We start from the raw sequence: 72,089 nt of genomic DNA on the forward strand, positions 1-72,089 counted from the left end.
AGATTGTTACGCTTTATGTGCAAACAAGTTGGCAGATAATTGTTGAGCCAGGATACTTTATCCACTTTACATTTATGCTTTGGTCGCATATTAAAAGGTCTTAAAAACTTACAACTGCTATTGTTTCATAACCCAGTATATCGTAGCCTTTTCCATCACAATAGCTGCAAGATCTGACATTTTCCGAATGAGGAACGTAGACAGTTTTCCGATGGTCTAGAAACTCTTTGTCAGCTCGTACAGGTACTTCCCATGGCGATGGTACGGTACCATTACCGCCATCGTCAAGTGGACCACCTGCAAACAATAGTTTACACGCTATTTCATTTTCTTCTCTGAGACTCACATAATTTTCTTGAGGAGGAAGCATGAAAACAACAAGGAAAACAAAAAAGTTAAGTGCACGTTATAAAGCCCCCCCCCCAAAAAAAAGGAAACAAAAAGTTAAGTGCACGTTATAAAGCCCCCCCCCCCAAAAAAAAAAAAAAAAATTATATTTTCCCTTTCCGCGGTTTTTATGTCCTTGTATAACTGTTACGGTAGGTGCAACTCTCTTTCTGTGTGTTCTCCAATCTATCTCCTTTCCCTCTGACTGTCTCCGCCTGGCTCTATCTCTATCTCTATCTCTATCTCTATCTCTATCTCTGTCTCTGTCTCTGTCGTTCTCTGTCTATGGTTCTTTGTATCTTTCTCTGTGACAAGTCTGTCTGTCTGTCTATCTGTCTGTCTGTCTGTCTGTCTGTCTGTCTGTCTGTCTGTCTGTCTGTCTCTCTGTCTCTCTCTGTCTCTCTCTCTCTCTCTCTCTCTCTCTCTCTCTCTCTCTCTCTTATATAAGGAGCGGACGTTTTTTACCTCTGTATGGTGATTTCGCCCATCTTACAATTCTTACTTCGCAAAAGAGGTACAGCTGATACTGATAAAGAAGGAAAAAAAGGAATTTATGTCGAATATAAATTTAAGACATGCCATTAACAGAGAGGAGAGAAGAGAAGAGAAGAGAAGAGAAGAGAAGAGAAGAGAAGAGAAGAGAAGAGAAGAGAAGAGAAGAGAAGAGGAGAGGAGAGGAGAGGAGAGGAGAGGAGAGGAGAGGAGAGAAGAGAAGAGAAGAGAAGAGAAGAGAAGAGAAGAGAAGAGAAGAGAAGAGAAGAGAGGAGAAGAGAGGAGAGGAGAGGAGAGGAGAGGAGAGAAGAGGAGAGGCGAGGCGAGGCGAGGCGAGGAGAGAGGAGAGGCGAGGCGAGGCGAGGCGAGGAGAGGAGAGGAGAGGAGAGGAGAGAAGAGAAGAGAAGAGAAGAGAAGAGAAGAGAAGAGAAGAGGTGAGAAGAGAAGAGGTGAGAAGTGTGAGCGGAAAACGAGGTTTGGTTTGATACTTGAGAAGAAACAAACCATGCACATGATATAAAGAAGCCGGAAAGAGTTGTTAAAAATTAGGAAGAGTAAATCCTTACGTATAATTTTGCGTATGATGTAGAAATGTCGCCAATTTTTAAATTTTCGACGACACTTTCAGGATATCGATCTTCAAAGGCTAAAAGTAGGAGCACATTTTTGGCTTCATCTTTCGAGAGATCAAAACTGAAAAAAGAAAGAAAGAGAAATCATGCTTGAAAGACGATGACGTTCATTAGACATTAAGAATGACACTATTGGGACCACATTAGGGACGAGATCAATAGTTCAATGTAGGATAAAAAACTAAATATTTTAGTTAGGCCTCAGACTTCCCATCCCCACCCTTTCTATCTAAATTGGCCAAAATTGAAAATGTTTCAGACAGCACAATCAACTTCAAATCAGTATGTAGTAGTATGTAGTGCTATGAATACAAAGTCGGTATGCAGTGAAGGAAAAAAACCGTTCTTTTGTTGAGACTTTACTTTGTTTTAGTGCCATGCATTTACTATAGCGAATATTCTTAATCTTGTATTTCTCCATTTGACGACATATTAGAAAAATCTGCATTTAGGGTTCAAATAGATCCATTAAAAGTTAAATCGATTTTGTATGATGAAAACTAAAAAAGCTCAACCAACCCCTTCCACCCCAAAGTAAAATAATTTAGCTTTTTATCCTGTATTGAACTATTCATCTCGCCCCTTACGTTGTTTGCCACAGCAGTTTTTCGTGACACAACAGTCACAAAACACATATTCACAAAATTTATTTTAGATCTGAATCAAAGATAAAAGTAAATAACCCACATGTATATTTTTGATTGATCATAAATGTCAAGTGATCTTAGATTGAGTAATTACACTTAGTACTGACAGTGATATACTGTACAAGTCGTAAACTTCCCCCCCCCCCACCCCACCCTCCACTCCGTTGTCTACTTTCATGATGAACGGTTTTCATATCGCGGATTCTGTCATTTGCAAAGTACGATTTTTTTACGGAAAGAAGTGAACTTGATTGATTAATTAACATCCTGTTTTACCTGTAACATAACAAAACGGTGTAATATTATAAAATTAACTTCCCTGTGACAATAATGACATTGCCAAAAATAGGAAAAACACACAGTCACATAGATTGGTTTTAATGAAGGTATGTATTTTTTCAAGCACCATTTTACAAAGTATTGAACTTACTTTAAAACATGGGTGTACTCAATACCTTGTGGAGGGGGTGAAGGTCTTGGGGTGATAGGGGGTTTCATTGTCGCAAAGTCGTCACCTGTTGGTTGTAAAAGAAAAAAGAAAAAAAGGGGAAGCAATACATTTTAATATTTGCATAAGTTTGCTCATTTATTAAAGTGTTTTGAAACAACGGATGGCAGTTTTATTGAACAGAATAATATATTGAGCGAATAGAGACGAAAACATGAAGACACTCGTTCCTAAAATCTTGTACCAGGGAATGACAGGAGAGAGCATTATTTGTTTCAAGGTTCAAATCTGACTTTTGTTTGACACCTCCGTCGAATTAATCTTCATCCTAATTCATACCACAAAATGGATGTTATTCCATACAACGAGGCAACTACTCTACAAATGTACGATAAGCTATAACTTGGTACAAGACTTTTAAAAATAAGTCTACAATTTCATAAAAATGACATTCTACTTTAGGTTAGTTTTGATAAATCCGACAAAGTTGTTATCGAATTGGGTCAAATTCCCACTCTCAGCATATCACCTACACGCACTACACAAACACTTTATATCGCCTATTTCTGGCGATGACCTCGAAGCAATACGTTTAAATACTACTCCAATACGTGTATCCTTATGGTTGTATTTTACGGTATACTGTGTGCGTTTCAGCCATTACTGCGCTCGTCATATCCGTGTTTTTGTCTGTTACAGTATCTTATCAGAATTTTATCACATCTAATAACTTCAGAAGTGCCCAGTAGCTATAAAAACATTTCCTGAAATTAATCTTTAAATTGATATGTTTGAATCAACACTCTTGAGGGGTAGAGGGTTTGTCTCTTTTGGAATCAATTTTATTTACTAGTGCAGAAATTGAGATAATTTTACTCAATTTTTACTGAATATCATATCGGGGGAGTGACATCAAATGAGTAAACAGCACATACATGAGATATCCCCTGGCGATAACACCATAACATGGACAATATCAAACTTCTTGTTATACTTACGTAATAATTCGTTGTACCCAGTCGGTGGTTCTGGTGTGATACTAGACTGGTAACCCATACTGCCCGAGCCTTCAATCATCTGGGAACAATAAATCACAAAAAACATTGATACGAACAACTCCAATGGTAACAAGTCTCGGGGAAAAAATATCTCCCGGAAATGTTACAAGTGAAACTCAGGTACACATACACGTTAAGCTGATAGGGGACCTGCGTAAATAGAGCCATTAGAGCCCACCTGTCATCAATTACACAGAAATATAGCTTTATCGTGTAAAAATATCACCATATTCTACATTTCACTATAATATACATTTAACAATATTAAACATTATGTATGGTTTTGAATATGTCTGATCTTGGGAATATATTTGGTTGATAATATCGCGAAAATTCACAACATTTTCAGTTAAATATATGACCTACCCATTGCGTTTAGTGTTGTTGCACAGTAGTTGGACTTTGCACCGACTGGTTATGGTAAACCCCCGAATTGCACGTCTTTTATTTGAATATGTTTATTTCAAGTGTGGATGTCGCCATACGTGATTGTAAATTCATAATTAATACCATATTCCGACCCGGGATTCCGACTCACATAAAAAATTCGAATATTTCATTAAAAAAAAATACTAATGCAAAATGTCACATTTTCTGGAGCTATTAGAATTAAGCTTAGTAAACGTACGTCTTTTTGAATAATGAGTAATGATTGATAGCTGTAGGCAGTTATGTCTTCACGCTTGATATCCAATAATCGACCTCCGCTCCACGGAATATTTGTCGTTATGACCGCAAAAATGGTTTTAAGAAACCATTTTTACGGAGTCGTTTTGTAAATGTTGATAGCGATTGAAATAATTTAAACAAGGTACACTGGATTGGTTGACTTTTAACCCTCGTTTTATCATTTACTAACCTAAATACCAGGCAGCCACTACCTCTATGTTCAAAAACTGAATTACACCCGAAATCAAAAACGGAAGTTTCAAATGATGAGTTGTGGTGTCAAGTGCATAGGGAAAATATTTGGCATCCTTAAATGTATGCTTCCCGATGGAAGTGCATGCAAATGACTGTATAGTTCATGAAATATTCCATAATCTTTCAACACGCTGATCGGTAAGCACATGGTGATTATGTCTAATTAAGTTTGACGCAATTCAATTAGTACTGAGGGGCCCATGTAACATTCAGAATTGATTTAGAGATTGTCAGTGTAAGACTTACCTTTACATCCATTGAGAATATTGAATCTGACGAACGCTGTAATATAATGCGATACAACCTCAAGCAAGGTGTTTACGGCGTCCCCCTCTCCTATATAAACGTCACTACTGAACAAATAGACAAATGGGTTTGTTCTGATAAATGGATCTAGCCCACATGGCATAGTTGTGTCTCTGTGATACGATGACTTACTTACTGACTGTCTGTTCTCTGTACTGTGTACGTGCTGTCCGGTATTATAGGTAATTAGTAGTACGCCACTGACTGGAGTTACAGATTAAACTATCTATGGGAATGATGTAGGGAATAATTCATTTACAATGTAGGTGTATTTTATATGCATGGTGTGTAAGCTCACATATATAGAGTGGTCGGAGATGGAAATATGAAATATGAGATCGAGAAAGTCAGTTGCAAACAGACGTTCACAAACACAGACGCACACACACACACACACACACACACACACACATACCTACATACATACATACATACATACATACATACATACATACATACATACATACATACATACATACATACATACACACATACATACATACACAGACAGAACCCCTCCCCCCCACACACACATACATACACACATACATACATACATACATACATACATACACACACACACATACATACATACATACATACATACATACATACATACATACAGACAGACAGACAGACAGACAGACAGAACCCCCCCCCGCACACGCACACACACACATACATACATACATACATACATACATACATACATACATACATACATACATACATACATACACACACACACACACACACACACACATACATACATACATACATACATACATACATACATACATACATACATACATACATACATACATACATACATACATACATACCCAGATCAAGAACAAGGACAAAAACACACAGGTTAACAAAAGTTCGGACTCGTCGGTCCGAATAGCTAGCTTCTCAGTGGTGGTTTTGATGAAAAGTATTGAACCATTATTGAACCACATAGGGTAAACAGATTTGGATAGCATAGCACAGTAGTATATGGTGCAATATCACCAATAAAATTGATATTCGGGTCCACACCCAAAAACAGCGTTCCCAATGAATTATGATTTCAACTTATTATACTATTTACAGATAAAATAGACTGCTCATTGACATATACAATGTATATTGGTATTTTGAATTTTTTAGTGAATATATGGTGGTTGTCTGACTGAAAAATGCTACCCTAGTTATTAGCTAGTACAGGTTAAAGTAGTCAGAGTGATGTAATTTTTAGAGAGTCTACATGTTATCTGCATGTCCCTAGAAACATCGATCTCTATCAAATATCAGACCATCTGCTCAGCAGATTTTGTAGAATTCTTTGAGTAGATTTTTGACCAAATGTCACATTTTAGAGGAAGGATACCTTGTGAATTTACGGTGTTCAATATATGAGAACATGAAAGTTAAACAAAACGCGTTGGTTTCGTACACTTTCACTAGTACGGAGTAAACGGCGATCATGACATAGCGGAAGTGACGCACAAGGATAGCGTCAACTTCCGCTGTCTGCTACTTTGTTATTGTTATTGTTATTGTATAGCCAATTTTAGGATTAATTTGCATATCAACAACTTGAACGATGGCATTACAGTTCTTCATCAAGACACCCTATAAAATGATCGCTAACAAATACCAGATTTATTCAGACATTACTGTTTTATCTAATTTATTTGTTGACTCAAATCCAACATCTACGGTGTCATCACTTTTTTTTAAAATGATATCATAACTAGACCTTTATCATGTATTTTATTTTTCTTTGAATCAATTTAATATTTGTGTTTTTGTAACCTTTAATATGTCCGCCGGTGAGTTTGCAATAAAATAAATGCCCGAAAGCCCTTATTAACAGGTTATGATGTTAGTACATTCGAATACGTCAGATGAATTAAATTTCTTTCTTCAAAACATATGTCGACAGACGTGATTTACCTAATGCTATTGAAGTATGGTTGAAATCAAAGTATTAATACTAAAAATATATGTGCAATATTTGTGCTTTGGATACACTCTATGTAACACACATTCATACTTAAAATGAAGGCATGACAAAACCAAAATGTAAAAGATGATGTACTCTTAGTTTCCACATCTATGATTACTAGCGGCTAGACCTGATCAGGATGGACATGTGTGACATAATCATACAGAATGCAGTGAATGAAGAGTGGTGTCACAGCTAGATACTATTATTTGGCGACCACTCATTAAAAAAATGCAAATCTGGTGTCTAACCCCATTCTTATCTCTAACATGAATATATAATGTGATTCTGCGGTACTGTACAGTTGGTGCAAAGTTTGACATCCCTCGTTTATACTAAAAATAGAAAATACAAGCCATCACCCGTACTGGTACACATATGTATCACGGTTTTGACCCCCCCCCCCTTCCTTTTCAGATTCGTGTAGACTTTTGATTTTTCACACATTATGTAGAAGTTTGACCCTCTTTGAACGCCCTTTGATCCCACATTTTGGGCGTAGTTTCCAGGTTGCCGATTTCCAAATTATCATGAAATTTTTCTAAAACATAATTCCAGGTCGTTGAATTTAACTCCTACTTTCAGGCAGAATGTTGATATTTGACCCTTATTATATTTATTTTCTGGCTGAAATTTAGATTTTTGAACCCCTCCCCCAACACACACACACACACTTTTTGATTTTATGGTAGTGCTTACAGCAGCGATGTGGGGTTAAACCTGCAGATTCCAAGCTGGCCACTCTACCCAATCGACCACAAAAAAACATATCCCAATAATAGTTGTACTTTGTGTCTGTTTGCCGATAGCTGATTTGCCATGGTTGTATCTCATGCAGTACTTCTGGAAATAATACCAATACACATCTAGTAATGCAAGTTCAGAATTATATTTCTGATTGTTATTTTATTCAAGCCTATTTTACAAAGGCAGTATAACTGCAAGGTGTAAAAAATATTGCCAAACTTTTTTCTCTGTACACAAATAAATGACACAAATTAACCGTATATACACACAATGCCTCACTGTCATTACCATGGACGGAACATATGACATCATAGCAGTACACTATGGTAAAGTACATGACAGCATATCTTGGTCTGTGAGATACGATGTGCTGTGCTACCCTATCAGATAACACTTGATGTCTGTACTGAAAAGGGTAATTCCCAGCATTCTGCAACCAGTTCTGGTTGCAGCCAATCAAATGTATTTATGTGGTAAAAGGTGTTAAAATGACCACAACCAATCTAAGTTGATTCCACCATAGACCCTACACATGTAGGGTCTATGATTCCACTGGCCATCCACCCTTACACTGCATCAATAGTAAATACAAGTTTCCGGCACCAATGTCTGGTATCTTATTAAATACAAATGAACTGACAAATATCATCATGACAACAAACGTTCTACAACCTATAACACCAAAGTAAAGCGTTTTCTGTATGTACCACAATCATTTATAGCATCCATATCAAGTGTAAAAGTATACTCTTTCATTTGCTAATTGACCACATTAGAAAGTCCACATGCTACACTTGTAAATAAACCAGTTTAAACAGTATACATTTACACTTGATATGCATGCTATAAACGAGTGTAGCATATAGAGAAAGTGTTTTACTTCAGTGTTACTCGTAGTAATTACCAGAGTTACCCAACATTCTATGTCTTTGATTTCTAATCTATATAATGACCTTTGTTTGAACTTTTAATCACTAGTTCAAGGTGGAGCCTAAATATTTTCATCTCAGTGACACGGATGAGTAAATTAGTACAGTCATATAGAGATATGACTGAAGACTGATTAGGGTGGAACAACACAACAGATCTTATAGTCTAAGAATATCTATGAATAAAACATCTCACTCTTTGAACGTACTAGTATGGTTAACCCTGGACAGAACATTTCACTCCACAACAGTACACAATGTCATGGTTAAAACATCACAGCACACATTGTCATATCATATTAATCTGCACAAAATTTCAAACAAATAAAAACGAATTTACACACTGGCAATCTGGTAAGCAATTTCCATATTCATACAATATATAAGGTAATCATATTTGTATTGACCAATTATCATTATAAAATTTTATGTAATATTATACAAAGTCAGTGTTTTTGCTAAGGTTGGGGAACCCTGGTAACAGAAATGTGGAAAAATCTTAAAAATGACAGTGTTTCCCCACAGAGTCTATGTTAAATTTGTCTGGGAACCCCGGTAAAATGACATGGGAACTGCAGTAGATTTTACCTACTTACTGCCCTTAGAAAAAACACTGAAAGTCCACATGACATGGTAGCTTGAAAGATCCAATCATTGTTTCTGCCTATGTGATATGCTTACCAGTTGTTGCAACAAGTGGATACATAAGTGGCCCAATGACCGGACCTTTCACACTAATGGCACGGATTATACAACTAAACCTTGCCAAAGTAGCAACGAATATTCTATCAATGTTGTTACCATCATTGATGTTTCATATGTGATTCATACTTTTATTCTAGCGATGTGTACTTATAGTTGTTTTACCTCTGGCATTCCTACTTCAGGTAGGAGGGCTTTGTGTTTACACATATGATGACAAGTGTTACATGTCACATGCACCAAAACCTGGGAGACTTAGCTATCTGAGCCTAGCCTTGCGCTATAAAAACCATGCTGTGCATAATAGTTGAAGAACCATTTATAATAAGATGTAATGATGATATCCATCTCATATTGAAAGTCATTTTGTAATTGGTTATTATTTTCAATGGATGTTCATTACAGCATGATTCCATCAAAAGTTCAGCTTTGCTCAACACATGTCTAATATGTGAATTATGTTTACCATTAGCTCCACCCTCACTCCAAATATATGTCAAAATGGAGAAGTAATTAGATCATAGCTTTACAGACAGATTTAGTACAGCTTTTGTGGGTAATTTCAGATTCACAACAGATTTCTGTGCTAACACGACCTGAAACCTTGGCTGTTCTGGCTCAGACCCTACACATTCTGGTGATCGTTACTGTTATCCCAGATAGCCAAATCTCTGGGTTACAAGCACTAACTGACAGAACACATTCACGACATGTATAGGATAATTGCAGGAGACCTTCTTTAGCTGTCCTAAGTCAGGATGGTTTAAAGAGACTTCATGTTGATATCAAAGTCAGGAGGATTTCAGGAAGGCTTGGGACATGTCCACATTTACATGGACATGAAACTGTCCTGACTCCTATGTGAGGTACCCACAATAGGTATTATGAGACTTTTCATGCTATGTAAACATGGCCAAAGTTTTTTGTAGCACTGATGATACAAAGATGGCTGCATACCTATAAAGTCAAGACACACAAGACCCCACATTTGCTTTAAAAAGATGAGGAATTCTGACAATATTTTGTCGCCGCGCGATGTGGTGAAACTGAATGATAGTTATACCTAGATACTGATAACAGATTTGAATCTCCAAACAAGTGGGCTTTGGTTTTTGGTGTACATCAGCTTCGATGTAAGTTTTGATGTTATGGATATTATGATATGTACTCAGTTTATAAGTACTAACTACGGAAATGATGTACCAACCGAGGTAAATAACACATGCAGAACAAAGCGTATCACAGACGAACATTTGACACAAGTGAAACATTGGCAATACAATATCTCCTGCTATGATGACTCTTGTCTGTGATTTAACACCATTTTTCTAAACCTCTGAGCTGAGCTTGGTCTTTCTGGTTTTACCTTAGCAGATGATGGAGGTGATGGATACAGAGGAGGTGAAGATGAGTCTTGGAACCTCCCTGAGTTGGCTGCTCCAGGTGACACAATGTGAGGATTTGGTCTGATAAGGGTTCTCTCCTGCGAAATATGAAAGAACATTTGAAATATTAAAGAAATACACAAGTTACATTAGGTCAATCTGTTAGTGGTGAAGTCTTACCGGTATCTATGGTGATAATAGTAAATTGAAATTAGTCATATTTTCAGATCGTCATCTTTCATGTAATTTTCTGTTCCCCAGAATAGTAATTTTTCGTCTTTTGGTGGGATCATTCCATCGTCAAATACAGGGTATCACTTTATGTTTAATTTAGCTAAAGTCGATGTCCATCTATTCCAAAAAACAGGACGTTAAATTGACCAAGATGAATTATCTTACCGTTGTTTTCATTGATATACTTCTTGCATTAGTAAGTTTTGTAGCATTCTTGTCAGGAAAGGCGATATTTGTTGTTGTCATTTTAGGATTTGATGACGCCACAATGCCATGGTTAGCTTTCATGGGTGATGACTTTGACTTTGGTCCTCTAGGTTGTGATGGCAATGGCTGTGGTTTCATCTTGGCACTGCTAGGTTTCTGTGGTGCCACTAGTTTCCTGTATAATCAAGAGTCAGGTTTTAAAATCAACATAATGTGCTTCTCTGAAATATATCTTTTAGCTATTCTGAAATAAGGCTCACACAGCCATGTAAAGGAGTGGGTAAATTAGTACTGTTATGACATTGTTTCTTGTAAAGTGGTTATTGTTTTTCACAGATCTAGTTTTTAGAAATTCAATATATGCCAAAACCATTAGTCATATGGCTGCCCTTTAACAGTTGTAAACTATTGTTAGTACTTTGTTCTAAAAAACTCCAGTGATATAGAATTTTAGAATCCACAATGCCCCCTCCCTATCCCCCTCCCCAATACTTTACATTTTAGGGAAATCAGCCCCAGAATTATGAAATCATCATCTTTAAGTTTCAAAATGTTGCGACCTTTAATATTATAGATGACAGTAGTATCTCATGAACATGTAAGTGCACAAAAATTAAAAAGCTTCAAAACATTAAAATTATTTATATAAGGTCAAATGATTTCTTTCTGACTTGCCTACAAGTAATTTTCAAAATGTTGGCTTACCTTGTTGGTGGCAGTACTGTTCTTTTACCTGGTGGAGTGACTGGTAGTGGACTATGACATTCTCTTTCTAATCTGGACCTCTCTTCTTTTAAATCTGTTAACAAAATAGTGTTTAATTATGATAATGAAAATCATCAATGTTATTTCAATTGTGTTAAATCTACAACTTTAAAGGTGCATAATTCAGTCCTCTGTTCTTTCATTAGATTTACCTTATCAGTGGAGCCATGATAATTACACATGATCATTCTTTAGACTGTAAGATATGATATGTTGTTCAGTCCTATCAGGCTCCATAACCACGACTGTCCTAAACTGCCCAATATCCTGCACAGTGCAACCAGATTTGGTTGCAGCCAATCAAATATAGTTATGTTGTAAATGGTGTCAAAATGACCAGTCAGCCTTTCAAGACCAGTCACCTTATTTTGTGTCATATGTTTCCAGGCCACATCTAGTACTTTATCAAGTAATGACAAACAATTGACAAGTATCACCATAACAACCATTTTTATCACCAGAGGCAGAAACTATTCTGCCTGTTTGATTTTAATGTACACAATAATCTCTGTTTAAACTTCTAATTACAAGTTCAAGGTGGGGTGGGTACAGACCCAAACATGAGTGGATGCTGATAGCATGACATAAATGCCGTTTCTTACAGACTAGTTCATTCTTTTGTTCTGGACCAACTGTTTCTCTCCCCCAAATTAAAATCATTTATTAGTATTTGACACCAGCAGAAACTAAACACACACATGTAGCCTGTACATCAAGTTGCAATGAGCAGACAGAATTGACTTACCTTGTATTGTAGGTTCTATTTGATTTAGTGATAGGACAGACTCAGCTCTGAAGTTAGATTCATCTTCAAGACAGTCTTGTAGGAATGTAATATCTTGTAAAAGCATTTCTATCTCATCTGCTAAATTTTGCCTGTAAAATTAAATTTTCAATTGTTCTTGTGATTTCTTTAAAATGCAACATTAAATTAGGGAAGCCTTGAGTCAATGATCTGTGTGTACATTTGGTCTTGGGTCTTTAACACATGGATGTATACTACCATATACACATACACTTTTCCTTGTTCTTAAAAGGTATAGGTTGTCAATATCTAGTATATCCATGACAGATGTGGTATACATATACATATGCATGTATACATACACATATACACACATACACACACATACACATACACATACACATACACACATACACATACTAATATACATACACATACATACACACACATATCTTTACACATACATATATACTTACACATACATACACAATGTGAAAATTAAAGACATTAAGGTAAACAGTCACACACACACACATACACACACACACATACACACACACACACACACACACACACACACACACACACACACACACACACACACACACACACAAACTGACCTCAGCTGCTGTACAACTTCATCTATCTTAAGGATATTGAGATGTCCTTTCACTGAGTCTACTTGGTCACTGAGTGTAGATGTTGCTGACAGCCTGTAACAAAATAAGATAGTACAACGATATATTACTTTAATGAAGTCAATAAAATTATTTAGGAAAATTTTTACAAAAAGTACCTCGGCATCATGTCTGCAGTCTTGGTGAAAAGTAAATGGCATTATCAGACAACATCTGTTAAATAAAATACAGGTACACGACATAAATCAATGAAAAAGAAACTTACATATCAACGTCACTAGAGGGCGTCATTCGAAATGGTGTTTCTCTACCATCTCTGGAACTTGATGCTGTGGAGGGTCTCTTGGCTGCATTGTTTTGACTCTCAGAACCTGATGATGAAACAAAGTATTTGATTAGAAATTCAAGTTTTGAATTACTTCTTTGCGACTTTATAAAACTTTGATTGTCTCATTTGCTATACATACCTTTCCGTAGTTTTTCTCTCATTACATAATCTAAAACATCGTTATTTCTTTTTGAGAACACAGCATCAGGATCCCTAGGGGGAGAATCAGAAATGAAATAGATTAAGCTGATAGCTATATTATAGTTCTTTTTAAGAGATTACCAAAAAGGAAACTTTTACCTAAATGTTGATAAATTGGTTTCCAAGTTGTTTCCAAGTTTACTTCAACACTGAGACTGGTAAAGTTACACTAAATTTTTTAAGAGATTACCAAAAAGGATTACCAGGACAGAGCTATTATATCTACCTAAGTTTAATAGCCATGCCATATTTTTTGGAGCTGATGTTGTCCATCATGAATATTTAATTGAAGTAAAATATTGAATTCAAATGCCTAAGTGAGTGTTGTGAGGGTATGGCCAAAATCAAGCAGGTGAAAGGTCTTGGCTAAGAAATACTACTTTTATATATTGTAACATTGAATGATATGGCTGCTATAATCCATCATAAAATCTTCATCTAGATTTCTATACATTTCAACAGAAGAAGTAAACTTGGAAACCAATACTAGTAATCTATCAACATCTATGTAAACATTTTTCTTTGATAATCTTGAAGAAGCATTGCAACACTGACTTTTAGGACTAAAAACCAAGGAATGCAGTAAGCTGAAAATGAAATGACTTCAGAGTTGGTATCTCAAATTTTGACAAATATTTAATATCGGGATATCATAAAACAGTTCTTTGAAATAAATTTAAGTTAAAATTTTCTTCTATACTAATCTGTAAGATACAACATTTGTGCCACCATAGACCCTTCTCTGAGTACTTGTGTTAAGTCTATGGTGGCATGCTATCAGCAAGAAGCCTTATTGGGCTGAACAACATGACATTATCTTACAATCTACTTCTACACATATTCAAATAGGATTAAAGCATCTCAAGGTTTTTCATCTAATTTGGTAATAATGCTGTATCTGGTAAAAGTGTGAGTAGAAAGATTTGACAACAAATACATGTAGCAGAGAGAAGTTAACATATTAATATTATAATTGTCTTCTGTACATCCACTGCATGATTTTCGAAGAAAGAAGAATGATCAAATGTGTTTGAAACTCTGGTAGATTTATCTACGACAGAATTATAAACTAACCTTCACAAAACACGGTGATAAACTTTAGAGTACAAATCTACTCCACGCTTTGTTTGTTCATCTAAAAACTAATATACCTTAATAATAGTTGTTCTGTGCATGTCTCTTAGTCTTGTACTATTTGTAGTAAGACCTTGGACCTGCACTGGAATTTCAGGCAAGCTTGCCGAAAGCCAAGTAATTTACAGTACCTCTTTTTGTGCACACCTTCAACAGCACCTTTGGCACTATGGCTGCTTTTACAGTTAGCAGAAGTGGCCGAAGGTCTAGCAGCCAGCCTACATGTCCCTAACATGAAATAATTATTTTACTATCTACTTAAGTTTTGACACAAAGCGGACATTCATGACTAAATCTGATGGAGTGTCATATTTGTGCCAAATGCAAGTCAATGATATAGGTTGCCTAAAACGTACAGGACATATTATTTTACTTACATTCCCTCTTCTTTGGCTTTTTCTTTTAAACTACCAACTAATAGTTTGATATGACCAACTAAGTTTTCTCTGACTTTTGGAGGTTCTGGTAATCGTTTTCTTCGTGGCATCAGACCATTGGTCTCATCTCTGTAATCTCTCCATATTTCAAGTAAAGTTTCAACCTAGAAATACAAGAAAATAACACAACTATTACATGTAAAATGCATTTTCTTTGAAATTTTACTGTAAAGACAGAATAGTGTAGTTACTACGTATGAAAACATGGATTGACTCTTACATCTTCAGATTCAAAGATGAAAAAAAAAATAATTATGTGTTTCCGATAATATGGCCTCAGAGAATAGGGTAGGCCAGTTGGGATTTTATGTTACTTTACTTTGCCTTTTTAATTGTTGAAATTTTTTTGACCCAAAACCAAACAAAATGTTGATCAAAATAACCCTTCTGTGATAGTTTGACGAAATATGTACAGGCTGGGGAAAGAAAACAGACGTGCATGGAGGTCATGAAGACAAAGAATTATTTATCTTTTTGTTCCAAATGTTTAAAAAATATTTTGGGTTGGTGGCTTAAACTATCCTTCTATGTCAACTCATTCAGAAAAAAGACTAAACTAAACATTATTACAGTATCCCAACTCACCTCCGTATGGAGTTCTAAGCTTTGTTCCACCAAAGATTCTCCAAGAATTTCCCGGATTTCTTCTCTTTCCTCCCTGACGACATTTTCTTCGACTAATTTCCATAGCGATGGAGGAGGTTCATAGGCCTCAAGATTATAGGGAGGTGGTTCTGTCATTACCATTTGACAAGTCTTAAATAATAATAATCCTATATTTTCACAATGGGGGCATTCTTGTTTTGCCGATTCACATTCTAAAATTATTTCCTCTTAATCTATAGGTAGGTCATGACGTCATCTACTAGATATCTTTATGGGCACATTATTATGAAAATCTCATCACATAGTGGAATTAGCCGCATGCAAGGTTCTTCTTGACTTGATCAATTTAATCAGCGATGGTCCTGAGCTGCTGTGTGAAGACAAGACTAAGATTAGATAAACAAAACTGGGGTGTGTCAGGGATCATTCTGCTGACAGATGACAGTTTGTTGATCTATGTTTCCTGGTATGTTTCGATTTTGCATGAAGTGCTAGCCACTCTCAGTGTCGCTTTCCATGGAAACTTCAAAAGATGCACACCCGAATCCGTATTTAATATGACTGAGTCACTACTTTAACGTACGGCAACGTTAGTCGTTACACGTAATGATATGTACAGTTGTACTGAATTTAATCATATTCCATTATTTCCCAACAAGTTCCAATGGGTCTAAATGTTTCCATCGGAAACTTACCGCTTGTTCATTACCCCCGAGCACGGATGACCATTCATATTACCATGTCAACATAAACAAGCTGTCTGGCGTACAACACTTGTCACTACCGTACGTACGTTGACATTTTCTGTTTCTTTTAAAGGGCTGTTATTCTAGCACAGTACTATACCTTGTAAATCGAGGTCTTGAAACGTCAAAGCCTTTCACTGACAGAAAACCATTACATTCCAGAGAACTAAAGAGCGAAAGAAACTTCGGAGGTGTGAATGTATTGCCTGAGTGATAGACTGATTGGGAATCTCAAAATGGCAGCCTATATGTGCCTTACGTCATCAACATTGAGGTCTCTTATCGATGACGTGTGGTGGCGCCTTAAACCTCAAATGCGAAAAAAACAAATAAAATTCTTTTCAAGGTGACTTTCTGATATAAAATATCGATCCCTGTATTGTTAAGGTTTTACTAGAGTTTTTCATTTCTATTTTAAAAAAAGCGTTCAAAATGGAGATCAAAAAGATGCAAAGTTGGTAAATGTCGCCCTCGTACCATATGACGACAATTCTTTTGTTTTTCCAAAGCTGCGGTTTTGGCACCCCTTTATTATTAAAGTATTATGTAGAGGTTGGACTCCCTCTTTGAACACATATACGACCTGTGACCCAATATTTTGGCCAACATAGTTTCAAAGTTGCCAATTGGAATCTAGTCCTGTTTGCGTACGGAGTAAATCGTCCCTTCCTTGTTGAGCGAAACGCGTGCACCGTCTGCCAGTGCACTGAAGCAGGACTAATTGGAGTCAGATCGTGCAGTTGATGGGTGAATGGTTAGAGTGCAATGGCCGGCTTGGAATCTGCACGTTGCAGGTTTGAGCCCCGTCACTGCCGTTTGTTTCTGAATGGCTGAAGTCTTTGGGCAAGATTTTAACAATGATTAATTGTGCCTCAGTCAACCCAGCTGTATAATTGGGGACCTGGTAGGATAGAAGTTGCAATGTGAATGCTTTGATCATATGCGCTGTAATATTAAAAAGCTGCAATGGATTGTATGCTGACCCATGTAGTTGAGGAAATATAAAGGGTCCTTGTACTGTCATTGATCCGTGCCAGTAGTATATCATTATGAGCGCCTTGAGCTCAGACTCTGGGGGAAGCTAAGGCACATTATACATTCGTATTAAATATTGATTAAAAAAAATTCGAGTATTTTTTGAAAACATGGTTTCCAGGTTGCCGATTTTCATATTTTTTCCGAAGCTTTTGATCCTATTCCTGACAGAATGTAGACATTTGAACCTTAGTTTCACGCTGAAATGCAGACTTGTGCTACATCGTTTGTGATGTTCGTGTTTGTAATTTTAATCCACCAGGGTCAGACTTGCCAGTCTCGGGGTCAACATATGTAAAAACACAACCATTACTGGAATGACAGCCGCCACTCTATAAAATAAGTGGAATGACAGCATTTTCAATGCTTTAGAACTGGAATGACAACATTTCTAGGTGGTAAACAGTGGAATGACACCCTTTTCTACAATCAATTAGTTTAATGACACACTCTACACTGCTATAAAGTGGCAGCTGTCATTCCACTGGTTTTACAGTGCAGAGTGTGTCATTCAACTAACTGAATGTAGAAAAGGGTGTCATTCCACTGTTTACCACCTAGAAATGCTGTCATTCCAGTTCCAAAGCATTAAAAATGCTGTCATTCCACTTATTTTATAGAGTGGCGGCTGTCATTCCACTGGTTTTACAGTGCAGAGTGTGTCATTCAACTAACTGATTTTAGAAAAGGTGTCATTCCACTGTTTACCACCTAGAAATGCTGTCATTCCAGTTCTAAAGCATTGAAAATGCTGTCATTCCACTTATTTTATAGAGTGGCGGCTGTCATTCCACTGGTTCTACAGTGCAGAGTGTGTCATTCAACTAACTGATTGTAGAAAAGGGTGTCATTCCACTGTTTACCACCTAGAAATGCTGTCATTCCAGTTCCAAAGCATTAAAAATGCTGTCATTCCACTTATTTTATAGAGTGGCGGCTGTCATTCCACTGGTTTTACAGTGCAGAGGGTGTCATTCAACTAACTGAATGTAGAAAAGGGTGTCATTCCACTGTTTACCACCTAGAAATGCTGTCATTCGTTTTCCGTCATTCAGGTTGTCATTCGTTTTAGGGTCACCCCTCGTTTACACACTATTCTTGTACCACATAAATGACTTACCTGAGTGTGTCAAATCAAATGTTAGACTCTTTGCCGACGACTGCCTATTGTATAGACAGATCAAGACCTATCAGGATCACTTCACTCTGCAAAGAGACTTAGAACAACTGGAAATATGGGCCACCACTTGGGGATGTGTTTTAATGCCAAAAAGTGCTACATCATGTCTCTTCGAAATAAATCTTCTCATTTCTATACACTGAGTAACTACATATTGCAGCAGGTCACACAAAATCCTTACCTTGGTCTCACTTTGTCAGAGGACATGAAATAGACTCCACATATTGCAAATATCACAAAGAAAGCAAACTCGACATTGGGGTTTCTGAGAAGAAACCTTCGTCATTGTACACAGTCATGTAAGAAAACAGCTTACATCTCACTAGTAAGATCCATGCTAGAATATGGTTCAGTGGTTTGGGACCCTTACTTACATAAAAGCATTGACCGACTCGAACAGGTACAGCACAGAGCAGCACGTTTCATCACAAGGAACTACAGGAGTAGGGACGAGGGGTGTGTCACCAAAATGGTAGAAAGCCTCGAACTTACATCACTCCAGAATAGACGCACAGCAAACAGGCTAATTTTTCTATACAGGGTGGTTGAGGGCCTAGTACCAGCAATTCAACCAGCGGACTATCTTAAACTCGTAAGACCCAAAAAATCTATAAAAGCTAGGAAATTTGCGGACTGTATCTCATCTAACATTGTTGAACAAAGAGTTACTAACCACTCAAAGTGCTTTGAAATTGACAATTGTAAAACTGCTCAATACAAACAGTCATTCTTTGTAAAAACACTAGTAGACTGGAACCATCTGGACAATAGTACCGTGTGCCCTAAATCTTGTGACGCCTTTAAAATGGCAGTCAATGTCAAAAACCATTCTGACTAAATACTCTCCCCGGTGTGTTATTCCTTACCCAGGACCTACACCGTAACTAATACAGACAGATCTAACTTTATTTTATTTTATTACTTAACAACATGCTGTAGAAAGCATGGTATAGTAAACACAATACAATACAAAACAAAAAATGCAAAAAAAAAATACACTGCATTGTTATGGAGATAGCATCTCGAAGGAACACACGAATTAGCACGCCATTTGACATGATTCAACTCTGACATTTGACATGATTCAACTCTGACCGTATGCAAATAAGATCGAATGTCCAGACTGTAGTGATGATAAGACGAGTGTGCAGCCACCATCATATTCATAGAAATGCATATGAAACTTTGTAAGTCAGTCCGTATAAATAGATGTAAAATCCGACATTTCGAATAAAAATTCTTTATGAAGGTATTATCGGCGAGCTTCAGACATGTTAGGTAAACACCTGAACACATCTGAATCACATCCATATTCACTTTCAAAATTTGACCTTTACGTTCAATCTGAATATGAAAACTTTTATGAGTCTCGAGGTCAAGGCACTACCATTAACCAACATGAACGACGTTAGTTGGAAACACTACTCAAAGAACAGGCAATTACAGCAGAATGTTGGATCGAAAACTCTGCTTCTTTTGGAAGAACACTGGAAGGACGGAGACACCATTTTAGACATTGGATGCGGAACAGGCGAGTTTACCTATATGGTAGCAGCCCGAGAGAATGTACAAAGTGTGGTTGGTAAGATTCCTTTGTTTCTTTTGTGATCTGTATGTTGGACTTTATAAGTTACACAGCACCAAAATGGCATCTCAATATGTAGGTTCCAATCCAACCTTCCCACTTTTTTATTAGCTGGCACGAAACAAAGCTCAATGCATGCGTTTATTAAGACTAATCAGTCATGTACCAATTGACCTAAATTAGTGTACTGGTCATTTGCTCTACCTCAGGCCGACCGGGCCATGCATGCATAGTCTATGTTTCTTCCAAATTAAAAAAAATAGTATGTTTGTCCTTTTTACATTTACTAGGTATTGATGTGTCTGCTGCGGCTATCCAAATAGCACGGTTGAACAACTCCATCACAGGTAAAACTACATACGTCGTAGGTGATGCCACTGTACTCTGTGAAACTTACCCAGAGTATCAGAATACCTTTACTAAAGTGTTGTCATTTGGTGTACTTCATTGGTTACAGGATAAGGAGAAAGAGAAAGTTTTCAGAAACGTTCATCGTACTCTTAAAGAGAAAGGTATTTTTGTGTGTTATTTTGCGATTGCACAAGTCAAAAATACTCTTGATGTTGCACTGGATTACTGTGAACAACTCTCAAAATGGACAAAATATTTACAGGTAAGTGGTTCATAATGAAACAAAATAGTTTTGAGTGGAAATTTTGTCTGTCTGTCTGTCTGTCTGTCTGTCTGTCTGTCTGTCTGTCTGTCTGTCTGTCCGCCCGTCCGTCGTCCTCTCCCTCTCTCTCTCTCTCTCTCTCTCTCTCTCTCTCTCTCTCTCTCTCTCTCTCTCTCTCTCTCTCTCTCTCTCTCTCTCTCTCTCTCTCTCTCTCTCTCTCTCTCTCTCTCTCTCTCTAATGCAGACTTATTCACCTCTGCATGGTGATTTCGCCCATCTTGCAATTCATACTTTGCAAAAGAGGTACAGCTGATATTGATAAAGAAGGAAAACATTTATTTATGTCTTTCTCTAGAATTTCAAGCATAATCGCAACCCATTCACTGGTACATTGGACGATCTGAATGAAATGGTATCTACAATAGGATACCAAATACATACAAGCTATGTTGAAGAGCTGACTATTGCCTTTGATTCTGAAGAGAAGCATAAAGGTACTTCACTCAACCGTTTTAAAAGTTATAAAATATTATAATCCATTGTAGTTGCAGTAGTTTATCCAGTACATTATGCCACCGGCCCCTGTACAAAATGAAAATAAATATAAGATTAAATATATATATATACAAAATACTTTTAGGGATCATTTCTATAGTATCCACATCACTGAAAAGTGATCATAGCTAATCCATTATACATATTAATTCCAAGAGATATATCAAAGATAAATTTACAGTAACACTGAAACACATTAACTATATATTGTGGGAAAGGGAGACGGAAATTAGTTTTCTTGCAACTAGTGGATGGAGTCTGCCCCTATTACAATCTTAAACATTACTAAATTCTGGGCAAGTTGGTCAATTTGAGCTTATATATATATATATATATATATATATATATATATATATATATATATATATATATATATATATATATATATATATATATATATATATATATATATATATATATACACGCACAGACACACATATATATACACACATTATATAGTATATGCACACACACACACACTCACACACACACTCATATATATATATATATATATATATATATATATATATATATATATATATATATATATATATATATATATATTAGAAATAGAACAAATGAAAAAAGACAAAAAGCAAAAACTAGACCGAATTGTAGATATGCAACAAGTGAAAAAGTAACATGAGAATCAGTATTTACATAATGTGAATATGGCTAATGAGTATGTCATGTATTGTTAGTATGCTGATTGGAGATGGCTTTTGAGTTCTATTTTAAAACGGCTTCTGCTGTTGATGTTGATCGGGATGATATTGCAGTTAATGACGTAGTATTTTGTACCACTACCGTTACTAATTTTCAGTTATAGATCATTACATGTACGATGGCATCTCGTATTTGAAATATGTAAATCACTTTGGAAGAATCGACAAAGAGATGTGCTATTATATAACATGTACATATATTCCATACAATGCAATGTTATGATTTCTGTATGTTTTCATGTTCTTCACGTAGTTTATTTATGTACTAATTTTACTAAAATGAATTTTTTTAAAAATTAATTCCTAGCCTATCTTAAACCTATTCTTGGCCATCTTGATGTCATCCCTACTTCATTACACGAAGAGTTTATAGATGACGTGTATCAGACATTCGAATCCCTTGCACCACGTGATAAAGATAAGAGGCCATACTGGTACCTTCCTGTTGTTCACATGAAACTTGAGAAGATACACGATTGATTTATAACCAAATTAGCATCAAACGAAGTCTTCCCATCTGAAGGCCTCTGAAGATAAAAGATAGAAGTGGAGAATCTGAAGATGATGTCATGGGTGTAGAAGAAGTGGGCCCATTAATTGTATAATGCTCATGATAGGCAGATGTTTTACATAATATTCATTATTATTATGATGATGATTGAATGATCTCGACTAAAAAATCATAATGTATTAGTTTGACTTGTATCCTTTGACCTTAGGTCGAATGATTGTTTGGTCTTTGTTGCCATGGTTAAAATAATGAAACTTAGAATGCGCCTCGAAAATACTTAACCTTTTGCTGCTACAATGTTTATGAACATGCCATCCTATTCTAAGTTGAAGTAAATGAAAACATTTGGGGTCACCGTGAACATATTTGAAATAGAGATATCTAAATCTAGTCATTTTAGAATAATACAATCCAATATAGCCACCGACTACTATGGTAACTGTATGTGAAAATAAAACATTGTTTTGAGCCCCAAAGTGTGGAACAAGCGTTCATAGTTGGAAACATGTGAAGAACTTTTATTTTCAGAGGGCACATTCTACCTTAATATACAAAGTGCCTTAGCTTATATAGGCTGGGTGCCAGCTGTAGTCTGGGTGCCAACTGTGGTCTAAGGGAAGGTATAACTCGTAACGATGGGAACTAGACTATAGCTTATACAATCTAAATCTGCTTGCAGACTGTCGAAGTAGGGACTGATATAGAGCTATGGCCAGTACTTTACTATTTTACATTTAATGCATTTTTACATTCTATTCTGCACGAAATACATTTAATATATTTAATACACGGGAGATGGTTGAGGTACATTAGATGCATTTAATACATTCTAGAGTTGCACGAAATACATTCTATTTCTCAGCGATGGTCCGGGTAGCTTGCATTTAATACCACGCAGTGAAGATAGTTTGCCTGCTATGCATACAAGTCGCAGCGTAGTGGTAGCCGATGTTCATGCAGACATTCCTGAAACTCCTCTTATTCGCCCTGCTAGCATTACTACCTCCCTTGTAAGAGATAATGCCTCATGGTCACTATTTTAGGACTTGCTTCGCTGACATTTACTTTTGGATTTAGTTTTGCATATTGACTACGGATTTTGACTACGGACTTGCCTTGCATTCTAATTGCAGGAATGCTATATTCTATTATAGTTTTGTAAAATTGTAGAACATTCAGTTGCATTTCTAATTTACAATTATTTTAATCTGATGTGTATTTACTTTTATATGACGGGTATTGAATGAATGATTTTGAGGCGAACATTTCGACTTTTAACATGTTTCACGACTTATGCTGTCGTCTTTTAGGATTTTTGTGTTCGTGACATTTTTTGTGTTCTTGAGATTTATTTTTCATATGTTTACAGCAATGATCACTACTGTCAATTACTATATTCCGTAATCAATGTTTAGATTGGACTACATCAAGTACTATATTTACTTGTGTGTTTATTCAAGATATATATCAACGTTAACTATGCTATTTTGATCACTTATTTGATTTCATAATTGGTTTACATTGTAATTTATTCTATGTATACATGTACTTATCGCATATATACTTATATACTCTATATGTAACATAACTTAAGACGATTTTACCTGATTACCAATTACATTATGTATCTATGCAACGGTGTTACTTAGTTATTATATAAACAAAAACGCAAAAACTAATGTACAAGAAAGTTTTGGCTGTGCCATTCATCATGTTTCTCCAGTTCTCACGTCGCGGATCGCTCCTTTAGAAAAACGGGGGGGGGGGGGGGGTGGTGTTACGATCCAAAATATCGTATTTCGGAATTATGGGAATAAATTCTACTTTTCGGCATTGTAGGCCATAGGTCAGATATAGACTGGCGATGACGAATCTGGGCAAACATGATGTAACTGAAATTCACATGATTGGTTAGAGAAAAGTATGTAATAACTTTTATTATGGCGTGATCTTATGGCGTGATTTTCTATATTTAGTTGTTGTGTAAATTCCATTGTATTGGAAGTATACTTAAAGTGAGAATTAAACATCCAGAAGCACTCGGGTAGGTGATTCTGGCAAGCCGAAATCTCTTTTCAGTCGTGACTAATTCCCGACTTGGACCTGAACGATCCCGTACGAGAGTATGAGAGTGTGAGTGCTAGAGTGTAACGTCAGAACTATCCATACTTATACCTTTCAACTCTACGAATAGCATCATTACCACACGTAGTACTGGTAATGTTGCCTGGATAAAGGGCAATGTCTGCACTGCTGTTGGAATGTCCCTTTATTTGGGTTTGATCTGGATTGTAGGTGTCGTTGAAGTGTTTGTTGAAGACGGGACGTTTTCTTACTTTTTCGTTATTCTTTGCTCCTTGCAAGGACTATATCTGTCCGTGTTAACTTTATTCAAGAAGTGCAAGTGTACATCCCGTCAGTGAAATTCTTCGGGCAGTGCACAACAATCATAAGTTGATCGTATTGGGTGAAGGTTCTTGCTTAGAAGACATAACAGTTGTTCTATATGGCATCGCATCATGCCAGTATCAGATGAAACATTATTGATATAACAGCCTTATCACCCAGATCTTTATCATCGATATGACACTAACCTGTTAGGGGTGTTTTTGACCGTCACCGTCAATTTGATACTGTACTAAATTCTATTGTTATTCACCCGTTTTATACTCGTCCGCTATTTCTAATTAAGACTATCATTACGTCATTTCTATGACACACATGAATGTAAAATTATATCTTTAGCATGAAATATGCAGCAGTGGAAGTCTGGAAATGAACTCTGTTCCATTCCAGTCAAATGTGTGCAATGCTGGATATGTTCAATCCCAATTTATCATGATTATGTAAATGCTATTATGCATTGGTTTAAATTAGTGTTATTAATTATTTACTTGTTAAATATTATGGGACTTTAAATACGCCAGTCGAAGCTATTGCAGCATGCAGCATAAAGTGAACAAATCAGACATTGGCTTTTTATGATACAATACAATGTCTGACCATTGAAGTATCAGTGATACTTCCCCATGGTCTGACTAGACAAATGAAGTCGAGATGAAAATATTCCAAATTCACTGAGCAGATCACTATTTGACCCAGTAAAGATCGGTGGTCTCGGTCAGATGACTTTTTTTTTCGCACAACACAGAAGCCCTATCTCGAGATTTGATATTACGTTACACTTGAATTGTATTTAAATGTAAATCTCTAATGTTTATGAAGTGCAATAACAATGGACCACTACTGTTGAATGTCAAGGGCATTGGTTGTTGTCGTCTTATCAGAGACATGGTTTACTAAGCTTTCTGAATAGTACTTTGCACTATAGGTAAGTAGTGATACGCTATCTGTTTTTTGAAAAAAACAGCGCTTTTCAGTTCAGTTGTGCTAAAAATGAACAGGATCACTGTAATTGTCTTCTAAACCACTCATTCATTGCTGCACCTTATGAGAAACATTCCATTTATATCTGGTTATATGAGTGAATCTAAATAATGTGACTCAAATGCTACAGAGGACAGTCATGAATAGATCAGACATTGTTTGTATCTATCTACAAACAAACTAGTTGCTATAACATATGCTGGTATATTTATGTGACTATATGTAAATAACTTTCATAAAAATTCGCACCACACTTTATTTTTTAAGACTGAACACAAAAAAAAAGATATGTACAATTATTTTCTGAATCACTGTAGACACTAGACGATGCAAATAGTTTAAAAAAGACAATGAGCTAGACTAGAAATTCTTGATAACAATGTGACTTTGTGATAATACACTACATATATTATGTTTCATTAGATTTCTAAGTACTTCTGTAACATATGCTGGTATTTTTTGATCGCACAGTTTTGCAAGACAATCGTAATTCTGTGCATAGGTGACTTGATCAGAGTATTTCAGATACCAATTTTCATCCATGTAGGTTAATATGAGCAACATGTATTTCTATTATATCTATTTCCATGACACAAGATTATAATGCACACAACAGAAAAACAAAGACTCTACGCTTAAATGTAAAATTATTACAGTTTTATTCTGTAAAATGTAGGAAATATGAACTAAACGTGAAACAAAATACAACATTATGTACAGTGGAAATGACATGATTGGAAGAAAATGGAAAACAAAATTAATGATCTGAACCCTCTGGGAGGGATGAAGTCTTGACATAAATCAAATCAGATTATTGTTGCAATTAGGTTTTTCTCAAAGTTATCATATGTCTACACTTCATGCAGAATTAGCAATGAAAGGGGAGTTGGAGGGGGGAAGGGGTCATATTTGGTGCACCTTTCATTACTTCCAGCAGATTCTGTGGACTTAAATCTGGTAACAACTTTCCACAACAACAGATACAATTTTGAGTCAAGTTGAACATTATTTTCAAACATCAAAAAATTAAAAAAAGTATTAAGAAATAACATCTCCTAGATTGGATGAGATGATGTCTTACTAGTTTTACAATAAATTTCTGCAAGTTTAGCTCCTCAGCCCCAAGGCTCTCTGCTTGCCCCCCCCCCCCCTCCATCCCCCAAAAATTGTTTGAGGAATAACATCTTCTAGATTGGAAGAGATGATGTCACACTAATTTTAGAACAAATCTTTGCAAGTTTAGCTCCTCTGCCCCCAGGGTCTCTGCTTGGCCTCCTCCCTCCCTGATGGACATTCTTATAAGTATAGTTGTATTTCCTTAGTTTGACTGTAACTGATCTTTCTAGTTGCACAACAGTTTTCTGAAAACCATTTTCTGATCAATTCCATGATTCAATGGCTATCCTGTGATGGTACTACAGAAGAGTATGGTTCCTATAGATACAAACTTGCTGCAAACACAATGTCTCTCTTGATCTTGGTAATACCTGGAAAAATAATGGTGAAATATGTATTCAAGATTACAAGGATTATGACTATGTTACACTGTAATAACTTTTATTATCGTGATAGTTTGAGAGGGATGTGCAACAAACAGCATAGAAGGGAAACCAGCTTGAACAGAGATGGAGGACGATACTAACTACCTGGGATCTGTGACCACCTGTTGCAGCCTACTCAATGACATCACATTCAGTCCCAGCCTGCTACTATGCCCTCTAGTGGCAGCAAGTGAACAAGGCTATCAGTTCTAGTTCCATATTTGCAGTTGTGTGAAATTGGTTAAACAACTGTCCAAATCTTTTATTATTTTTGTTACAGACTTCATAGTTAGGTAGAATAATATTTGCAGAGAAAATTTCTCTAGAAATAATTTCTTACAGGCCTAGTTCAGATTAAGATTAAATTCTTGATGTGGAAAATTAGTTGTCTGACAGTGCTATAGAAACAGTTGACCCAGAACAACAAAATGGTCCTATGTAATGCTTACAAGGCACTGATAAAGACACTGTTAAGGCAATGACCCAGGATTGAAAAAACCGGCCCTTATAAGGGCAGCAAGTCTCCCAGAGTTCCCCAGGTATGGGTTTCTAGGGTTCCACACTAAAATCATGGTACATATACATGTATTTTAGATTTAGTCTTGGTATAGTTTTATCAGATTCCCTCCCCTTCACCCTATGAGGCGTCCCAAACCCAAACCATGTGTGTGAAGACATTACAGTGTTAAATCACACATATATTTTTCCTTGATGGTGACCTGATTGTAGACACAATGCGACGCATTAATCATGCAACGCATCCTTGGTATTTCTATAGAAGGAGATTGCTGGTTGGATGCCAAACAACCAGGCCCTAGTGTATTGATTGTTTACACCAATAAGAACGAGTATAACATTTCACCCATGAAATCTGGTGTAAAAATTGTTACCTTCTGCAAATTTATTTTCCAAGTCCGTGTTGCCAATGGCTTTAGCAGCTTGACACATCTCACGCATCAGTTCTTCAAGACGTCGCATACACCTAATGATGCTACCTAGTACAGCGAAAAAAAACGACGACAGAACAGTCAGTGTGACAATACTAGTATGACGTCTACTTTTGATGGAATATTTGTGAATATTTGGCATAAAGAATTAAATGTTCCTTTACGTGTATTCAAATCAAATCAAATCTAATCTAATCTAATCTAATCAGATCAAATGAGGATAACTTTAGTGTCCACATTTGAAATTATTTTTGTTCTTGTGTATAATTTACTTGAACATCATCTAAAAGTAGACATCAATGGTCTGTGTACTCCTGGTCTTTTGACATACGACACATCTAAAATAACAAACACCAAGTAAATGGGTACAACATTTGACAAAATTCAGTTTGGTTTTTGTGAAAACCTTCGAAATTCATCATCAAAATCAATTTCATATTCAAAAATTTCATTTATCAATGTTATCAATGTTCATAAACACAAATTCACTTGTCAAGAGTTACTGAAATAAGAATACCAAATTTACTGTTGATAATATATGTACATTAGTGGAACTGTGAGGGTGCAGTCATCACTAATCAAATTGAAGACAACATAGGCCAAATACTTGAAAGACAAAAGATTTTATAGTTTGGCCTCTAGGAGTGCTCTTCAGAAACAGCTATTAGACCAAAGTGGCCGCCTTTGTAAATTCAACATTTCTATATTTTTTACAGGTGAAGTTGATGACATTACTTGCCAGTGTGAATGCTTCTACTAATTTGTTTTCAAAACTGTGGATTTTTGGAACGTGAGATGTTCTTCTTAATACAATTTGTTGAATCTTTGTAAGCTGGCATGATATTGCGGTCAACAACAATCAAAATTTTAGCTCTTATTCTCTGCAATCTTGGGCAACCTCTTGTGATGTTTAAAATCCTGTTTTTCCCTACTTATAGTTTTTAGTGTGCAAATAAATACCTCCCTGGTAGAAAGAGGATTTTAATTTTTCAGTAAAGACTGCAAAATGAGTCACTGGCATAATGATTTGAAAATGTTTCAGCAATACTCGCTTGTGGTTATTAAGTCTATTTTTCTAAGCTGAATTAAGAGTTACAACAATTACGTGATTTCAATTCATAGCAAGCAGAGTGACACTACACCAATCTTTGTGTTTTATTCTAACTCATAAATTTCTGTCATTTAATTCTCACTCACCTTCAAAAACATCGGTCATTTTACAAATCTGAGCAAAATTGGAACCATTTGCCCATGCAAAGCAGACGTCCATTAAATGTGGTTTAAATGACTCAACATAGTCTTCTTCATCAATATCCAATTTGGCCTCTGAACTCACTTTGGCTATTCTACGAGCTGACTCCTGAAAATGTGAAACATCATAGTTACACAAATATATAGTGTACATGCAATGATCATGTCAGTGCACTTTTTAGACCATGTATTTGTGTGTATGTGTGTATGTGTGTGTGTGTGTGTGTGTGTATGTATGTATGTATGTATGTATGTATGTATGTGAATGTGTATGCATGTATGTATGTATGTATGTATGCATGAATGAATGTGTGTATGTATGTATGTATGTATGTATGTATGTATGTATGTATGTATGTATGTATGTATGTATATATGTATGTGTGTGTATGTATGCATGTATGTGTGTGTATGTATGCATGTATGTGTGTGTATGTATGTATGTATGTGTGAATGTGTGTGTGTGTGTAAAGTCAGAAGGTAAGTGTGAAGCATTTATTTTATTGAAGTTCCAAAATTTCAGCAATAAAAAATACTTTTTGCTCAGATATACACTTGTGGGGTTGCCATAATGCAATCAGTGACACAACTTATTCTACTACTACTGTAGAGGGTATCAATTTTGTATTATATATCACCAGCTTGATGAAAATAGAGTCAGTCAAGTCATGAGAAAGATAGTATTCAGTAAGACCACCCTTACCTGCATTTGTCTAAGGGGACCTGACAACTCTTCTGTTAGCTTCGGCATTTCTGACGCTTTCTCTTGAAAGACAAAACAACTCAACAGTGCAACTATTTGTTCTGACTTCAGATCATTAAAGACACCATTGAAAATCATCTCTGTCATCAATAGTTCATCACCACTGAAACAAAGACAAAAAAAGAATGAGTGTAGTCAACACATAATGTACCTATAAATGTATCTATCAATTTATAAAGTGACCGATAGGGGGCGCTGTACAGTTACAAGACTCTGGCTGTAGCTGTTTGCTGTGATTCATATTGTGCAGATGGGGTGCTGCAAGACTGAAGTGAGACAGCACATCCTCCAAAGGCCACTAATTTGTTATTGGGTTCATGTAATAACATAAATACAGTAGTCAATCAATCTACTCATACTAAATGGAAGTGACAGGTGTACTACACCAAAATGACATCAACACAAACTAAACATACTGCACTTATACTATCTGGCAATACTCATCCATTGCATAACAATTTTATTAAGACAAGGACTGACATCAGATACCACTCAATTCAATGTCACACAAACAGTTTTCGAAACACATTTGTGCCTTCAGCTATCAGCATGCTCAATTAATCTTCTACAAGGTAGATACGACATACGACATGTGTGTAATGTGATATTGTACATGTTTTGTTAGAACTTTGTATTTTTCATTGCTATATCCGTATTTTTTAATCGGAAAGTACTTGTTTTATTGTTGTATTTATTATGGTTTAATTTATTTGGGGAAGCTATATAAACCAAGTCACATTTCCAATATTTTTATTGGACAAATAATTATTATTATTATTAAATGAAGCAGAAAGTGAAATAGATGTGGTCTACAGCAAAATTTCAATTTTCTCAGGAGTTAACGAAAACACCCTGTGGGGGAACACTGGTTCAGAATACAGTAAGATAAAATTATTCCATGATGACAAGAAATCAACAGCTGAACTCTACCAGTCTGTCACCAGTCATATGTAAATCTTTTTCTGTCAACATCAACCGTGGGAATTGTCTCTCGTGATACAGTGATTGTTTATGATAAAGTGTATTCTAATGATGGAAATGGTTATAGTACATCTACTGGTAAATTTACATGCCCTGTCAGTGGTATGTATTTCTTCATGATTTCTGCCCAAAAACATAGCAGTCACAGATTATTGGCGTGCTTGATGAAGAATGCGACCCAGTTACCCTGTATAGCTGCATCCACTTCAGAAGATGTTCTTTATGATGCTGCATCTAACAGTGTGATTATAGATGTTCAACAAGGAGATGAAGTCTGGGTTAGACTGGGTGATGGTTTTTCTATGTACAGTAATATCTATGAATACACAACCTTTACTGGTTACATGCTGTATCCAAACACACAATAAACACAGATGGTCAGTGACTCTTACTGTCCTGTTTTTAGTTTCACAGGCCTGGCCATTTAAGTATCCATACCTGCTAATTTCACATGCCACTCTTCCTTTCATTTCGATGACATCAGATGCTGTAGCATATCCCAGTCGTCTCAAAACACGTTTTCTACATTTCAGTTCATCCATCTGTAAGACTGTCTTTGCCTTCTTCAGTTCTTTCTTTACTACTTTCATTTCTGAGGCAAGCTACAACAAAGTAAATAAAAAGTAATATGCACACAGCACATAAGGTTAGTTTTCCTCCTAGTGAAAGTGGCAGAAGCTGAGTTTATTTTTACTAAAGTAAGATTTTTACTAAAGTAACAAAACTTAATTAAACCACATAATGTCAACGCACAGCTTCTATAACGTTATAACATATGACTGTCTTTTGAATAGTTGATTTCCCAGTAACGATTTCCTTGACATTTTTTTCATATGTATGATAAATTATGTCTTCAGAATGTTTATGAGTTATGTCTTAATACCAGGTTTGAGTTCAGTTAATTGCAAGTGGTGGTTAAGTATGCCTAATAACGTACAATACCGTGAGTACCTTTTAAATATGCAGCAAAAACTATGCCCAAATATGGATAAACTATGCCCAAATATGGATAAACTGTGCCCAAATATGGATAAACTAAGCCCAAATATGGATAAACTATGCCCAAATATGGATAAACTAAACCCAAATATGGATAAACTATGCCCAAATATGGATAAACTAAGCCCAAATATGGATAAACTATGCCCCAAAAAATGGATAAACTATGCCCAAATATGGATAAACTAAGCCCAAATATGGATAAACTATGCCCAAATATGGATAAACTCAGCTTTTGCTTTTGCCAGAAGTACCCAAAATTGTCTATAGCAAATTTAAAGTTCACTCATTACCGGTACTCAATGGAAAGAAAAATGCACAAATATGTAGATGATATCTTATATTTTGTGACCATATCAAAAGGTAGTCAATAATGCAAACCACGTTTCTGATAAAATTGTTGCTGAATTTTCTAGTGTAAAATTATCAAGTTTCACAGTCACTTATTTTCTAAAATATAAGAATGTGATGCTGACTGGAATTTTAGTTCACAATACTAGTTCACTACTACACAAATCATGGATTGTGGTTGTCTAGTCTTCAAGGGTATCTCCAGAAATTATGATATCTGGGTAACAAACTCCATCAAGTTCAACATATATGACACAAGGGGATATCAACAGAAAATCATCAAGAACATGGCAAAAAAGAAAACCATCTAGATGAAACAAAAGCAGGATTGCATTGTGTATATTTAGGCATCTCATAAGCTCTGTGTCTTTGTTAAGGGTAGTATGTAGGTAAAATCTACCAGATTTCCCCAGTCACTTTACCAGGTTCCCTACCAGTGTTTTTGTTAAGAGTAGTAAGTAGGTAAAATCTACTTGAGTTCTCCAGTCATTTTACCAGGTTCCCTACCAGTGTCTTTGTTAAGGGTGGCAAGAAGCTGAAATCTACCTGAGTTCCCCTGTCATTTTACCAAGGTTCCCTTACCAGTGTCTTTGTTTACAGTGGTAAGTTGTAAAATCTACCTGAGTTCCCCTGTCATTTCACCAGGGTTCCCCACAAAAATGATGGTACAATATATTGGAAACTGCCAGTTTTATCATATACCCTCTTTCTGTTTAATGCTGGGGTTCCCCAACCTTAGCAAAAGCACTGACTTAGCTTGATTCCTCCCTCCATGATTTTCATGATATTACCTGTGCTTTCTTCTCATACATGTTATACCATTTTTCAAGTTGTGGATCACTATGAATACGCTGTGAATACATTCGGTGTTCGAATGCTTCAATTTTCTGTCAAAAGAGAATAGATATAATAATAGTTAGGCCTAAAATCACACTAGAGAACAGAGCATCATCACCTTGATTTCAGTGCACCTAAAATACAATTCTGTAGTACCGGTACTTTGATAAAATGGCATGTTACACTGGTACTGAAAACACTTTCTTTTCATGAAATGCATGAAATTTCTGAACTGTTTAGTTTATAACCGAAAGGTGTTCTCTTCATTAGTAATGTGATTTTCATCTTGATGACAAAAGTATCTTGTAGAAGCATCACATTGTTTTTGTGTGTACTTTTAATTTGCACTTTTCTTTGGCATGACAACATTGTCCAATTTTTGATAATTTTAATTCTTGATATTTAGTCTAAAATTCAAACTACCTTCATTCTGGTATCTCTCATACACACATTGATCTTATCTCTACCTAGAGTCAAAGACTGTGAACTCAGAATATTGATGATTTCACTAATTTTTAGGGACTGTTACAGTGTTGCAGCCAGAGGGGGTTTTGGGGTCATTTGACACACATTTTTTTTGACCTAAAATGTAACCCACAATTTTGGAAGTGACGGGTCATAGATGACCCAACACTAAAATTGTATGCAAATATGTTTAGCGACATGACCATGCCTAAAGCAACAGTCAAATGATCGCATAAATTGCATAGATGACAACAGGGTTGGATAGGCAATTGCATAATCATTCAGCAAATATCTAGCATGGATCAGCATGTGGGTAAATAAAAACTGTACAGTTGTGCTACAACGCATTTGGTGCTTTTTTTTAATAATGTCCCCCAAAAATTTATGATGACCCAGAAAAATGAAAGTCTTGGGACACTATGTCCCACTCTTTCAAAAGGCTGGCTGCAACACTGCTGTTATAATCTACAACTTTGCACCATTGCAGGTGTAAAATCTTTTGGTCTGCGCAGCTGGTGTTGAACTTCGTGCAATCTGATACAGTGTGTGTGGACTCCTGTAGTCCATACTATCTCACCTCAACAACTTTCTTGAGAGCTGTATCTTTTATTCCCATATCGTCGATTGGATCAAGTAAGGGAACACCATCAGGAAATCTCTTTTGTACCTCCTGCATAAGAACAGAAATGTTACATCCAACCTATTAACCTACCGGGTTATAGATATCCACTATACACATAGATCATACATGGTGAAGTTTAGTTATCATGTTATGTATTACAAATTACATTAAAATTATAATCTTGTCATTTCAAACTTTCATCCTTTTTATTGTATTTCTAGCTTCATTTTGAATATTGATGGCATGAAATCTACACTTTCTTCCATTTTTCAAGATGGTCCTTGAACAGCTATGATAAAAAGCTAAAAATAAAACATTACTTTTTATCAGTAACAAAAAGTTAAAATGCTAATTAATGCTATATCTAATACCCTTTTCACCATGTCACATAATATTTTAGATTTATTTGTTACTTTCAACATTTGCACTATGTATCTTTCTTTTCACTTTCCAGTGAAATAAAGTTTAATTCCATTCAATAAAATAGTCTTACAACTGTGTGTCTAAAATAAGTCTACTTGAAACTATGGATGCTGAAGTTTTTAAAGACCTCCTTAATTTAACCCCCCCCCCCCCCCCCCGATCTCTTAAACAGGCCCACTTAAAACTACAGATTCTGAAGATTTTGAAGACTCACTTAACACCCCCCCTCCCCCCCCCCCCCCACACACACACACACACCGCCATCAAAATGTACACCAAATTGTCACCTTCCTACATCTCTTACCTGGATTGATTTGCCAACACTTTGTCTGTTATCGTATGGTCTGAGATCCTTGGGTATGTATAGTCGTATACTACTGATCTGTAACAGTAGATGTAACATAACGGGTACCACCACCATTTCTCCTTTCTCACCAGCTTTCACAGGTTTGGCAGACTCTGTTGCTGCATTTTTGATGCTTTCTTTTGAACAATTGAGTAAAACTTCAGCAATGTAGAGTGGTTCTTTGGGATCCATTCGGTTCATCTGATTGGCTTTCTTTTGAAAGTTGACGACAGCACCCCAACCAAACTCGTCCTCATCATTCTTAACCTAGCATAAACACACCAATCAAACAACAAAATCTCTAGTTAATATTCACGTATGTACAGTGCAGAAGGGAGTGTTCACCAGAAGAATGTGTTTAACATTATACATTTATGATGTCAGCTGATCATTTAGTAAATTGAAGTTGTTATTTTACTTGTAAGATGGAACTGATTGATTGATTGTCTGATTGATTGATTGTAAAAGTAGGTCAATAAATGCAAGATACATCAATCTATTTGTCTGTCAGTCAGTCAGTAAATCCGTATACGCCTTTCATCAGTCAGTCAGTCAGTCAGTCAGTCAGTCACTCACTCACTCACTCACTCAGTCAGTCAGTCAGTCAGCTTCTCAGTCAGTCAGTCAGTCAGTCAATCAATCAGTCAGTCAGTCAGTCAGTCTGTCAGTCACTCACTCACTCATTCAGTCAGTCAGTTACTCAGTTACTCACTCACTCACTCACTCACTCACTCACTCACTCACTCACTCACTCACTCACTCACTCACTCACTCACTCACTCACTCACTCACTCACTCACTGGGTGAGTTAGTAAAGAGACACGTAATAACATAGTTTACTTACTTTGACAAGTCTTCCTGGTTGTAAATATGGCAGACAATACTTAGGTTGATTTATAAAACTTTGTACTTCTTTCCCTAGTTTATCCAGCTGTTGTCTTATCTTATAGTAAGCCTCTACACTTTCTTCATTGGGAATGACAACTGCATTGTAATCATCTTCTAGTTTCTTCAGTTCTGCAAGCAAAAATATTTTATCTTGTCAGTTTTCTGTCTGTCTGTCTGTCTATCTGTCTGTGTGTCTGTCTGTGTCTGTCCCTCCCCCATATCTCCCTCCCTCTCCCCCACTCTTGCTATTCCATGTCTCCTCTCTTTCATATAAACTCAGGTCAACTTATCTTCTCATCTTGCTCCCCCCTCCTTTACAATGGTTTCTTCTTATACCAGTTTAAACCAGTTACAGCATAGTACTACTACACGGTTGATAAATTTTGTGAAAATGAAACTGAAACTTTCGTCTCCCAACTTGTTCTAAACATATTCATAGTCCTTCACAAAAATCTCAACTGTATGTAGCATTCCAATACTTTGACACAGTAATCTACATAGGTATGCTTACAATATAGATGGTGTGAATCTGTCTATCATGTGAATAACTTACTATCAAACATCTCTGGAATGGCAGCATAATTTTGGAACTGGTAGAATGATCTCTCCAGCATGTACTCTGGGTTGATTTCTTCAACTCTCAGTAAATTCAACACCATGTTATAAGTGAGATGAAAAGCACTGTTCAAAGGATCTGCTTGGCCCTGGATTACAACAAAAAAATGTGGTAACTAAGAAAGAATTCAAGAACTAACAATTTATGCTAATGTTGTCTTAGATTCGTTTTAATTTGCATGTAACAAAGCACTTGCTTAGTTGCACACCTTCAAGTTTGTAATACAAGTGTCTACTGTGAACGAATTTACTTTGCCAATCAATATTTTTAGCCGAAAGACAATTTTTCACACTTAGGCTGTGCATTTTTTCTGGTGGATTTAACATTTGACTACTGTTTACTGCATCACTTTTATAACTTTCTGCACAGATTCTATTTAATTCTATTTAAATAAATCTAGTTCAATAAATCTAGTTTTATTACCTGTACTTACAGAATTTATCTTTGAAAGCAATTCCATTTTTTATGATGATTTATTTAGTGCAATGTTTTCTGCTAAATAAAGCCAAAACACACACATCCTTTAGTGTCCTTCACTAACAAACCTTCCACAGTGCACAGGACATCATTAACTGTTTGGTAGCATATCTCACATATACAGTCAAGTAGAGGCACATATCTGCACTGATAACATTTTTTCTAAATTTTATCCAAAAGAGATATTTACCTGTAAGAGATTTTTGCCAACACCTGGACTCATCTTCTCATCAATCATGAGTATAACGATACCTCTATCATCCAGACCACGACGTCCTGCCCTTCCACTCATCTGTATGTACTCACCAGATGTAATCTACAAATATAGATTACGAATGAATATTTGCATCTTGAGATAGGTGAGTGAAATGTACACCAGATGTGAAATAGATCAAATTTGAAAGATGAAATATACTAGATTCTGTTTGATCAAATTTGAATTCATTGATGGTATCAGGATTCCGAGATTGGTAACCTATACGAGATGCGATCACATCATTTTTATTCCAAGTCTTTAGTATTCTATCCCGTTAAACTTTCGTTTCAGCTAATGGTTGAAATTCAAATAGAATTACAAGCCAGCAAGGCATTATAATGAGATAGCTGACAATTAAATGACTTTATCACAGTGGTGAATAGACTGTAAGATACGTCATGATGTTCTGCCCTCAGCGGCCTCCTCTCAGTGTAGGGGTTGGCCGATGTGTGAGGGCGCCCCGTCGCAGCATACCTTACAGACTAGGTGGTGAACAATACATTTTTTAAAAAACTTTTATTCCAAGCTACTTCAAAACTGCGTTGAAGACAACATGCAAATAACCATTCAATGAAACAATACTAGCATCTTGACATGACGTAATTTTTATCTTCGACTTACCCATCTGAAATCTTTGCCGTCAAACTTCCTTGCATTTGTAAAGAGTACTGTCCTGGCCGGCATGTTTAGACCCATAGCAAATGTCTCAGTAGCAAACAATGCTTTGATGAGTCCTTCCGAAAACAGAATTTCTATGGTTTCTTTTAAGATTGGTAACAAGCCAGAGTGATGGATACCGATACCTCTCTTTAGCAATGGTAACACATGCTCCACCTATGAAGAAAGGTCAAAGGTCAAATTCATTTCTATAATTTCAACGAACTACCACTTTTGATATTATTACATATTTTCACAAGTTATTAAATGTATCGAAAATGGATTGAAATATTGCTCAGCTGTTGCTTAAAATAGTCGGTTATCTATGAAAAATGTGGATTGGATTGAAAAATTGACTGAAATTTTTGCAAATTTGAATAAAGTTGAGCTAGTCAAAGTTGGTAAAATCTAGGCAGACATTGTAAGTCATGTAGCTAATTTACCTAGATTGTCAGGTTTAGTTAGAGCTCATTTTACATTTGTAACATAAAATGATAACACAATATCTGATTCTCTGTATTTGGATCACCTTCCAGCTCATTTTAGGTAGTGACAATGCTGATAATTTGAAACCATGAAATCTGTGGGAACTTACAGGGTATGAACAAAGCTTATTACAGTACTCCTGTCAAAATGAATGTAAAGAGAATTGAGAACATAATCTTGTAGCATGTGTAGTAAGACCTCAGATTTGCACTTTAGAGGATTGGCCAATACAGATGAAAACGGGTGACTGTATTTCAGTGTCTGTCCTCAAGAGCATCATTGACACAATGCAACCTTCAGATGTAGCAGCTAGACTACTACAAACACAAACCTGTGGTAGAATAGTTGGAGGGTGTAGCTGCTAGACTACTGCAAACACAAACCTGTGGTAGTTTCTTATCTTCATCTGACAGACAATCTATGGCATTATTAAACACTTCTTCTACCAGGTTCTTCTCGGCTGACGTATTGAAATCTAACTTAGACATCTGAAGTGCGTATGCTTCACACTCTTTTTTACTAAAACTGAAAACAATGACTGGGGCAAAGTTCCTCTCCATGATCATTTTGACAATTTTGAAGCAGTTAGAGGGTCCTTTAGTACCCCCTTTTCGTCCTCTCAATGCTTGGTCTCCCTTGGCTGCATCGCCACCATCACGTAGAACTGTCATGGCCGCCTCAAAGTTGTCATCACGAAATTCTCCCTACAATGAAAGATATAGAACATTGTAGTATCATCGCTACTAGGAACAAATGTCAGCAGACACAGTGCAAGTTTTGCTTTGTTTATAGTGATGCAATTTAAAGCTGATTTATACATCTAAAAGTTTGCTGACTGTGGTTGGCAAAGTTCTTATCATCATTTTGCCAGATGTACACTAGAAAGTTCACAAGTTACATGTGAACTTTATAATAAGTAAGAGTGCCACCACTGACACTGTGTGTGTATGATAAATTCTATCTAACTTACATTCTCATCAACCACCAGATGCAAGCCATCGCCACCAGACGGAAAGAGATAATGTTGTAATGGTACTGGACGAAAATCTGTGTACACCACATGGCATGGCTGTAAACAAAGAAAACAAACAAACAGAAATTAAGTCATCCACGCAAGTGTTGAGTTTTGATTTGATGTTCATTGACTCTACCTGTCTGTCTGTCTGCCTGTCTGTCTGTTTGTCTGCCTGTCTGTTCCTGTGTATCTGTTGCTTTGCATGTTATGATGCTTATTGACTCTGTCTGCTTTTCATATGATGAAGGCAAAGGTCAATATTTCTGTCATTCTAGTTCCTTAGTATGTCTCTGTATTTCACATACTCCCCTCTACATATTACTTTAATAACACCCTTCAAATCTAGTCCCAAGTCTTTCCTGAATCAAAGATTGATTTTGAGGAGAGTTGTACAGTATGTTGGGAAGACAAACTAAAGTCAAGTAACAAATCAAAAACATTTTTTACGAAACAAATTCATGGAATACATCTGTGAGTAACTGAATCCTACCTGTTTGTGGAGATGACAGATCCATTCAGCAAACTGTCTGGCATTGGGTATGGTAGCTGATAGAAACACATAGTGAACATTATCTGGAAGTAGAATTATGGTTTCTTCCCATACTACACCTCGTTCTGCAATCAAACCAAACATTTGTAAGATGGATATCAAAGCCAATATTCAGTGCAAACATGTCTAGAAACAGACCAAAACACAAAGTCTGTAAACTTACCTTTGTCTCTCATGTAATGAATCTCATCAAATACAACCCAGGCAACTTCTCTCATAATCTCTGAACCTCGATATAACATACTACGAAGAATCTATAAACAACAGGAATGATGAAGTACAACATTAATAACAAATAATTCAAAATGAATCTAGATTCAATCAACATTTGTGGGAAATATATACTACAAAAAAGTTTTCCTGTCCATTGATCCTATTACCTACGAGAAGACAACCCCCCCCCCCCCCCCACCCCCTGATTAGTTTTATCAGTATCATATGTATGGACTACTTTGTTCTCTATCTATAAAGTGTAACTTTAATAAAGGGAAACACCACTTCAGAAAATAAATGTAAAGGTATACTGTAGTAAGCTTTGGATTCTGGAGTCATTTGAAAGATTTGAATTCACTTACATTACATACAATTGCTAAGAAACAGTGTGGTGAAACTTGTTCCTCATTCATTGTTCAGTGGATGTCCTTATCATAGACATGGTCATGCATTTGTTTCATGGGAGTCAGCACACATGCATAAGCAATAGCTGAATGAAAACATTCATGACTGTTATTTGATGTTAACTTAGCACTTACTAAACTGATATTTGATACCATAATTACAAAATTTGACTTACTTCAGTGGTCATAACAAGACAACTAGCCGATGGATTGATTGTGACATCACCAGTCATCAACCCGACGTCTTGGAACTCTTCGTACAATTCACGATACTTCTGGTTACTCAAAGCTTTGATGGGCGTTGTATAGATGACTCTCTGACGGTCTCTCAGTGACATAGCAATGGCATACCTAGAAGTACAACAAAATACACAACATTAGTAAAATTTATGTCAGGAGAGAGGAAATTTGGGAATAGCACTAAACTAAGGTTGGACATGTAAACAATTGGTTGTGAGTATTAACAAAGATCCCCTTATGCAAGCAGTAACAAGTGGAACTTATGACAAACAGGGAAAGTAAACAGATGAATTGGATTATTTTAATATACTTTGCACAACTTGAACATGTTGGAAATATAGAGACAATGATAATAGCTACATTCACAATTGGAACTTGAAATTGTAAGAGCAGTTATGAAGGAAAGAGGCCATTAAACTTTTCTTGTGAAACGATGAATACCTCCATACTTCCAACATGTTATTAATCTAATTCATTTGTTTACTTTCCCTGTTTTGTCACACACTCTGCTTGTTACTGCTTGCAAGTTGCATGTCTCCTGCTGTAACAAATCTGTGGATACAACTTACATAACATTAGAAGGACTCAAATTGGACAAATTATTAGAAGGCTGAATGATTTCTCCATTGGACATTTTGCAGTCAAATTTGGCTATCCATACCTATCACCAAAATCACTGTTCATAAGTCTATCATCACCATGGTAAGCAATCAAAATGAAATGAAAAATTTGTATGAAAGAAGGGTCGACTGGAATTTGAATTTTCAGAAGTTAAGACCCCCATATCAAGTCTAGTACAACAGCCATGCTCTGGGGAGAGTTCACTACTGAGGTTATAAATTGAATACTTACTCAGCTACAACTGTTTTACCAGCTGATGTATGTGCTGACACTAACACTGACTGGTTGTTTTCTAAGCATTTCAATGCTTCTTTTTGGAATGGATCCAAAATGAAAGGATAGTCCTGAAATGTAGAAAAAAAAAATTACAAATGTTTTGTATGTTTGCTGATTTTTTCCCCCTGACTTTTAACAAGTTTTCCTTCAAACCTGAAAGTTTAATTACTTGTCTTTGTGTTGTAAATTAATATCAATAATTGATTGTTTCCAAAATAGTCAAATTGGTTAGCTGCAAAAAGCATCAAAAGCGAGAAGACAAAACATGCTAACCTTTGCAGCTTTAACACCACTTGGTTTTAACGGTGTGTATTCATCATCATGAGGTACTGCTACTTCGTGGGTACAAGCTTCTAATGTTTCAACTGGAATCACTTTGACTTGGGGTAAGATTTCTGAAGGTCTGAAATATATAAAGAAATAAAGTTACAAAATACTTTGGCAAAAGTCATTTAAAGTAAATCACCGAGTCATAAAAACTTAGCTTGACTTGGTGATATGCAGCATTGTAGCAATTCATGATACTTACGTCAAATCATCGGTGATATGCAACGTTGGTGCAATTCGGGCTCGTTTCACATCATCATCATCATTTGTCGTAGTAGCCAACTCTCGTCGGATTCCTGACCCTTTTGGAACAGCATTTCCAACGATGACTTCAGATGAACTTCTGAAACAAACAGGAATGTTTCAAAACGCAATATAAAATCTTTACATGATTCTCATTACCATAGTAACAGTTTGTAAGGATGGGTCACATGGCACCCTCACACATTGGAAAACAAGGAGGCCATGAGGGTGAAACGACACAATCTATCTTGCAGTCTATCATTAGATGGAGGATTTGAGATATGGACCCTGAAGCAAACTAAGCTCTTTTGGATCACAGTCTTAAGCTCTCTTTTGATACATGATAACAATAACTTAAACTGACAGAGTTAGACCATCAAACAATGTGAGGGATGCCCTAACGAAGGCCTAACTGTTGGAACAATATTCTGTTTATTTGCTTCCATCGAGACAGCTAGTACTACTACTACTACTACTACAAGTCAAGATCTATTGTCAAAATCCAAGTATTGTTTTTCGTCCTACCATAACATTGGTTTATAGTACAGTATTTTCTACTCAACGAAGGTCTCCAGGCGGATTTATTGATTTCTTTGATAATTCAAATCCATATATTGTAATCATCAAGTGTAATAATTCAAATACATTGTTAGATACAAACTTCAAGTGAGTCTAACAGCTGTGTTATTTTCTCATATGAGTATCACTATTACAAACTCAACACGTGGCATAAAAATTACACGAGTTCCATTCAGATTTTGTGTGGATACTGTCACAGACTCACTTTCCAATATTTCATTTGTAATGTACACAACAAACACGTGTTGTGATAGCTGTGCAGTGTGTGTGTGTATTTATCTGAGTACAATCGAGTTTACACGTCTGTCACACCGTCGTGGCATATGAACAATCAAATCAATTTTTGGCCAAACTTACGGTTTTTCGGCAACATCATCACGTTCTCCCCTCTTCCGTTTTCGCTTTTGCTCTTTTGATGAGCTTTCCTCTTCAAAAACGCTGAAAAGATCGTCACCGAATGCATCAGCCATGTTGAGCAATCAAAGGTCAATACCCACAATACCTTATTTACTTCCTCTTCACTTCCTGGTCAAAATTTCTATGGTGCCCTCAACGTTCAAAAGTCGTAAAAATGAAATCGTTCGTTTTCATCCAGCAGAAATAAAATTCATCACATTTTATGATTTAATCATCAATATAAATATTACTCTTCTGCACAATATTTGGTGAAATAAGTACTTCTTTGTGGCTCTTGTAATTGGTATCTATGAATACCATGAAAAAGTTGAGAAAGTTAGATTTTTAGATTTTCCAGTTCCTGACAAGAGTCAGATGCATGTATTTAACAGTACCAAAGTGGAGTAATGAGGATAAGAATGGAGTGGAATGAATGAAATGGATCTGGGCACCTTTTTATTCAAAGGTCAAATACTGATAAATTTAACCAGCAGATACGGGGTTAGACTGAAAAATTCCACATTTGCACTCAACATAATGTCGTAACATCATGTTAGCGATAACAAGATAATGTGAAATTGAAACAATCACCCGGTCAGTCTAACACATTGTTTCTGGTCAAATCAAATGTGTTAGCTCGTCTGGTGTACCAGGGGTACTCTGAAAAGTACATAGATAACCAGGTGCATGGGGTCAAAGGTGACACCCGAGAGCAGCCTGAATTTCAGTTCAACTACACACACTAAGTTGCAATACAGCTCCTGCATTGTATTAATGGTGTGAAAAAAAAGACTTTAAACACAAACAAATCAATCTCAATTATGATTACTTTGGTTGATATTTGTTTTAATTCAATTCTTTTTTTTAAATTATAACATTTCAACAATACTAAATTTTGTACATTGATTAAAAGGTACAATTACAGCAAAATTCAAGTACATACCGATACATAATGTATTCATTGGTGTCAAGAGAAGAGCACTATCAGATACTGTTCAGGTGAAGATATTTCAACAAAAATATCCATAAGTATGTAAAATTAAAAAACAAAAACATTGCTTGAATATCAAACCAGATCCACATGACTACTGGAATACGACAGATGATATATAAAATAACTCAGATAATTTCAATAATAAAGTCAAGTGATGTTATATGTAAATTAGGTATGTCTGAAATTGTAATGTGTGGACAGTTTGTCTCGTAACTTACTACGTACATTTCCTCTATGCCTGGTGTACATTTATTCTACATCTGTATGTTTGTTTACCTCTAATTATGTATGTTTCCTCTTAAACATAATAGTTAGTTCATCTAGGCTAGATATTTGGCATTTACTAATACTGTTTAATAAATCAAGTCTGACAACACTCCAATATACACATAATCTATATACTTTAATGCTAATAAAATGATACTTCTCTCGAGGACAAAATTAAAATACAGTTCAATAAACATACAATCTCGTATACTTCTAAAGAATTCTTTGTAAACATCAGAATAAATAACTGATATAAATCAACTAATCAAATCTACTATTAGTTTGACACATTCATACTAGTAAGGGCTTGTTCAAATAAGTCTTCATTTATTGAAAATGTCATTTTCATCAACAAGAACTGAAAACATAACTGAGTTTGTCGTTAATTCAGTATGAAGATTTTCAAATCTATCTTGACAGCTGTCTTCCATCTATACCTCACTGTTCCAAAGTATTTAATTCAAACTGAAAAAATCTTATGAAGTGAACATTGCAGAATATGACAGATAAAACATCATTTTATTTGGTGTTTGATAGTTGCAACTTGTATGCAATTTGTTGAATAACTTACTGTGTTAAAATGTCCACATTTGAATATTTCAGGGTTAAAATGTCTTAATACTCAGCACTACTGTCAAAATTGTGAATTGCACTATTTAAAGGAGAGGGTAAATGTGTGACAAAATGCCCTTAATATCATAATTTAAACACACAAATGAATGTTTGCTGAGCGCATCAATATTTTGTATCTGACTGTTTCTGTTCCCCAATGTCACAGCAGCGCAGCAAGACAACTTTCATTTGTATTGTCTCAGTGAAGGGGTAGAGGGTGTGGTCGGTAACAGGTCAGGGGTTAGGGTTTGACCTACTTGATTAATTGAATTTTTTTGCAGAACTTAAATTTCACTTCTTGATTAAATTTCACTTCTTCAAAGAATTTTTCTCAAAGTGAAAGAATCAGTGTGATGATGGTAGATTTCTAATATTGGTGTAGCATGGATACATTGCTCCCTAGGCCCTGAGAATAACCTATATATTATCATAATTCTTGGATAGAAGGTTACACTGAGTTACTCTTCAACAACTAAAAGTCTATGCACATTACTCCAGATCAGATCGTTCACCTTCTTAGAGATGCAGACATTCACAAATCCACATTCACAAAGGTCAGTACATCTTATTCCAGATGAGATCATTCATCTTATGAAGACACTCAGAAATCTACATCCAATCTGAATTCCTGCCTTTCACCAAGTGATGACATGACGTTAGCTTTCTGGTACTCGCCAACTCTCTTCTCAAAGAAGTTTGTCTTACCCTGTAGTGAAATATTCTCCATAAAATCAAATGGATTCTCTGTTTTGAAAACCTGTAGAAATCAAAATAAGACATATGTCAAAAGGAACTGGGATTACACTAAATATGATGAAATTCAGTGCAAACACACCAATTACATCAACAATCTTATGATTTTAAACAAATCAAAAATGAAAGGAAGCAGAAAATATCAACACTGCAATGAACACATCATAGGTAAGTCACAATAACGACTAAAACGATTCCGTTCACACTGTGGTATGTATTTGCAGTACTTTCTACACAGGAATAACTTTTTTCACACTGACCCTAAACTTTTTTTTACGCATTCGAGAAATATAATAATGAAATCGCGAAAATCATTTTTACGCCTTACTTGCATACAAAAATTCAGATATCCTCAAAAACATACCTTTTCACAGTCTAACTCAGTCAGTAATCTATCTGCTACAAATTCAATGTATTGACTCATTAACATTTCATTCATTCCAATCAGTGCTACAGGCAGAGCTTCTGTCCAGAATGTCTTCTCGATATCCACAGCCTGTGTGATGATTTCCTGTACTCTCTCTGCTTTGGGTTTATTTACAAGATAGGAGTATAAAAGACATGCAAAGTCACAATGGAGTCCCTCGTCTCGGCTTATCAGTTCATTTGAGAAGGTTAATCCAGGCAAAAGACCCCTGAAAGTAAAACAGAAGATGTCGTCAGTTGTACAGAAATGTACATGTCCATTGTAGTTGGTAATAAAAATGAATTTTGTAATGTGGCATGCACCTATATGGCTTATCTAACTGGTGGCCAACACCATTCACTTAACCAAAAATCTTCATCAGCTTGGTAGATCAAATGATTTATAAAGGTTGTAACGCACAAGCAGTTCAAAGTTTGTTACTTAGAGGCAAGGTTCCGGGCACTCCAGTTTGTCAAACGTGCATAGTTGCAGTCATTCCTGGGTTGAGAAAGGAAAACATCTGTACATCTCTCAACATATTGTTTACTTTGTTCTGTGGGCTTATATCTAAAGATCACTTCATCATTTAGTGCAAAGTGACTACTTCTCAGAAGTGACTAGTATGAGTCAAAATGTACTAGTATAGTATTTTAAAAATGTGGCCATGTGGGAGCACATTACACACATAAAATCATCTACCACAGTCTTATACACATATTTATGAAGTAAAAGAGATAACTCAAGAAATGCTTCCTTCAAATGTATCATTTTATATTTGGGTTCACCTTGTAGGTAAGTCCAGTGTATCCCCAATAACAGTATTACAAGACTGGATATAGGGCAAACTTTTACCAATAAATTTCTACGAAATCTAAAATATTTCAAACAGCACATGTAACAAATACTAACCTTTTCCTAAACCAGAAAACAGCTGCAAAGGCACCTGAGAAGAAGACACCCTCAATGGCAGCAAATGCTATAAGTCGTTCACCAAAACTAGTATCTTCACTTCCAATCCATTTGATTGCCCAGTCAGCTTTCTTCTTTACACAAGGCACTATATGGTAAAAGATGGGTGAAAATTAAAAAAAAAATATTTACTAAAAATTTCATTCAACTAGTTGAGTAGTTTTGTGTAACTGTGACAACGGTAAGTTGTATTTTTAACATGAACATGTTAAACTGCTCACTGGCATTTTGTTGTTGTTGTTGTTGTTGTTGTTGTTGTTGTTGTTGTTGTTGTTGTTGTTGTTGTTGTTGTTGTATTTCTCAACTTGTTTAAAGTAAGAGAAAGATTGGTTGTAATATACCAAAATTCAGATAAACTTTTTTTAAATTCCTTAAATTTAATAATTTTCCATTTTCCAAATCCAAGTAGGAGCAGTATTATGAAGATTTTACTCACATGTTTCAATGGCATTAAATAATTTCTTTTTTTCATCAGCATCTTTGATGTAGACATCTATAAGTAAGCTATACATCTCCGAGTGTACATTCTGGAACAGATATAAAGTATTGAGATTACTTTCCTTTATGTATGATAGCAATATATTTTCTTCACATATTGACTAGGATGTGGTTATACCAGAGAGATGGCATATTTTGAAAATTCAGAACAGAGTGGAAGAGAAATGGCAAAAGATAGTAAAACTTTTCTTCAGATTACTGACAAGTACTGGCCACATATCAGTTCATCCTTGGTTGTATTTCCATCTCTGAATATTTTTATTTACAAAGTGACATTACATGCAAGTAGCTCCCTAAATGTTAGAACAAGGCAAGAAAGACTGCAGGGACAAACAACCCTCACTGCAGTAAAAGTGAACAAAATCTGATTTTACAACATTAACAAGTTAATACAATTAATTTTCAAATTAGTTTCTGAGGTCAAACTTGTATCAGAGGGGAGCGGAACAAACAGGACTCGGATGTCCTGCTGACGAAAATAATTAGTGTTATAAATTGTTTGCTTGTTGATTCTTACCTCCATAGCTATTTGAAATCCATAAAAACATCTAGCTTCAGCTACTTGAACTTCTAAAGAAAATCTTTGTACAAGATTCTCTATAACAATTCCATCACTTGCGGCAAAAAACGCCAAAACATGTGAAATGAAATTCTTCTCTTGAGGCTAGTAAAGAGATGGAGGAAAAATTGTAGATTTTACAAGGGCATGTAGTCCTGATGTAAAATCATAATTATATGAGGGAGGATGAAGTGAGATAATTGGGTTGTTGTGAACTTGTCATTCTACAACAGACTGGGTACTATCAGAGATTGTAAACTTTTCTTGTGTCAATCAAACTGGTTAAAAACTACCGATAGGTTTTGATTTGTTAGTTGTAAATAAATGGCAAAAATGGTCTAATGAAAATTATGGACAGAAACTGTGTGTAGCCCAGACTTGACTATCTGGTTTACCAATAATGTATGCTGAGCCATACAGCTCTGTCAAGCTGGACAGTCAAGTCTTATGGCTAACAATTGTGTTCACTGACAAAGTGTATTTCTTTACTTGATGATCTGTACCTATCAATTCTAACTCACCTTGAGGGATTCCCAGTCATTTCCATCTTTTCCAAGATCTACTTCTTCGACCATCCAGAATGAAGCTGAAAGAAAATGTCGAGTTGTGAGATCATTACTGTCACTGGTATAGGTGTTAATGAAAAATGTTTGAACTTCTGGAATGTGTGAATGTCAATTCTTATCACATTTATTCACTCTGGCATTCAAACATCTTGATGAAATCTTATTTGTCTTGTAAAACATGTACATGTGTATTTAAGGATAAAAAAATAATATTATGTGATATTTTTGTACCGTTCTTTTTTCTGTACAAGGGTAACACTTGTAACAATGATGACATACTACATCTCTGGTTACTATCATTGGCCATTATCCTCTGTTTTTCTTGTTGTTAGTTTTTACCTCATTACTCATTCTTCATTTATGGTGTTATTATTATACATGAAATGTGTACATCATTACACTGTGAAAGTGTTGACCACAGACCGTGGCGGTATAAGGGGAAATCTTGTACCTCCATGCATAGACACTGTCCATGTTTGATCTAACTGAAGGTGTGAAAGGTTTAGATTCAATATATGTCAATTCTGGTGTGAAAGTACTTGACAGTTATGTACATCTAACTGACCATGTTGTGTGTATTGATGTACATGATATGTAGTGTTATGCCTAGGAATATCCTTGTATATCACATCTTAAAAAAATATGTGCAAAGCAAAGATCTACCTTGTGCCTTCTTGTAAAAAGACCACATATCCTGATACTTGATGGGAAAGACTACAAATCTTCCTAGACTAGGTTTAAGTAATGGTTCCTCTGCATCTAATTCTTTGGCAGTCTTTTGTGTAAGAGTTTCATGTACTGAATCTGTTTCTGAATGTGAATCATTCTCCGAGTCCGTTTCAACATGTACTGTTTGTTGTGATATCTGCATTAGAGATTCCTGTGAGGATAATGTTGAGATTTGTGACATATCCATAGTAAGCACTTCACTCTCAGTCCTAACAAGTGGGGTTTCTTTTTCTCCATCATCTTCATCATCACAAACTGTGTCCCTTCTTTCTCCTCCATCAGTTCTTCTTCCACTTCCCTTCTCCTTCATATCAATTCTCATTGTGTCACCTTTTGGTTTCTCCAGGCATGTGCGTTTTGGTGGGGGCGGTTGTATAGCGTGGTTATTATCCTGGAATGCAAAACATACACTGCGATCAGTACCATATTTATGTAATCAAAGGTGTGTATTGCATAGGCGATTCTGACACTGTCCCTGAACACCAGCGCTAAACACCGTAGAAGGAGAGGGATATTGTCAGCACGATCGAGTCCCGACTTACTCAGTCTGCAAGCATCAACGTCATGTGTTATTAAGCTTTTGACCCAGACACAAACTTGAAAACTGTTACCTGAAATTTTCGGTGGCCATTTTGTTGTCGTCGTCGCGAGACATACAAGTCAGTGTTAGACAAAAAATACACAAAGTGTTCGTGGATCACACTTGTAACACCCCCCCCCCCCCCCGCATGAACACTTTCCTAAAAACATACGAGTTACCATGAATAGCGTGTCAACTCGATAGAGGTCGCCTCAATGAGAGGTCTCAAGTCAACGGTATCAGACGATAGGGTAAAGCGATTGGAAACATCTAACGATTACTACACTAGTCGCAAAAAGCTGTACAAATCATCGATCACTATCTAGTATCATCTACATTTTTGTACCTACCAGAATTCTTAATTATTGTGTTTTCGGTGTCAAATGTCAAAAGGTACTGAGTGTAGAGTGAGTGTTACGTGTATCTGAGATGTGAAATACGAATGTTATATCACCTTTGTTTCGCTCATTATATCACCACTGTGACAGCGCCCTCTTCGGTTTGGGTAAATTGCAATTTTTCACAGACTCAGGTCAAAAAATGTTGTTAATGCGGCTAATTTTAAACCACTATCACTTCTTGTAAAGTTGTCTTTCGAGAATTTAGCACTATGACACCTCACTTCGTTCCTCTTGGTGCGAGTCCTGACTCAGACATTTAAATAACCTTTAACCCCCAACCGGCCTACTGGTGGACCAATCAAATCGTCTATACCAAGACAAGTTTGAACGTGATCGTGACAGAATGAATCACCTTTACTGGAGAGATTAGAAGTATTTGCATACTATATTACTATTCAAAAAGAACAAATGCAGTCCAGTTTTTTCACATAAATCTCTTTAGATTCTTAGCAGATTGAACTCTAAACTTTTACTTTTGGCAGAGTTAGTTTTCCAGAGGTAAGCTTACTATCAGCCACAAACTGTACATTTCCTTAGAATTGAGCTATGTATTAAATAAGCTTACATGTAATTATGCTTCACTCATCTTCCAAACGAGGAAAGTATGTCAACAAAGAAAGTGTGTGAAAAACACACTACAAATTTTTTCTGCAGTGTGTATTTTTACACAATCTTTTTATCTTCGTATATGTGCCGCCCTTTGGGGTGCATTTTCTAACCCATTTGTTTTAAAATGGGTGTGTTTTTTCGAGTTGAAGAGTCTAAAATTGGTTTGCTTGGTCTAAAATGTGGTCCACTGTCCTTACCAAATCGTAATTGCCATTAATTGCCAAAAATGTTGCCTCCTAAGGAAAATGTAGTTAGGTCTAAACTTTCATCTTTTAGAATCCTGTAATGGTCTGAAATGGGGTCTTGATTTTTGGTCAAAGTGGGTCTAAAATGGGGCCTGGGGTTTCCAGCACTGGCCACACACCCATACCAGAGTTGGCCACTGGTACCGCCCCCGGGGCAAGTTCATGCACTCGTCATTTGCAAGTCGTGCCGCTCCGCCCTCACCTCTATGAATGGGTTTGACCGATGTGTGAGGGCGCCCGTCACGATGTACCTTACAGACAAATTGGGAATATGTTAAAGTAAATTCCATCCTTTAAAAAATTGTCTTGCAGAGATTGGACATGGCTTGGGCAACTCATGCAGGTCTCTACTCAAAACCTGAATTAGATGTATGAATCTGACATGGGGAAATGTGTCATTTCATCGTCTGTAAAATTTACTCAGATCTAGCAGTAAGCTTTTCCGTCGTTAATTCTCCTCATTTTGAACACAGATACGTACTAGTTGTATGAGGCTAGGCCTTTCATTTGTACATGTGTATGCACATCAAACTTAACAACGTGTTCAAAGTATCATTTTGCAATACATTAACCATAGTGAAGTTTCAGAAGTTCATAATACTGTAACAGTATGTATTATGAATACTGAACTTTTCAGATCTTTGCGTCAGAGTTTAATGCACTTTCTTCAAGTTCTACTCACCGTATAATGAATTTGGCAACTTGGCGACTTTCCCCCTTTACCCATGCTTTGCCTTAATAACCCAAATGCATGTCAAGAACCCTGTTATACCTCGGGGTCTTTGGTGTATATCTTAAAATCGCACAACTCGACTACCTGTCGATCATTCTAGACTTAGTCTGATTTTCTTTTGTACGAGTCTGCGTTCGATACGTCTGAACACATCAGTATGTAGTTCAATTGTTCGTATGATAATAACTAAATTCTTTTAGTTAGATAGGCCTAAGATCCCACCCCACCCCACCCCTTTTTACTAAATTGGCCAACATTGAAAATGTTTCAAACAACATAATCACTTTCAAATCAGTATATAGTAGTATGTAGTGCTATGAATACAAAGCCGGTATGTAGTAGTATGTACTGCTATGAATACAAAGCCAGTATGTAGTAGTATGTAGTGCTATGAAAATAAAGCCAATATGTAGTAGTTTGTAGTGCTATGAATATAAAGCCAGTATGTAGTAGTATGTAGTGCTATGCCATAAAGCCAGTATGTAGTAGTATGTAGTGCTATGAATACAAAGCCGGTATGTAGTAGTATGTAGTGCTATGAATACAAAGCCGGTATGTAGTAGTATGTAGTGCTATGAATACAAAGCCGGTATGTAGTAGTATGTAGTGCTATGAATACAAAGCCAGTATGTAGTAGTATGTAGTGCTATGAATACAAAGCCAGTATGTAGTAGTGTGTAGTGCTATGAATACAAAGCCAGTATGTAGTAGTATGTAGTGCTATGCCATAAAGCCAGTATGTAGTAGTATGTAGTGCTATGAATACAAAGCCAGTATGTAATGAGGACAAATAGCTCTTTTATTTACATTTTTTTTATTTTAGTGCCATGCATTTACCATAGCAAAAATGCTTCTATTTCTCAATTTTACGACATTAAAAAAAAAATATTTGTATTTAGGGGTACACTCAGATCCATTAAAAAGTGAGATTTTTTTGTAGGATGAGAACTAAAATGACCCAACCCCCGTAAAAGAATTAGTTTTTTTTATCCTACAATGACTCACCCCCCCCCCTCCTCCCCACCTCGTAAAATCTTTTTTTATCCTACATAATTGAACTCTTGATCTCGCCCCTTACAATGACAACCGTAATTGAAATCAGTGAAATTCCGGTTTGTTTGACACTTTTTATTGAACATGATGAAACATTGGGTCTTCTTCCACCAAAGATAACTCCGTGACGTCACAGGTTGATGGATGTGAGTGATGTCCATGGATGCATGTATCGCTTTAATGATTACCTTCAGCATTGTAATGTGTATGAATAACTCAAGGTGTACTGTCTATGTGTGTCAAGCTCAAATCTAACTTAACACAAGGTCATGTTAAGGTCACGTACATGCATGGATTCACAAGTAAAGACCGAAAACGCAAATACATGTACAGGTATACGAATCATTACACTGCAGAACAATGGGGTGATTAAAAAAAAAAGTTGCCGGGCTGTGACTTTTCGAAAATGGTACCAACTATTCAACAAACTCTATTCTTATAGTGTGCTGTCTTTGGATCGCTGTCCTTTTACGTCTACGGGTATAGTATATCATAGATATTTGGCATATTCCCAGTGGAAATGGTTTGGGTTGTTACCTGCTGAGCTGAGTAAGTTCAGTGGCAGTTGACTCGCATACGTGGCCTGACACAGGTGTGTGAGTATGTGGAATGGGCCCTACCCATTTCTTATGGGGTCAACATTTTACACCAGCCTCCCAACATGTATTGTTCTGCACGAGTGTACATGTCCAGATTCTTTCACGTAGCGTAGTCCTCCAATAACAATCATATTTGAATATGAAAGTGGCAACGTCCCATAAACACTTGCGGTTTCACAAAATTCAAGTTAGCTATTACTGGTGACGACAAAGCCGGACGTTTACGCTCCGAAACATTCCAACATTTCTGGTATCACAAACCTAAACGCCTGAGTACTGCCCACTTTTGCGACTCCTCATCGCCACAGACAGCATTATTTCTGAATAGGTAAGTATACGTAAGAGTTTAACATTCTAACGTTGTGTGTAATGGGTGGCCTGTAAGTTTTGTCGATGAAGGATCCACCCAAACCTTATATGCTCTGTCCACTGATTCACAATAACTTCACACTAAAATGTAGTTGACGTTAGTAATTATTAACCAACAAAGAGAAAGGGAATTCTCGACCCACCTTACGGATACGAAACATTGAAACTCTTTTAGGCCGTGTTTTTTTACATTCCCTGACCTCAAGTGAACTTGACAGGTACGTCAATGTCTGACCAAGATCGTGAACTTGGACTGCGTTATCTACACTTCAACATCGAGGGTAATGGTTGGGAAGATCTATTTTACAATTGATATACCTGGGGATTTTTGGGTCACGAGATTGTTTGGGTTACGGTTGGTTTGTGCTCACCAGGGTAAACCAAACCGTACCAAATTGTCCTTGGTACAGACTAAGAGCGTCACCAAGCAGGAACATTTTAACTGAAAACAGCAAAATTAATGAAAGTCTGGTAAAAACCACCCCTTTGCCCTAGGCACTTTTATTTTAAGGTAAACACATTACTCATTAGTCAACATATCCTTGAGAAACCATTATACATAGTTGGTCGTCCGTGTGGAATTTGAGAACCCCACGTACAGGTTGGTGCAACATTAACAACCTGCTATGACCTAAATAAATGTGAATCTTACGTAATTAGCAGTGAAAGTTAGTATACCCTCCATTGTCAATATTTGCCATAAAGCTTGAATTGAATTCACGGTAAAGGTACTCGTAAACTTTTGAGTAAGACAAATCTATGAACATATTCTCACAGCGTGGGTAATAAAACAAAAGTAAGCAGCTATAGATCAAATCACAGACAAGTAAGTTTACTTGTCTGTTGATCAGATGTATATCCGATATTTTGGACATGATATTACGTTTGCGAATTTGATTGACTGTGTGTGTGACCTTTCCCACGGTAACAGCTGGACATTACAGGGGTATTATGTCAATATAGTGTTATAAAGTAAAACATGGAAACATTCCAGAAAAAAAGACGATAACTTAATACAGTCACCTCTTTGTGACTGATGCAGTAAGCTAAGTATACTGTATTCAAGTGTTTGCATTTCTATAATAGCCAGGGTCATGACGTCTTGTAGCCTACTGGGGACGCAGAATACAGACACTCGTTACAGTTGACTGCGCCTGTCCTCACAAGGAGATCCAAAACAACGATGACAGTTTTTTTGTTTTCTTTGTTTTGTTTTTATTGTAATTTCTAGTCCCAATAACCTGTTGATTCTTATGAATGTCGTGGTGAAAAACAGTATTCGAAATTGGATTAATTTATTCATCCAGAATTTAACCTATCTACTGACTTCGTTTGACCCCCCCCCCCCCACACACACACTACTGATACATACACTCATGGAAATTGTGAATGAGTGGCAGTGTAGGGGAATCACATATGACAGAGATGTGCCATCATGATACTGTGTATAGCCGAGGTTTCAAAATATGCATTGGTTCGGATTTATTATTCAATTGGTCTTCTTTTCCCAATTGGTTAAAATTTAGTCACTGTCCCTCTACTATCAGGGACCGTGATCTGATGTAGGAGTGCGGGTTGATTTCCTTCATACATTGTCGTTTTATTTTAAATTTTGTCGTTCTAGAAATTATACAAACGCAGACAGTATACGAGGGAAATAGCTAAAAACAAAGAAGAAGAAGGAAATCAAGCCATATTCCAACATTAGATTTTAATCAAAGTGGGGAAGGCAAATACCAAAATAGTCGCTAGATCGATTTGTGCTAGGTGGTATTACTTTTACTAGTAGGCATTACATCGGAAGGCTGTTTTTGCACCACGTTCTGTGTTTTTGTAGTACGTTTGACCAAATTAAAAAGAGCCAAACTTTAATATACATTGTACTATAAATGGATCAGACAATCGTGTCTTGAATATCGCTCTATCTATGATTACCATGCACATGGTCATCAAATTGTTGAACTAATCCGACCAATATCACATCAGAGCAATTTGTACATTTAGAGTGTTATCAACTTGCACCAGATGGAGGTTTGGGGGTTGGGTTACACGTACAGAGGTAAAATATGAGGATATATTGAGTTCATGGTGAAATAATGTCAGCATAGGTATGGCCATTTTTTAGATAAAAGATGACGATATTTGTTGCCGGATCAGTTTGACGAAAATAAGTCAACAACCACTTGATGTATCGCTATATGGTTTTCGACAGAGTTCCTCCGAGGGATTTATGTAGATCGAAAAGTGCATAGTAATAAATTGCAGTATTCCATAGCACCAGTTCCTTCGACGATTTTTTTGCAAATTCAATTTTAATTTATGTAAAGAATGTCACAGTGGTCCTTCATGTTTTTAAAAACTTAGCTAGTAAATTAAAGTAGTCTCCCGAGGGAAAGGTGGATTTTCACATTCATCCGAGTCTTCAATTTTTTCAGTCACTCACCAAGAACAGTTTGTTTGTTGTTGTTGTTGTTGTTGTTGTTGTTTTATGTTTTTTTTAAGGTTATTTATTCAAATAAAGAATAGAAACAAGTTGTCCACAAGTCTATATCATCCATAGCAACGGTGATAATCATATATATTGCAACAAGGAAAGTTAACTGTACGTTTCTCTTTATTAAATATAACGTATGGGATGTATTTCAACACGATCAGTTGTTACCATTGGGGTAATATATTAAATAGCTCAAAAGAAAACGAAGTTGATGACACAAAAAACTGACCACCAGTTTGACTTTTTCAAAATCGATCAAGTGTGCCATGTATGTCTTATATTTTCTAATAATTTGTTATTGTTTGTTTGGTTATATTGTAGACACACCATGGCGAAGGGTAAAGTAGATAAGAAAACAAAAAATGGACCAGTGAAGAAGGCACCTGTTGCCAAACGTGATATGAAGACACAAACGACGAGAGATTTCTGTAGCCAAATAACTCGAAAAGAACTCGAGTCCGAAATGGCGGAAATCAGTGCTCTCAAAATGACTGGTAAGGTCATGGAACATAACGGTTACAAAATCAGAAAACCCAAGCCATCCACCCGCGATGTTATGACGATGACGTCACGTGACGTAGCTACCCAGGTGCACAGAGATACGCTTGCTGTTGTACACCAAGAAGTTAAGTTCCGTGGACAGAGTGAACAGGGCCCCATCATTGTAGCATTTAAACCTCAGAAACGCCGCCCTAAGTACCAGCGACCAAGGCCTCCTCAGCGATCAATCAAAACACAGACGAGCAGAGATTTTGGAGGCCAAGTCACAGCACAAGAAATACGCCAGTCTTTCACCGAGGACATGGCAGGTGGCGAAAATGGTTATGTGGACTTACCATCTTCAAAAACGGAAGAAAAAGTCGCAGAGTCGGAAGCGAAAGAGGAGACGGTCTCGCAAACGATTGTGACGACAGCTACGGTTACCACGACGACGACGACGACAGAAGATGCTTCAGAGGAATGGAAATTAGAGGTTGTGGATGATGATGGCATGAATGCTACATTTGTTAAACACGACGATGAAGAAAATCTTATTCAGGACTCACAGACAAATGTCTTTACGAGCGGTGTCGATAATCCCGGCTACGATACACTCACGAAATCTGACGACATTGAGATAACGAATATAACGAATGGAGTGGAGACGGTTACTGTGGATGATGACGAAAATGAAGAGGAATTCTCAACATTTTTGTAATATGAAGTATATATATTGTGTAACTGGAGTCCTGATGAAGGCTCAGTTGTAATCGTAACTGGAACGTTTAAAAGAATGTATTAAAATTGAAAATATCCGGTCTGTAAAATTAATGGAGTGGGAGATTGTGGTTACAGGTCACGTTTTTGAATTAACCTATAACCTTCATCAATGATGGAAGTGTGTGGTGGTGGTGGTGGTGGTGGTGGTGGTGTGTGTGTGTGTGTGTGTGTGTGTGTGTGTGAGGGGGGTCACAGTCATTTGTTATGAGTATAATGGAATTTTACATTTTTGTGAATATATCAACCCAATTTAGGGTTTCACCGAGGGTTAGGGGGTTTCGTTCGAGTTAAACGTCTATATATGACGATGATGACGACGACGATGATGATGATGGTGATGATGATGACTATTTTTTAAATGTCCAGGTTTCTGAAAAATTGAAACTCAAACCTACCTATGCACTAAGAGATGAAAATCTTAACTCATTCTTACTTTTATCATCGATGGAAACCGATCTGTAACCACTCAAGAAGACTTTTCCCGTACGCTTGTTACTGTGGTTTTTTAGCTTTGATTTTTATATAACGATTTTATATCATTTTTTACAATAATTATCTGTTATTGTTTTCTTTTTGTTGCCATTGGTGTCCAAAGGTTGGAAGTTTTACTAAAATATAAGTCTTTCAATACCCCGACGTTGTTATTTGCTATTTAATAACCTAATCGAGGATTTCATTACTTTTAAACTAGCACAGTAGACTTCGTCAGACCACAGACTCGAGTTAGTTGTCTGTGATCAGACCTAAGACCACCAGACAACATGCAGTGACCACCAAATAATTGTTGTTTGGTGGTCTGAGGGTCAAACGCTTATTATTGACGTCACGTCGCAGTTCATCTTGATAGTATACGAGGGGGAAAAATCATGAAAAGGGAGCGTTCGCAGGACTGTAAGAAACCGTAGACGTCTATGAAGTTTCGAAGTTTAGGTTGGTTGGTTCATAGAGACATAGACGTCGGACGTATGCGCTTGGTTGTTATTCTGATGACTCTTACTTGCTGAATAACGTAAACAAGTTAACTCTCTCCTCGAATTACAGCCCTGTTGTGTTCAGCAGTATCAGACTTCGATCATAAATACATGTATATGTAACATACAATCTTCTGGTGAACGTTCCCTCAGCTAGTGACAAGTTCTGAACCGTGATCAATACTCTGATATGATAAACCAAATTTTTCGTTGAATCAAACCACCGATGATTTAAGTATAATCCATGTTTTTTTTATTAGTTTTGTTATCATTACATGTAATATCAAACGTATAATGTGTCAAATACTGATAATTGACTGATAAATGCGTGTTCAACAATAACACTGGTGTTATTTTGATACGTTTTTTCAATGATTTGTATTTTGTAATTTAGTTTAAAATGTAATTTGATACATAATTTACAATATATTCATGACTTTACTTTTAATATACAAGTATTATCTTAAAATAAATATATAATCAAAAATATGCAAGTTATGTGATCCCAATTTCACAATCATAATTACTCAGACCTGTTATAATTTTATATGCCACGTAGACTTTTTTTTTATATTTACAGTTTATAGTGTTTAGTAGATAAGTCCTGAATGAACCTCACTGCATGACCCACATAGATTTAGATTATCACCAGACACCTGTTCAACATTTATGTGTTGTCGTACATTTTGCTCCATATAATGACAAATTCATTATAAGGTCTACGTTTATTTTCATAACAGTTTTGTCAAGACAGCGACCTGTCATGTTTAAACACTGCAAATCGAGTCACTGAGTCGCTGGCCTCGAGCTTCGTACTAAACAGTTTCTTGATGGTCGACCTGGCAATTATTCTCTCCGAGAACGTTTAAAGTTTGCCAGGTCGACCATCCAGCATAAATTGGTCAGAATCAAAATTATAGCATAATTTTCGTTAAAAGAGTATTGATGAGTAACATACTTGTAACATGTATGACTACTTCTCGTTTTAAAAAGCAAGATCTTATGCGGGGGCGGGTGGTCATAGTTTGAAATGATAGATTCTGATACCACCGACATCACTTTCTGGATGAATAACACAATGTTCAAGAGAGTAGAAAATAACAATGATTACATTTGAAGTAACAAGAATCTGAAAAAAGAAGAAGTGTTGTTTAATGTTATACATGTACAATCCAATATTCCTTTTATCAATACTCGAATACATCTTATTTTTTTTTATTAATTCACTAATTGTAGTAATAGAATACTCAAGCTCCTACGTATCGGTGACTATTTGGAAAGTTGAACCGAAAGTTATGGAGGTCGACTTTTTTACGGTAGCTGCGTAGGAGCTTGACAGAATGCGCTGAAAGATTCCATTACAGTAACCAAGGATACGTAACCCTTAGGACCAAACTTCATACATATGTTATTTAATCATACTGTAAACTATATCAATTACACACCAATAGTGATATGTCTGTATTGTTGCCATATTCACTACCACTACTACTACTTCATTGCCAAATTACCAATCGATGCATAGGGTTGATTTCTGCCAAAAAATTGTACATTTAGTTTGAATAAAGACTAATATATTTAATACGTGCAAGTTGTATGCAGAGTTGTATGTATGTATGTATGTATGTATGCATGCATGCGTCTGTGTTTATATGTGGGCAAGGAGAGGACGTGTCCGTTTTGTTTATGGCACTTGGATTTGGATGGCAAAACTCTAGTAATGTTGTCACAAAACCCAATAAACAACATGCAGCCCCTTCCGACCCCAGCAAATGGGAAAACAGCATTGCAGGGGTCAAAAGACTAATGTGTTCATTTTTGAATGATTTGTTTGAATACTGATTGTATCTTGAAATACTAGTATACACTGCTGTTAGGTGGTATTTATGGGCATGATCACGTGGTTAATTTACATACTATACTTACTAATGTAAATTATGTTGCTTTTGTGCATTTACATACTGACTCATTTGAATATATAGTTAATTAGGCTGACGTATGTTATCACTCCCCATTGCGACCACAGGGGCGTGTAGTATTTCATAGATTGTTGCTTTCCAGGTCTACAAACTAAATATAACCACCTTTTGATTATATATTCCTACATGTAAGGGGAAGAAATATTTCTTCGTAGTATAGAGATTGATACATTTGTAGCAGCAAGATTCGTACAATATTTTCCTAAGAAAACGGCATTCTAAGCAATAAGAAAACAACAATCTATGAAATATTGCACACCCAGTGATTGCGACCAATCAGTTTGAACACAAAATTCCCAAACAGTGATCATTTGGCGTTGCATTTTCAAACAGTAATCATTTGCCGTTGCTGACAATACACATTCAGTGAAGCAAAATCCCATATCACGATGTAAATAGGTAGGTCCACCCATGTTCAATTCTGAAATGTTATTCTGGGATGTACATATGATAACCCAATGCTGTTGTTGCAAATAAATGTGTGAATACATATAGTCAAATGTTTTTAGACAAGGATCTAAATTATATGTGAAGTGCAAAATATAGTTATACATGTACATGTATCTGTGTTTGTCTTGCCATAACATTAACAATCCTAGCATTGTATGCAAATGCGGACATAGCTGAAATCCATTAGTGTCAACGTCCATAGGCTATACTAGTATGCGTCTGATGTATAAACCCCCCCCCCCCCATACACACACACACAGAGGATGAAAAAGGGTCTTGAATTCAGAATAAACCAATACCTCATCAAACTATCATACCTGTACTTTCGATAAATTCTGAGAAATAATCAGTAATGGTCAAAGAAAATAACAAAATTATTTCTGATGGGTACAAAATACTCTGGCCACAAAAATTATTTATTACATCTTTATTATAATTATGAATTTCAAGAAAATAGAGAAAAGTACAGACATTATACAAATAAACTACATTTCTTTATGATTAAAGTGAAACAAAGACGACGTCGATTGAACAATTAACATTTTGTCCAAGAATACAGTGATGTGAAGAAGTACATAAAATGATGATAACCAAAAGATATAAATTTATTAGAAAAGACTCTGAATAATAGAAATAACTGATTAAAGGTGTACAAGCTGAATTTATGTTTTTGGGATGGGATTGTTTTTGCATATTAAAGGAACTCGTAGCATTCTACTGACTAACGTATCACTTGCAATTAACGGAACTCAAAACCTGGTATTACGATATAACTTATAAAATGACCTGATGACTAAATTTACTATATGCAACAAAAAATGTACATGAACACCCTAGTATACAATCAAATAGTTTTAACAATGCTCAAACAGAAATTGTAATGTGATACAAGGCATGTATTGATATTAACATTATACTAGACTAAATTAACCGAAGTTTTTCGCAAGTATTTTCATGAGCCTATAAACTCAGCTTGTGTCACTTTAATGTATTGCACTGAATATTTCTTAGCAGCGACAACAAACATCAAAAATAATTATACTGGCCAAAAGGGGTTGCTTTGGTGTTTCACTCATGGGACATTTTGTGTGTGCGTTTTACATAGCATTGAATACACATTTCAACTCAAAACTAGCAATAGTAGAGAATCAAAACACACGGCAAGATCCTTTATCCAATCAAATTGAAAAGTGATAAGCATTGCTATTCTTGTACAGTGCAGTAGAGACAAGCTTCTGCTGAAATAATACACACAGACTTGATTGATTCAACCATAGACAGTGGAGGGGAGACCTCCACTGTCTATGATTCAACTGTTTCCTGCTAATAAGCAACATAATTGTCATCTTCTGTATCCTAACTATGAACGACACTTTTACCAATTTTACATTTGAAGTTGTTGGAGTGTGTGTGTCAAAAATGTCATGTCCCGTCAGTAAAACACCAAAGCAACCCTGTTTTGTCTGTAATAACCTATAAACGTAAATGTGATTAGTAGAATCTGTTACATGATTTGGAAGGAATTATAATCACTTCCATGAAATTCATCCGTAATTAGTAGTATGTTTTGTTTTGCATCCAAAGAGTCATATTTGGTTAATGTTTGCCATGATAGAAATTGAAATTGATACCTTATATGAAAATATTTGAGAATTGACTATTATTTCAGACTTTTTCTTTGTTTTCAAATTTCATTTTGAATGAACACTGGTGATAAATATGTCGCGAAAGTTAATAGCACAAACAAAAAAGAAATGGGGGAAAAAAAGGACACAAGAAAAGAATGAAACTGAAAGTATATTTACAAAAAAGTTTATCCAATTATCGGATGCTTTGTCGCATGAGAGTGTTTGAGTTCATTTTGCCGCCAGCCAGTGTCTTTTCTTTTTTGCGGTTTGGATCCACTGCAAAGCACCTCCAGAGTCTGAGTGTTTCATCAGCTGCTGCTGATACCACCATTGTACCATCAGGACTCATGGCCATGTGTAGCACTCTTGATGTGTGACCTGAAACCAAAGGTCAAAGGTTAAAGGTTGCCTTTGTATTGACATTATACTTTCTCACAATCAAATTCGTAGATTTTTTTTTAAACTATCAATCTTCATTCAGGAAGCCCTATGAAACTAAATGTCTGAAGTTATGTGGACATATACAGCGATGTATATTGAAAAAAGAGAAATTCTCATTATTATGGTTTATCATCTGTAGAAATTTTGAGAGGTGACATGCACTGCTGAGTTAGTGTGGATTTGAGCCAACTAGCCAGGCTTTATCTCATGATATACAAACAAGTACTCTATTTAGAGGTGTATATGACATAAAGGACACCTACCTGTGAGTTCACAGACTTTTGTCATAGTGGGATATTTCCAGATAATCAACTGATTGTTAGCAAATCCATGTGCCGATATGAGCTCTTTGTATTCCTTAGACCAGAGAATTGAACAAATCTGAAAGAAAAGGAAAGATTTATAAACATAAACGTAGGACGAATTACCTTGTTATATACACAATAGAAGATTTAGGTTTGGTCAAATACTAAAGAGGGACATCATTTATCATGAACCAACCTTTGATTGGAGACTCAATTTAATGTTGTCAATTGCTCCTTTTAAAAACAAATGATATCAGACCATTTTTTGTGTGTAAATACTGTATATTGTACTCTTCCTGCTTCTATGTAATGTGTATTTTCCTGCTAAACATGGTACAGAATAACATACAATTCAAATACATTTGTCCAATTTGTTGGGTTTGAAAACATAAAGCAACCCACAATCTGAGAAGAAGAAAAAAACATGCCATACCTGTGACCTGGTGTCAACACTATTGAGGAGAGCTCCGGTATTTGCATTCCAAAATCTTATGTGTCTGTCAGCAGTTCCTCCACCACTGGCAAGGACACTGGGTTGCCATGGACACCAAGACAAAGCCTAGGTAACAAGATGAGATGAGTATGATGATAAATTAATATTGAAAGAATGTATGCATCTGTTGGGAATGAGGCGGTCAATGTCTACTGCAACATATTAATTCAAATAGTTGTGATAAACTAGAATTGTTTGTAGTATGGAAGGCACATTCCAAATTCAGACTACAGATTATTTGTATTCAGGTTCGTTTTTGTTCACATATTTTGCAAGAATTTAGAATAAAAAGTGACATGACTGATCCACATGATGTGCGAGTACCAGTGTGGCATATTTGTACAAGTATACTTGCAGTATTTTCTGAAGCCATACTTTTACTTGACCCTAGTAGGCTAACTTTGAAAGTGACCAGACTAGCTCACAAAACACCAAAGGCTGCACAACAGAGGTACTGTTATCCCTGGCTTTTGTTCTGAGTTCAGCAACCTTCCGAGTACAGACCTGAGGTCTCCACTACAAGGCTGTGCTTTCACAGAAAATAACAAGTAGAAATGCAGAAACACCACAAGCAGATAGCGGACAATCATGAATAACAGAATTACCTTAACAGCTGCCTGGTGTTGTGTAAATGTATGTATTGGAGAACTTGTTTCATTTTGAACAGTGGCATTCCAAATGTTTAAGATATTGTCGTTGCCACCACTAGCAAGGAATCTACCACATGGAGACCATGCCAAACCACACACTTCTTGCGTATGCCCTGATAAAGTTGCTATGCGATGGTTGGGTATACGCACATCATGATGGTGGATATGACCAGTTCTACTGCCACTGTAAGTGTAAGAAGGAAAACACAATGGTCAGTGGATATGTTTGTATCCCATTTCTTTGATTCCAACCTACAATATTGTATATGCTGTAATTTATACACAGAACCATTCTTTAGGGCAGAATGAACTTTTTCTATAGACAGTTTAACTTCTGCCAGACAACATTTTTTTTTCAATATTACTAACTTTTTACACACACAGTTTAGCCATAGATCAGGGGTTCTGCTCCAAGAGTTAGACCTATGGGTAAGCATTTCTGGCATTTAGAATATCTTGCTGTTGCAGAAGCAAGTGTTATTACCAGTTGCTGTTCAATGTACAAAAGCTAACTACACATTCTGAGACAATGGTTCTTCAAATCCAAATTTTACTCAAAAAAACTGATATGGCCTATAAAAAAAGAAAGTATTAAATACTTGATTTTACATTAATAGAAACATCTCAAAACACAAAATTCTCTTTGGTGTGTAAGATTCAATCAATCAATGGTCCAAACTTACCTGCTTACAATGAATGAATTCCATGATAAAGAACAGACTCTGCCAGCATGTCCTGTCATATTACGTACACGTTTATTTTGAGTGACATCCCATAACTGAAAGAGATCAAAATCAGCCGTTAATGATTTACATCCGTTAGAAAAAACTGCCCTTCTGGTCTATGTATAGTACAATAACACTGTATGTTTGCTTATCGTGACGTGTGCCAACTTGAGACGCTATTTTAATTTACGTATATAAAACTCATCAAGTATCACATTCATGTCCACAATGCTGTTAATTACATCATTGAATCTAAACATGTCATGTCAAACTGTGATGCTACAAATATTCACATTACTATCACAGACAAGGAAGGATTTTCTTCCCTGTGTGTGGTTACTAGTAATGGCAGCTGTTATCCCCACTCTAGAGAAAGGGTGGAGAAACACCATCCTTGCCCCCCCCCCCCCCTCCGACCACCATGCTTGGCAGGTTTCTACCATCCATGAGCTTTAGTAATCTTTGAATGACAAAATAATAATAATATTTTCACACAAAGAGAAATTTCTGATCCCAATGTTCATGTGTGTATGTGTTAAATGTAAACATGTCACAGCATGCTTCGATGTTGAAGATGTGCATATCATAAGTGATCATTATGAATTAATCGCAATGTTATTGATATGTAAACCATGATACAAATTAGTTGGCATCTGTGCATGCTGTGGTGGGAGAACACCGGCTGATTTGGTACAGCTTGTTGATGTTGGTAGATACAACATAATAAAATGGTCCATGTCATTTTCTTTAATCGTGTTATTGATTTCAGTTTAATATTTCATATAAACACACACAAAAATAACGTAAATAAAAAAAATAAATAATTTATGTGTTGGGATCCATAATACATGCCTCAATATGCAGATGACATCTTCCTTTTGTTTCTGATAGGAATATCTGGCATTGCTGCCATGCTATAATAATCTGATATGCAAGCATGTACTGCAGTATTGCATCAAAAAGTGTATTTCTTCAAGATTACTGTATAGTGTATATCTTTTGCTGTCTTACTTCATGAAAAATCATAAATACAAAGATTGTGGTACATTCATCACATATGTAACACTACTGCAGCATGTATTGACAATATTAAAACCCAAACAGACATTTACACTCAGATTGGTGGTTTATCCGCCCTCTTCATATGGGCTGATTACCACTGAATCCTTGGTGCAAATATCCATATTGGAACAGTGATATGTAATATCAAGATTTATTGATCACATGTCTATGTACCTGTACTTCCCCACAGCTGGTTCCTACAGCCAAGTAATTGCCTTCTTTTATCCAGTTAACCGACGACACATAGTCTTCAGGGTTCTCCATTTGCATGAGCCGCTGAATTTCACCATTGCCAGCATTCCACAAGTAGACATTGCCATGAAGTGCTACTGCCAAATGATTATTACAACTCCAGTCTATCAGGTTAAGATCTGTACAGAATTTGAGACAACATTAGTCATGATTACCATGGCCATTCACCCTAGTTTGTAAGATGCACCACATCAGGGCACTCTAGCTAATCCATTGGCCCAGTACCCCTCTCACATCTGTAAAAGATGGGGCCATAATGATGATCTTACAGTCTGCATTTACTCCTTCCACTGGGATTTATGCAAACAAGACTACTCTCATTCAGAGTCCTATTTTGATAAATGTAACTGGTATGTTTAGTCAGAACAAGAGTGAACAGACTCTTCCAGAGAGATACATTATTTGCACCAAGGCCCAGTCATGAAAATTAAAAACTTCCCTTTTGCAGATAAAGTAACAAATTATACAAGGGAAAACGAACAGGGATTCTTAGCTGACTGTGCAAATTTGTTTATACTCTTATGTTCAGAAGAATAAAGGAGAAATGTTAAGTATGACGGTTGTATCATGATATGACAATGTCGTGTTGGGCTCAAAACAGGGTGGGTATCTCCATGAACTTATCAATTAAGGGGATGGTATTCAATTATTTAACTCTATAGGGCCTGGGGTACATCTATCACAAGGTACATGATAATCTCTGTAAAGATATGGCATACAGCCTCATCAGCCATCACTTATGGTGGCTCAAGGGTGCACAATACCTTCCATCATACACACTGAGTCTCACAACCCAAGAGCATACTTTTCTGTCGACACAATAACAAATATAGTGCATTTATGGATACCAGTGTGTTCAGGACTTCAAATAGAGTGTGAACACAAGTTTTCCGTACTTACAATAGTCATCTATAATATCTGGTGCATCAAGTATTCTTTCTGGCAATGCTGATATGTGTCTGGTTGATTTTCTGCTGGAACCTGGCGTCTTGTTACTCTGACTGTACAGTACTTTCAAATTGTTTTGATAACCTGGCAGAGAAAAATTGTCATTATTAAACATAAAAGATTTAATAACGATCACACAGTTTTTATCAAAGAAAATATTGAAGCAAGTGAATTTATAAGTATAGACAACCTTAGCCTGTTTACTGCACTGTTGAGTTACATCATTAGCTTGTTGTACCTCCGAGCCTTGCCTCAAGCTTGGGGTGACCAGCTAACTATGTATGTCAACAACAAAGTCAACAGGCTATGGTTAACCAAGATAGGGGAAACAAAGAAAAAAATTGGCTATCAAAAGGACCAGATAGGTAGACATTATGTCAATAGAGATAATTATAAAATGACTTACCTTCTGGAGCCTGAGGGGGTTTGCTTGTGTATGACAAAATTCTTGAATCTAAGAGGTGACCATTGAGATTTTCAGCTAGGGCCTTTTGTTGTTCTAATTTTGTTGGACTGAGAACGCAGTTTTCGTCATCTTTCTTCTCATTCATTACTTTGAAATGACCAACATCAAAGTTTGTTGTGGAGCGAGAAGGTATGAATCGATCACCTGATGGAGTCTTGGAAGGAGTCTTGGATTTCCCTGGTGTTTTTCCTGAAATGAAATCCTCTACTGTTGAAATTTCTGAACATAACTACATTCTAGCTATTCTACCTGTCAATACAGTTACTCTTGCACATAATGCTGTTTGCCCCCCAGCGTCCATATAAACATGATGACGTCATTGTGTCCCCATGTGATTTTAGTTTAGACAGACTCGAAGTGGGGGTCCTGGTTGGACATTTACATATCATATCAGTCCTAGAAACATGAGAACAATGACAACAGCCTGTCAATTTGTGATGGATTACTACTGACATGCCCACTATGGGGTTGAACCACGATTAACGTCTTTAGTAACAGGATTGACTAGACGGTATAGCATGCCATGAAGATAATGTAGTATGGAATACGATACGTCAGGAACTAGACTATTCACAAAAGTAATCATAGTGTTATGGCATTAGTCCTCCAAGACCACAGGTAGGCTACATTCTACCAATAACAGTTACACATGTAGATGGGAATTTCATATTTAAAAAATGTAGAAGGCTTCTTTTGGCACCAACTTGAAATGTTTGAATGTAACATTATTATTCTACATTCGCTGACTGATACCAAATTTATTTCATTTTACAGTAAGTTGACCATTCTGGTTTCTTTCAATAAATTAAAAGGCTATTACATGAACATTGACTTTCATTCTGACTATGGTTCTTGCATAAAAAGTGTACTCTGTCAATAAACATTACATATACAATTAGTATTACCAAATGTGTTTACAGTTATTTCAATATTGGACATATAGAATATTTTCCATGGCATAAATGTTACAAGACAAATTTCATAGTATAAACTTTAGAAGTCTAATAATTCAGCATATATAATTTTTCATGATATTAATATTGTTTCTTTCCCATAGATTGGTTTTATTCACATGATTCACACTAGACACAATGACTATACAGCTCAAAAAGACTGAATGAGAATAATTAGCAAGTGGCATGTTCAGGCATGATTTACACAGGTGTGTATACTCTCAGGGGTGTTTATCTCCATGGATTCACAATTCCCACCAAGGTCTATGAGTAAACTACTAGTAATTGATGGCAGAATCACACCATGCACAGTATCGATAGTCTCCATATCGGACTATTATGTAGCCTGGATGCCAACTGTGGTCTAACCACAGAGTGAAGATATAAATCATAACGATACTGTATAGGAACTAGACTAACTACTTTACAGTTTGGATACCTAAAGGCTACAAATTTAAAGCTGTAATTCAAACCGGAATACACGAATACAAGTCAGTACTCTAATCTATATTATAACTATTGTATAATCTTATGAAACTAAATGATATAACTCAACACGGAGTGGGGACTATGCATATCAATATAAATTTCCTGCACTAAATGACTGGACCAAATGTATATTGGTGAACTCTTGCTATCTGTTCCATTGAACAACAAAGTGAGCAAAGTTCTTAACATTGTATTTTGTTTTTTTCTGGATGACATCACTTGTTATGATTAGTCAGTGTCACTGTCTATGATATGTGTCCACTCAGTTGCATCAACTGAAAAAAAAATCAATGTGCATTTCTAATTTCTTCAAATAAAATTAGTACTTTACTAAGTGGTAGGCAGAATTTATTTTGGATTTTTAATGTATAAAACATTGTTATCATGGCTTCCTACTTGAAAAATCAATGAGAAACAACATATGCCAAATCCTTGTTTGTAACGCAATACATTACAAAAGATTAATGTTTGTTTATTTTTATTTTTTTTTACATATTTTATAGCTTTTTGCAAGGTATTGACAAACACAGACTTGGTCTATGTTGTTTCACATTGATTTCCTAAGTAGAAAGCCATGATAAAATTGTTTTGTATTAAAAATCCAAAAATAAATACCAAATCCCCATCCATATGGCCACAAAAAGAACAAAAAAATAATACACAATTATTGCAGCTACCCCCACCTATAACCTATAAAATAGTAATATTAGTTTGTGGTATAGTTTATTAAAATTAGTCTCTAGAATCTATCCATAAATTATAATACAGTATCATGTCAGTAATAACAAATATTAGTGAGTGTTATATATTGTTTAATTTATGTACCATATTTACCAGGTGTTTTCGACCTTCTAGGTGTTTTTGGAGTTTTAGACGGTGTCTTAGCTGTCATACTAGCATTGAAGGACTTGTTTGAAGTTTTCATTGGTGTACAGCACTGGGAGGTGTTGATAGAGTTGTTACAGCTGGCCTCGGCAGCTTTCCTTTGCCATCTCATTGCTGGACCATTTGTTGGTGCATCAAGTCGTAACAAGCTGTTCACATCGTTCTCGAAATTCAAATGAGCCATTTTCTGAATGAAAAAAAAAATATGTTATGAAAATTACTGCCTTTCGATATGTTACCACACCTGCACGTTTTGTGACAACTCTATTTTGACGAGTGTCAAGATTTACTAACACAACTAAATGCACTCATACTACTAATACTGCAAGCCACCGTCCACAGACACAGTAAATCATCTCGCACTGACTTGCACAAAGCGGTGTTCTGTTGGAAAAAAAAATCTTTGGAGAAAGTACAGACTCATGGCTAATTCTAGGCAAGGGCTCGCGATATCTACGTAATTTTTACAAATAAGAGTTCGTTTCGTCTTTATCAAACTTACATTACATTTTTGGAACAAGCAGGGCTTCTTTGTAGGGAACGGCCACTTGCCTTTTAAAAATTAAATGTCCACCAGGAAAGGGATTTACATTACACTTTCAAAGAATGACCAATTCCGATGGAACAAAGTCACATTTGATGAA

The 72,089-nt window shown here is 36.1% G+C and overlaps 7 protein-coding genes across 9 annotated transcripts in view; 2 read left to right on the forward strand and 5 right to left on the reverse strand.

Annotated features, from left to right (window-relative positions):
* LOC144436058 (uncharacterized) overlaps positions 1–4,858 on the reverse strand; it is a 7,687-nt gene extending 2,829 nt beyond the window's left edge. Inside the window, exons 1-6 of the mRNA XM_078124715.1 lie at positions 4,835–4,858; positions 3,605–3,683; positions 2,589–2,673; positions 1,446–1,572; positions 853–913; positions 113–297 (exon numbers count right to left, since the gene is read on the reverse strand). Of these exons, the coding sequence (XP_077980841.1) occupies positions 113–297; positions 853–913; positions 1,446–1,572; positions 2,589–2,673; positions 3,605–3,683; positions 4,835–4,846 (549 nt within the window). The 5' untranslated portion in view covers positions 4,847–4,858. The remainder of the gene's footprint in view (positions 1–112; positions 298–852; positions 914–1,445; positions 1,573–2,588; positions 2,674–3,604; positions 3,684–4,834) is intronic.
* A 2,945-nt stretch (positions 4,859–7,803) lies between these two features.
* Positions 7,804–16,927, reverse strand: LOC144436202 (coiled-coil domain-containing protein 24-like). Of its 2 annotated transcripts, none has more exons than XM_078124926.1 (10): positions 16,792–16,927; positions 15,925–16,312; positions 15,280–15,443; positions 13,707–13,780; positions 13,505–13,610; positions 13,222–13,314; positions 12,602–12,732; positions 11,797–11,890; positions 11,050–11,266; positions 7,804–10,748 (listed from the first exon to the last, which is right to left on the reverse strand). In XM_078124926.1, the coding sequence occupies exons 2-10, from the start codon at positions 16,084–16,086 to the stop codon at positions 10,557–10,559; spliced, it is 1,233 nt and encodes a 410-aa protein (XP_077981052.1). In that variant the 5' UTR covers positions 16,087–16,312; positions 16,792–16,927; the 3' UTR covers positions 7,804–10,556. The 2 variants fall into 2 exon arrangements, with proteins under 2 accessions (XP_077981052.1, XP_077981053.1); XM_078124927.1 differs by having other exon boundaries at positions 15,925–16,315; positions 16,792–16,916.
* A 3,377-nt stretch (positions 16,928–20,304) lies between these two features.
* LOC144436968 (juvenile hormone acid O-methyltransferase-like) lies at positions 20,305–22,864 on the forward strand. Its single transcript, XM_078125835.1, has 4 exons — positions 20,305–20,488; positions 20,782–21,104; positions 21,460–21,598; positions 22,692–22,864. The coding sequence occupies exons 1-4, from the start codon at positions 20,305–20,307 to the stop codon at positions 22,862–22,864; spliced, it is 819 nt and encodes a 272-aa protein (XP_077981961.1).
* Positions 22,865–27,478: 4,614 nt separating this feature from the next.
* LOC144436114 (exosome RNA helicase MTR4-like) lies at positions 27,479–44,146 on the reverse strand. 2 transcript variants are annotated; one of them, XM_078124805.1, is made up of 21 exons: positions 44,014–44,146; positions 43,037–43,177; positions 42,781–42,910; positions 42,463–42,575; positions 41,547–41,721; positions 40,917–41,007; positions 40,694–40,818; positions 40,159–40,257; positions 39,572–39,892; positions 38,667–38,879; positions 37,980–38,105; positions 37,250–37,400; positions 36,653–36,825; positions 35,767–36,075; positions 34,995–35,087; positions 33,907–34,002; positions 32,204–32,367; positions 30,725–30,887; positions 29,968–30,130; positions 28,714–28,818; positions 27,479–27,769 (listed from the first exon to the last, which is right to left on the reverse strand). In XM_078124805.1, exons 1-21 carry the CDS (start codon positions 44,124–44,126, stop codon positions 27,717–27,719), a joined length of 3,117 nt encoding a protein of 1,038 aa, XP_077980931.1. In that variant the 5' UTR covers positions 44,127–44,146; the 3' UTR covers positions 27,479–27,716. The 2 variants fall into 2 exon arrangements, with proteins under 2 accessions (XP_077980931.1, XP_077980932.1); XM_078124806.1 differs by having other exon boundaries at positions 43,037–43,174; positions 44,014–44,139.
* A 2,342-nt stretch (positions 44,147–46,488) lies between these two features.
* On the reverse strand, positions 46,489–51,447 carry LOC144436276 (ribonucleoside-diphosphate reductase subunit M2 B-like). Its single transcript, XM_078125023.1, has 8 exons — positions 51,336–51,447; positions 50,340–50,796; positions 49,632–49,696; positions 49,069–49,215; positions 48,490–48,580; positions 47,994–48,141; positions 47,043–47,313; positions 46,489–46,682 (listed from the first exon to the last, which is right to left on the reverse strand). Exons 2-8 carry the CDS (start codon positions 50,725–50,727, stop codon positions 46,527–46,529), a joined length of 1,266 nt encoding a protein of 421 aa, XP_077981149.1. The 5' UTR covers positions 50,728–50,796; positions 51,336–51,447; the 3' UTR covers positions 46,489–46,526.
* Positions 51,448–54,808: 3,361 nt separating this feature from the next.
* LOC144436715 (uncharacterized) lies at positions 54,809–58,859 on the forward strand. Its single transcript, XM_078125569.1, has 2 exons — positions 54,809–54,953; positions 57,810–58,859. Exon 2 carries the CDS (start codon positions 57,817–57,819, stop codon positions 58,684–58,686), a length of 870 nt encoding a protein of 289 aa, XP_077981695.1. The 5' UTR covers positions 54,809–54,953; positions 57,810–57,816; the 3' UTR covers positions 58,687–58,859.
* A 5,110-nt stretch (positions 58,860–63,969) lies between these two features.
* On the reverse strand, positions 63,970–71,629 carry LOC144436689 (cell division cycle protein 20 homolog). Its single transcript, XM_078125537.1, has 9 exons — positions 71,395–71,629; positions 69,059–69,307; positions 68,605–68,736; positions 67,627–67,823; positions 66,349–66,443; positions 65,621–65,849; positions 64,956–65,081; positions 64,481–64,598; positions 63,970–64,154 (listed from the first exon to the last, which is right to left on the reverse strand). Exons 1-9 carry the CDS (start codon positions 71,627–71,629, stop codon positions 63,970–63,972), a joined length of 1,566 nt encoding a protein of 521 aa, XP_077981663.1.
* Between the last annotated feature and the right edge of the window lie 460 nt (positions 71,630–72,089).

The sequence above is a fragment of the Glandiceps talaboti genome, chromosome 6 (genome assembly GCF_964340395.1).
Source record: "Glandiceps talaboti chromosome 6, keGlaTala1.1, whole genome shotgun sequence".
Lineage (NCBI taxonomy): Eukaryota > Metazoa > Hemichordata > Enteropneusta > Spengelidae > Glandiceps > Glandiceps talaboti.

Excerpts from the sequence above, each read along its gene's own strand:
- LOC144436114 (XM_078124805.1), bottom strand. The coding sequence starts at position 44,126 with ATGGCTGATGCATTCGGTGACGATCTTTTCAGCGTTTTTGAAGAGGAA. Across the intron at positions 42,911-43,036 it reads CATATCACCGATGATTTGAC|ACCTTCAGAAATCTTACCCC; the intron begins GTAAGTATCATG and ends TATATATTTCAG. Across the intron at positions 38,880-39,571 it reads AAGATAAGAAACTACCACAG|GTGGAGCATGTGTTACCATT; the intron begins GTTTGTGTTTGC and ends CTTTCTTCATAG.
- LOC144436202 (XM_078124926.1), bottom strand. The coding sequence starts at position 16,086 with ATGGTAATGACAGAACCACCTCCCTATAATCTTGAGGCCTATGAACCT. Across the intron at positions 15,444-15,924 it reads GCTTAGAACTCCATACGGAG|GTTGAAACTTTACTTGAAAT; the intron begins GTGAGTTGGGAT and ends TTGTATTTCTAG. Across the intron at positions 11,267-11,796 it reads ACAGTACTGCCACCAACAAG|GAAACTAGTGGCACCACAGA; the intron begins GTAAGCCAACAT and ends TTGATTATACAG.
- LOC144436689 (XM_078125537.1), bottom strand. The coding sequence starts at position 71,629 with ATGGCTCATTTGAATTTCGAGAACGATGTGAACAGCTTGTTACGACTT. Across the intron at positions 65,850-66,348 it reads AATTCATTCATTGTAAGCAG|TGGCAGTAGAACTGGTCATA; the intron begins GTAAGTTTGGAC and ends TTACACTTACAG. Across the intron at positions 65,082-65,620 it reads AACACCAGGCAGCTGTTAAG|GCTTTGTCTTGGTGTCCATG; the intron begins GTAATTCTGTTA and ends CTTGTTACCTAG.
- LOC144436715 (XM_078125569.1), top strand. The coding sequence starts at position 57,817 with ATGGCGAAGGGTAAAGTAGATAAGAAAACAAAAAATGGACCAGTGAAG.
- LOC144436276 (XM_078125023.1), bottom strand. The coding sequence starts at position 50,727 with ATGAGAATTGATATGAAGGAGAAGGGAAGTGGAAGAAGAACTGATGGA. Across the intron at positions 49,216-49,631 it reads ATGACTGGGAATCCCTCAAG|CCTCAAGAGAAGAATTTCAT; the intron begins GTGAGTTAGAAT and ends TCTCTTTACTAG. Across the intron at positions 47,314-47,993 it reads GTTTTCTGGTTTAGGAAAAG|GGGTCTTTTGCCTGGATTAA; the intron begins GTTAGTATTTGT and ends TTTTACTTTCAG.
- LOC144436968 (XM_078125835.1), top strand. The coding sequence starts at position 20,305 with ATGAACGACGTTAGTTGGAAACACTACTCAAAGAACAGGCAATTACAG. Across the intron at positions 20,489-20,781 it reads GAATGTACAAAGTGTGGTTG|GTATTGATGTGTCTGCTGCG; the intron begins GTAAGATTCCTT and ends TACATTTACTAG. Across the intron at positions 21,599-22,691 it reads TTCTGAAGAGAAGCATAAAG|CCTATCTTAAACCTATTCTT; the intron begins GTACTTCACTCA and ends ATTAATTCCTAG.